Raw genomic sequence first — 72089 nt, 5'->3', positions numbered from 1 at the left:
GGCTCCTGTATCTTTAACAGTTGTATTGAAAAGGGAATTTCAGCAGGTGTCTGGTCACTCTAGTATAGCTCCTTCACCTTTAACTGTGGTGATGAAGAGGGAATTTCACCAGGTTCTCCATATATACAAATGACACCAGCTGAAATTCCCTTTTCTATGCAGCTGTTAAAGATACAGGAGCCCTGTCCTCCTTTTCATATGGTCACCCTATCCTTTAGCATTCTGAGAAGTTCTGACAGGTACTAGGTTTATGGAGCTCAAGTTAGTGGGATGGGATGGGATGGGATGGGATAGTTGGCAATCATGTGCTAATGCCTATCTATCAGTGTTGATTATCAATTGATTTATGGCCTCCTCCAAGTGTGATGCCCCTCTGTGTATGAGGCCTGGGGCAGTTACCCCCATTGCCACCCCTAAAAATGGGATTGGCTGTTCCCAAAGTCCTTACTCTGGAATCTCCTGCCCCTTTTATCTCTGTGGGAGAGATTGAATACCTGTCTGTTGAAGAGAAAGGAGGAAGCGAGGAATACTTGATCCAAGGTCACTGGATTAGCACAACAGCATATGTAATGTTGTTCCCCGCCTTGATCCATAAGGAGAGGAGGCTAAGAAATGTTGTTGTTGTTGTTGTTGTTGTTGTGATACAATTGTGCCTTGCTGTAGTGAGGAAAGCAAAGGAATGTTGAAGCAAGCTGCTAAGCTTGGGCCACCCTCAAATCCCCACAGTGTAGGAGCTCATCCCCAGATCCCCACCCTCAAATGCCTCAGTGTAGGAGCTCAAAGGTTCAGGAAGAGAAATAATTTTTAACTAACAATTAAAAAAAAAACCTTTATCAGACCAAATTGCAAGCATTACAGCTTTGCAAAGCTGCCTCAGAAACAACTTCTGGCGTTTGATCTTAAAGTCATAATTGGAAAGGAGGGTGGGGGGAAGTGAACGAGTTACTGGATTATTTATCAGTTTCTTTGGCAAAGGAAGAACGTCAATACAGGGGAAGATAAATAGCTTTCAGGAATAGAAAGAAGAGGGAAAATCCCCTCTGGATATAGCCTCAATTTATTATCAGTTAAGTGTTATGATTGTGGTTTAGTGTTCACTGGCTAAGGCTGGAACAATAGCAGTTCAGCAGAGCTTTGCAGACCCTTTCTGATAATCCCACCATCATGAAAAGTGTATCTGCTAGAGGAAAGCAACAAGTGAGCACAGATAACTTCAACCTATTTATAGCAATCACTTGGGCATTTTCATTGTCGGGGATCCAGATTGCACATAAAGCACATTTTAAGACATGAAAAGGGGCTGTACAGAGAGAGATTGATTTTACAGAGTTGAAAAAAGAATGTTTAAAGAACCTCACAGCTCATTCAGACTCTGCAAATTGTCCAGAAGGCATAATTTCTGCTGCAATGGTGTCCATCACTACTGATAGAGCAGTAGGTAGCTTGGACCTGGCATTCCAAAGGTTATCCCTCCACTTGCATCATACCTTGTGGAAGACTCCAATGCATGGGCTAGAACTGGTAACGTGGTAAAACTCTAACTATAATGTGATCATGTGGATTGTTTCCACATTGGTGCTGCATTTTCATGGCACACACACATTTGTGTACCAGCTTTATATTAATTTTATCTCATTGGAGTAAACTTCCGGGCACCGCCTATGTTCGTATTTTTAAAATGTTTTATTAGTTTGTTGTTGTTTATTCGTTCAGTTGTTTCCGACTCTTCGTGACTTCATGGACCAGCCCACGCCAGAGCTTTCTGTCGGCCGTTGCCACCCCTAGCTCCCCCAAGGTCAAGTCTGTCACCTCCAGAATAGCATCCATCCATCTTGCCCTTGGTCGGCCCCTCTTCCTTTTGCCTTCCACTTTCCCTAGCATCAGCCTCTTCTCCAGGGTATCCTCCTTCTCACTATCTCATTATAAGGAGGTTCGCTTGGCACCTACATTATATGCTTTTAGATGCCAGGTGAAGACCTTTTTATTCTCCCAACATTTTAACAATCTATAAATTTTAAATAACATGGTTTTAAATTTGTAATTTTGCATTGCTGCTGTTTTTATCTGGTTGAGCTTTTATATTGTATTTTATATTATGGTTTTATATTGTTGTTTTATACTTTGAATGGTTTTAATTTTTGTGAACCACCCAGAGAGCTCCGGCTATTGGGCGGTATAGAAATGTAATAAATAAATAAATAAATAATAAAAAAAAATATGTGGCCAAAGTACTTTAGTTTTGCCTTTAATAACATTCCCTCAAGTGAGCAGTCTGACTTTATTTCCTGGAGTATGGACTGGTTTACTCTTCTTGCAGTCCAAGGCACTCTCAGAATTTTCCTCCAACACCACAGTTCAAAAGCTTCTATCTTCCTTCGCTCAGCTTTCCTTATGGTCTGGCTCTCGCAGCCATAGGTTACTATGGGGAATACCATTGCTTTAACTATGCGGACCTATGCTGTCAGTGTGGTGTCTCTGCTCTTAACTGTTTTATCAAGATTTGTCATTGCTCTCCTCCCAAGAAGTAAATGTCTTCTGATTTCCTGGCTGCAGTCAGCATCTGCAGTAATCTTTGCGCCCAGAAATACAAAGTCTGTCACTGCCTCCACGTTTTCTCCCTCTATTTGCCAGTTATCAATCAAGCTGGTTGCCATAATCTTGATTTTTTTGAGGTTTAACTGCAACCCAGCTTTTGCACTTTCTTCTTTCACCTTTGTCATAAGGCTCCTCAGCTCCTCCTCGCTTTCAGCCATCAAAGTGGTGTCATCTGCATATCTGAGATTGTTAATGTTTCTTCCTGCGATTTTAACTCCAGCCTTGGATTCGTCAAGCCCAGCACGTCACATGATGTGTTCTGCATACAAGTTGAATATGTAAGGTGAGAGTATACAACCCTGCCATACTCCTTTCCCAATCTTAAACCAGTCCGTTGTTCCGTGGTCTGTTCTTACCGTTGCTACTTGTTTGTTATACAGATTCCTCAGGAGGCAGACAAGATGACTTGGTATCCCCATACCACCAAGAACTTGCCACAGTTTGTTATGATCCACACAGTCAAAGGCTTTAGAATAGTCAATAAAACAGAAATAGATGTTTTTCTGGAACTCCCTGGCTTTCTCCATTATCCAGCGGATATTCTTGTGTTTTCCAAATTTGCTGGCATATGGCATGCATCACCTTGACAGCATCATCTTGCAATATTTTGAGTGACAAATATTTTTAGACTCTGAAATTTAGGGTGATGGCAATACAATGCAAGAAGCATCTTCACTTTAATTGGCTTCATTTGCCCTTAGTGATGTAGCACATAATAACATTGGATTGGCTACATAGCACCACTATTCAAGGGAGGATGTGGACGAGATTTAACCTCAGTTGAAAGTAGCTGGTGCAGGAAGAGTGATCCTGACCAGGAGCATGGCAGGGGCCATGGGCTAAAGCCTTCCCCATGATATTATTGCCCTCTGGCTCCCTTCCCCATTTCACACCAGCTATTTGCTCTTTAAAAATCAACCACACAAGTTCTAAGGACGTGAGTAGTGCCACATCTAGTCCACCAATAAGGCTGGAGAGAGATGCTGTGGTAGAACAGATACAGGGATTGGTGACATCTTGCTCACACTTACAATTCTCCCCCTTGTAAGTTTATGACTGCAAAGATGAGTGCCAAGTTCCATAGTTGCTCTTCCAGCTTAGGCAGATGTAAAAGTCACAAATCACAATACTATGGCAGTTACCATCCATGCAGTGAGGCCTGTGGATTGAAATCATTACCTTGCTGAAGCTAAGCTTTTCTGGATCTGGTCCATGACTGTATGGGAGATTGCCCAGGAACTTTATCAATGCTACTTTGAGCTCTGTTTTAAAATAGCAGAATGTATCTGTAACACAATTTTACTGAACCTTGTCACAGATTCTGTGCTGCTGATGTTAATTACACATGATGATGATCAAAGACCACAAAGGGAAGGTGACAGAGAAAGAACATAGGAATGGGGAAGATAAGAAAGACCGTTGACATTTCTGAGTGTCCAAACAGCCCGTGCATACATATCCCAATATCCTTTACAACAAAGATGTCAGGTAGATCAGTATTGCTATTCCCATATTGCTGTTAGAGAGTGCTGAAGCGGAGAGAAAATAGCTTGTCTGGGTCACCTACTGAGATTGTGATAGAAGTGGGATTTGGAAATAAGGATCTTATAAGAATGTAAGAAGAACCCTGCTGCATCAGACCGAAGGCCTATCTAGTCCAATGTTTTGTTCCCACAGTGGCTAGCCAGGTGCCTATGGAAAGTCCACAGCAGGACATAAGCACAATAGCACCCTCCAAGTTGTATTCCTCAGCAACTGGTGCACACAGGCTTACTGCCTCATACTGGAGGTAGCATATAACCACCAGGACTAGTAGCCATTGATAGCCTTTTCCTCCAAGAATTTGTCTAATCCCCTTTTAAAGCCATCCAAATTGGTGGCCATCACTACATCTTGTGGAAGCAAATCTCACAGATGTGCTGTGTGACGAAGTACTTCTTTTCATCTATTCTGAATCTCCAACCCTTTAGCTGGTTTGGATGATCCTAGGTTCTATATTATGAGAGAGGGAGGTGGGGGAAAGCATCTCCAGGTTCACAGCTCAACATCTTAACCAGTATACTACACTTGATTGCTTTTGGCTAATAAAACACTGGGCATCACCTAGCTTGCATCAGTACAAGTGCATTAGAACCCTTTTGCAGGAATCCCGAGAGTTATTTTTGGTCTTTCCGTTAGAAACAGATATCCTATTAATGTCTGTCTGGCATTTTCACAGGCAGCAACTCTCAGTAAGGGAAGTGTGTGTGTGTGTGTGGGGGGGGAATCTTCAATTATCCAAGAAGGAATAATATACCTTTTAATTATGATCCATAATAGAAATACTAACCTAAATAACTCCCTTGTGATTAAAAAGCACTTGCTATATCATATTTATTGTGTTAATTACTTCCTTGTTTACTTGTTCCAGGCCAGATCTTGTTTAGGTATTATTGGGATTTCTTTTAGTTTGATTTGGTTGATGCTATAGCAATAAGAAGCAATAGTCCCTTTTCTGGTTCCCTTTATGTCTTTGGGATTTTTTAAAAAAACATGGAAAAATTGAAGAGAGGTTTATCTAGAAGTATGACTACAACATTGGACAGGTAATTGAGGGTGAAATTAAAGGGAAAAATTCTTTATCTAGCCCTTCATCAAATATTGCTCTTGTCTCATTAGCTGCTGGTTTCTTCTTTTACTTCTCTTACATTTCAGCCCTATCATTTTAGGACATGATACATAAGCACAGTGAGTGTGATGGCTGAGACCAAAAAAGAAATTACCCACACACACCCTTATAATTTATATTCCTCAGCCTTGGATTGGAATATCCTTCTCCCGCCCCTCCGGTAGTAACCCCCACAGCTCAGGTATGTTCAGAGTACTAGTACTGAAGGTGGAGGTTTTTCTCCAGGTGCAATTGTTTCCAACTGTACATCCAAATCAAACTAAATCAGTTCAGAATCACTTGATCCAAAGATATTCTTAATCCTGATTCTATCGTGGCCTTTTTGCTTATCAATAACACATCCAAAATGGCATCCCATCTTGTTGACATAGGATAAAGATAAATCGATCAGGAATGGCTGTTCTATTGGCAATGGCATTTCTGTCCTAATAAGTACAATGGACATTTAAATTACCTTCCCATGATGACACCATGCTCTTTCTCTTGTGACGTCCTTACATCCATGTCAAAATCTGTCTCAGGAGTTCAAGGCAAGCTACTAATGCTAAATTAACAGGACTTCTTAGATAGATATTAAGCCTATTTTTGGGGGGGGGGCATTTTTTCTTTTGCCTTCCGTAGAACACTATTGCTTAATGTCGATTTAGCACTAAGACATGATGCCACATGAAAATGCCCATCATCATACTCATTTTTTTGGCTTAGGTGATTCTCCTTCAACATCATTTGAGCCTCTTACATTCTCACTCTCAGAGTAATAGGCTATCTGTTCATTATAGCTAATATTGGCTGCACATTAACTGCTGCTATGCCTTCCCCTTAGAAGGTTTTCAAGTCGCCATCTCCTTTCTTTCAGTTGAGTCAGGCATTATTTCTAGCCAGTTTTGAAATAGGCTTCATCCGATGCAACTGTTTCAAGCTAGTTTGCTAAGTTCCTGTAAAGGCTTAGTAGAACAATATTTTGAGACCAATATTATGCAAACTTAAGGGTTGATTGCAGCACGTGCATGAGCTATAACTCAGATTAGGGATGGGAGAGAAATGCATTCAGTTCACATTTTTATGTGAACTTACCAAATTTGCAATACCTGAACCTGTATGTGAACTGGAGCACAGTTAAACATTGACATCTGCACTTCTTCTTCTTCTTCTTCTTCTTCTTCTTCTTCTTCTTCTTCTTCTTCTTCTTCTTCTTCTTTTTTAAGTTTGTGATCAAAGTTCACGCCTAGGGTGGTATCCTGCACCAGAGGGCCCTATCTCTAACACAATGGGGAGTTAGTGCTTCTTAAAACAAAGTACAAAGGAACTCCGCTTACCTGTCCCAATCTGAAAATGAGTGTTTCCACTCATTTGTGGGGTTATTTTAGGTAGTGCTAATTCCCCATTGTGCTAGTTGTTGATCCCACTGGTGCAATGAAATGAGTGTGAGTACAGTGGCAGTATTAAATAACAACCATAGAAAAGAAGCATGCAAAAAAAGTTTATAGTACAGAAAGGTCTGCACAAAACTCCATATATTACAGAGAAGCTGGCACAAGAAAGCTCTGCTAGAGCAGAATGCAGCAGCTGGGCTGTTTTTGAGAGCAGCTTCTTTTCAACATGCAACTCCTTTGCTGAGGAAACTGCCCTGGCAGGTTTAAAGTTTTTGTACTGGTGTTTAAAGTCCTAAACAATATGGTACCTGGATACCTGAGAGAGCGCCTTCTCCGATCCCAACCTGCTCAGCCATGTGGTCATCAGAGGGCATGATCCTGGTGAGTCCACATGGATCTATGGCCCAACTGGAGAAGAGGCTTCAGTGCGGTGCCCCCCTTCCTATTGAACACCCTGCTTCTGGGGGTCAGACAGGCACCAACACTGTGTTATTTTCAGAACTGCCAAAAAACAGTCCTTTTGCAGGAAGTATTCCTTGGCACCACCCATAACCCTAATTCACACCCCTTTCGATAGCTCCATCAATTTGCACGTTAGAAACCTCAAACTCGGCACCATGATAGCTTATCCATGTGTCCACATAGACGCCAAGTTTCAAGGCAATCCCATCATTCCCTGATTTTTGAACTTGATAAAGTCTAAGTGAGCGCAGGAAGGACTTCTCCCCTGAGTCAAAGCAAGACACATACACCATCCCTGCGAGGCGGGAAAGGGAGAAGGGAGGGGAGAAGGGAGGGAAGGCAGGCAGGCAGGCAGGCAGGCAGGCAGCATGCATTGTAGTGCCGCAAGGATGGCTTGAGCACTAACGCATAGCAAACCAACCCGTAAGCGGGCACAAGGAGGAAGTGAGGCAAAGATGGCTGGTTGTTTCTTTCTAAGCTAGCAGTTACGCATTGAGGGGCACAGAGGAGGACGACTGGGAGCAAGCGTGCCAGAGGGTGCTGGGCACGAACCGCAAAGCCCATCTCCCAGGTGGGCAGAGAGGCAGGCAGAGCAGGCGAGGAGTCAGTCCTGGCAGATGCCCCACCACAGCAGCACCCCGGGGGAGGCGGGCAGACAGGCAGGCAGGCAGGCAGGCTGCGGGCATTTCTGGGGGCACAAGGAAGTGAGGCAAGGATGGCTGGTTTCTAAGCCAGCACTGCAGTTAGTCACGCATTGCAAACGCAAACCATCCCAGCAAGTCGGTCACCGAGGAGGAGGACAGGCTAGCAGAGGGGCAGGCAGAGAGACATGTCATAGATCTAGTATTGGGGAGGAGTCAGTCCCGGCAGATGCCCCACCACAGTAGCACCCTGGGTGGGCGTTGGAAAATGCCATCTTGTGGGTCCATACTTACCCTACCCCATGTCCTGCAGGGTTGCCTGCCTAACCCTCGTGGGGATGGGAGATGGAGAGCTTAGAGTGGCAGTGCCAGCAGCAGCAGCAGCAGCAGCAGCCTTCGGCTTTCCCCTGGAACCAGTTGCCTTGCCCGCCTCTTTCCCCAGCAAGATCGACTGGTGCTGCCTCTGAAGATGCATCTTCATGCTGCTGGTTCCATAATGCCCTGTAGATGAACCCCTGCTTAGAGTGAGTTTGCAGTGGCAACAGACAGCAAAGCGGGGATCCGCTCCCAACTCAAAATGGTCCCACACTATACTTGTCTTTCGCTTCTGTGGTGACACCACCAATTGCCCGCCTGAGCTCTCTGGTGTTGCCACAGAAACAGGGGTTGCAGCGGAAGAGGTGTGGGATGAGACTGGGGAGAGAGCCTCGGCCTGCTGCTGCTCCTCCTCAGCACCCACCGCCTCCTCCACCTCCTCCTGCCCCTCTACTGTGCTGAGAAGAACCTCGTCTAGGAGGTCTGGAGACAGGTCCATCAGCGGGCTCGTGGGCTCAAACGATAATGAAGGAGTTGGGGATACTCCTCCTCCTCCTCCTCCTCTAATGGCACTGCTGCCACGTGCCTCTTGCAAAGGGGCACTTTTCCCATTCCCACCCTCAAAAAGAGAACGCCGGGCACAAGTTGCAGAAGAGAGTGGCTCTGCCTGCTGCTTGTCCTGCTTCTGTTGCCGAGCAGCCAGCCAAGGAGTTGCCCATTTGATTTTCACAGCAGGAGAGGCAGCCTGCTTACTGGTGCCAGCCTGAGCCTTGCCTTGACCACTGCTTTCAGCATGCCCCGCCACAGACATGCGCCTGCTCCCTCTTCTCATGATGATATTATACTAATACTACTAATGATATCTATAAGAATATACTAATACTACTAATAATATGTATAAGAATAAAATATTAATACTACTAATAATATGTATAAGAATAATATGTATAAGAATATAATAATATGTATAAGAAATATTACTATATGTAGGGAAATGGGACAAGAAGTGTGTGTGCTTTGCCCAAACAGGATTTGAAATGCTCAATCTGTGGCTGTTGCACTTCACAAATATTTTTTTGTGTATTTTTTGGTATTTTTTGGTATTTTTTTGTATATAGAAGGAAGATGAAACACAGTCAGGCTTTAAGAGAGGGGAGGAGGGGACAACCAAACAAACAAACAAACACACACTCCAAAATTTAAAAATAAAGTTTATATTAAATCAAAGTAATGGAAAAACACAGAGCAAACTAAGCTAAAAGTCAGAAAGAAGCAAACAAACACACACACGCGCGCCAAGCTAAATCCTAATCTATTTCCAAACACAGCAGCAGCAACTAAAGGAGCTCCTCTCTCCACGAACGCCAAAACCCACAAGACGCTACGAGCTCAAAGCTCTGAGGGTGCCTCTGCCTTAGTCCCCCCCTTGAATGCTGGGATTGGAGGATGCTTCATGAGGTGATCAATTCTCATCAGGATTGGGAGTTGAATGTGCCTGTCATCGCTTCAAACAAAAAACAAAAAACAAAAAAAACCCGCCGGTTTACCCGCGCTGTCCCTGTTTGTTTACCCAATTTTTAAAAAAATATAGCACGCGAACCACAGCACGCAGAGAGCTGAGAGTAGGCTCAAAATGACCCCCATCCATGACTCTCCAAGCACAAGAATTTTCAGAAAGATAGCTTCAAAAACAACACAATGCAATGCAATCCTATGGGCGAAATGTTTCAAGATGGCGATTGGATCGGACCACGGAAACCGGAGCGCTCCGAAAATGGGCACTTCTCTTCGCCTTGCTTCTAGGGGTCCGCGGTTTGCTTCTACTCCGCCTCTGGACAAGGCGGAGCAGGCCAATTCGCTCCTGCTTCTGCGCTTCTAATCGAAGCGGAGCACATGCCTATTAATTGGCACTCTATTTTTTTAAAAAAGAATAATTACAATGCCTTATTTTATTCTTTTTATCTTTGTATCATTTTATTTCTCACTCTTCACTGCTCTGGAATCTGTTTAGAAGGGAAGCGATATACAAATGCTGTAAATAAATAAATAATGCATATAAAGTTCTTATTTTGAGAAATGCACACAAAAACGTGAACAGATTTTCATGCCGAGGTTTGAAGAATTCCACAAACCAATGTGGAAACAGGACAAAACAAACTTAACTTTGGGGGAAATGAGCAAAAAAGAAACTTGACAGATTAACATTTTGTCTGATACCCACAAATACACAATGCAAATACACAACAGCTGAGGCCAGAACATGAGAGCAATCATGGGATGCCATGATTTAATATGCTGTTCAGAAAACACATCAGCCATCTTCCCCCGCCAACCTGCCACCCACTGAGAAGCAACGGCAGGATGACATCATGACACAGAGTCCCTACTACACATTACAGACGGAGAAGAAGGACCTCAAGATGGGATAGCCACTTTCAACAGGTGCCCATGTTCACCATGTGATGAGAGAGATGCAGTTCAATGAGACTAGACATCTTGCTGCCCCAATGGTACATACACTCCCTGTTATAACCTACAATTTAAAGACAGGGAGGCAACATGCAGCCCTTGAGCCAAATATGCCCTCCCCATTGGCTCCAGATTGCTGTACCACCAAAATTTCCTGGCATGTGTTGGTAGAAAAAGGGGGTGGATGGATTTTAAATAAGGCATGTAAGGAATACATGTCTTGGTTTGAAAAAAAAGCACAGGGTTTAGGGTGACCATATGAAAAGGAGGACAGGGCTCCTGTGTCTTTAACAGTTGTATTGAAAAGGGAATTTCAGCAGGTGTCATTTGTATATATGGAGAACCTGGTGAAATTTCCTATTTATCACATCAGTTAAAGCTGCAGGTGCCCTGCCCTCTTTTAAATCTGGTCACTCTAGTATAGCTCCTGCAGCTTTAACTGTTGTGATGAAGATGGAATTTCACCAGGTTCTCCATATATACAAATGACACCTGCTGAAATTCCCTTTTCTATGCAGCTGTTAAAGATATGCCACCTAAAACACATCCTATTCATTTTTACTTAGGTGCCAGTCCCACTCAGTTGAGCAGGATTGCAGCCTACATGTTGTATGCTGATGTGTGAAGTGGCCTGAATGGTGGAGACATTTCTCTGCTATCTTTCCATTCTGAACCTGCCTCGAGTGGGTCTGGTGATATTGCAGTTGTGACCCACTACCAGCCATTGGTATCCAGGACAAATTACAGGTGCAAGACGACATGACCTCTCTCCAAACCTTTCATATGTAATCCAAATAAACATTACAGCTTCCAAGGATTTGCGCGTGCGGGGTGAGGGTGGTAGGGGAACCAAACCTGTTTTGTTTGGGGTATTTTGCCATTGCGATTAATATTTTGTGAAAGCCACAGCCACAGACAGCAGAGAAAAACAGCTGACCGAGGGTAAAGGGACAGACGAGATTTGTCTATTCACTTTTACGTTTCGCATCCGTTCCTTTTCATAGATCAGTGGCAGCCAAATATTTGTTGGCATTTAGGTCCACACAGTCTTTACAAGTCAAAGCTCTGAGGCACAGCTGTCCCAGGACTCTGGCTTCCTAATCCTGACACCGGCTGCCTCTGGCCAGCCGCTCTTTGCCCAAACCCATTGCGGTTTGCAGTCCTCTGAGTCCCTTGTGGCACAAAACAATCTGTCATTTCAGCTTTGTTCCCTGCCTGTCTCCTGACTCTGACTGTAATAGTCTTTGGCAATGGCGACAGTGAGATAGATCCGGACACACAGCATTCAGAAAGGGCTTGGGGAGGGAGGCGATTGATTAGGGCAGTGTTTTCCTCTCTTCAGTGAGCCTTCCGCTGCTGTCACTTGAGTTACTCTGATGGGGCAGGCTTGTATTCATGCTGCTCAGCTGAGTTCTAGAGCCAAGGGCCAGGGCAGGGAGGGAGTAAGTACTTCTAGACACAGCATAGATAAACTATGGAATTCGCTACCACATGATGTAGCGATGACTACCAATCATGTGTGGAGGGAATGAATCATAATCATGCCCATGCACTTTTTTAAACACTGGTATCTGGAAAAGCGTAGAGCCAAAGACGACAACCTTAATTAAACGGCAAGCTTTCTCCAACCCCATATTTGACTTTTTTATAAGCTCTTACACTTTATGGGATGCTGGCCCTATGCAACTAAGTTCTATATTCTATAACTGAAAGCAGCTTATCTGGAACCCAAATCCATATTTTTTTCTATTTTGCTCACAGCTGATAAAATCTGATTCTTTGCTTCTGTTTGAATTATTTTACCTTCTTCTTAATTACCAAGAGATTCACCCACAGATTTTCTGTTTTGGAAGGCTCTAGTGCTATAGGACAACTGGTGAAATTTAGCAATCTTCTGCCTCAACAATTTTGTCTTTTGGACTTCAAAATTCATTTCCCGTATCTCAGCAGAGTAGAATGAATTCATTCTATCCTCCAACAAAACTCCGTGGAGCAGAACTGGGCATTTCCATCCATCCCTAATCTTGATCTCACATGCACTCAGTCTACCTGAGTCAATTGCAACCACAGTCTTTATACTAAAGCACTCAATGGTTCAAAGATAGCATTGTTTTAATGAGTTCTGACTGGGGTCTTGAGCCTCTACCGCACTGTCTAAGTGTGTGTGTGTGTGTGTGTGTGTGTGTGTGTGTGTGTGTGTGTGTGTGTTAATTGGTACATCATATTGAAGACCATCACCTGCATAATCAAATCTTTGGAGCTGGTTAAGCATTAAGGTGGCATATATAACCTCAGAACCTTTTCATTGATTCACATGCCTACCTCCACGCAGAGGACTTACCTATCCAGTAGCGATGTCTTGCCTCCCTCTAACATGGGTTCTTCTGATGGCCATTGGGAACTCTGGAAGTCCAGTCCTATACTCAAGCAAGCCCTCACCGTTCTCCATTGTCATACCCCATTTGTCCTTTAAATAGGCTTAAATATATAAGTAAATAGTACCAAGGGATTTTATTGGTTTGCTGGAGATATGATATAGTTTTTGCTATAATTGTTTATGGGGTTTTAGTGTTTTTGTTGGATTAGATATTTTATGTTAGTGTTATTGTTGGGTTTTATTATCAATTTTAAATAATAATTTTAAAATCCCTCCACTGGCTTCCTATCTCTTATAGAATCCCATACAAGCTGCTGCTGCTTCTTACTTTTAAAGCCTGTCATAAGCTGGGTCCTCCCTACTTTTTGTCCCTTATTTCACTTCATCACCCTGCTCGTGCCCTCCGCTCCAATAACACCACGTCTCTTACCTGCCCAAGAGTTTCCACATCTCTCGCTCGTCTTCACCCATTCTCGCTCACTGCCCCCTATGCCTGGAATTCTCTTCCAGTGCATTTGCGGACCACAACATCAATTTCTGTTTTTAAATCTTACTTGAAAACATTTCTTTTCTCGAAACCTTTTTAACCATAGCGTGGTCATACTAGTCTATATTTAGTTTTAATGCCCCTACCTCTATTGGTTTTTCCCCTGTCTGTTACGGTGATTTTTGATTGTAAGCCATATGGCAGATTGTCTTGTTTTGTTTTATTCTGTACAGCGCCATGAAAATGGCACTTTATAAATAAATATTAATAATAAATAATTGAAATCTAGGGGGATTTTACATTAAAAGGCAGTCTCCAAATATAGAGAAAGAGAGAGAGAGAGAGAGAGAGAGAGAGAGAGAGAGAGAGAGAGAGAGAGAGAGAGAGAGAGATCTGGCTGGCTTTGCATTCACTACTTGATGTCAGTGCTCTAAAAAATTACTTTAAAGCTCATTTCCTTTGTTACTGTATGTAGGGTGAGGAATGGAAATTTAGTTAAACTCTAACTATGACAATTAGAGGTCTGATTTTCCTTTCCACATTTGCCTATTGGTACTCATTGGTACTTTATGAGACATTTGCCTTTCTCTGGGGGTGTGGGGGTGAGTGAGGTGGAGAACTAATGACCCCACACTGTGTGCTGTCAAGCAAGCCACTTAAAGTGTTTTTGCTGCTCTTTTTCACAAAAGAACATTTTTATATTAATTAATACATGATTTTTATTTATTAAAATATTTAAACCTTGCTTTTCCATCTATGCATACTCAAAGTATTCGGCTAACAAAATATTTAAATTGCCACGCATACAAAATCAGTTAAAAATGGTAAGCACAACAACATAAAACCAATAAACAAAAGAAATGTAAATAGCAAGTTGATGGCCAAGTATTAGAAGAAGTGCAGTCATTAGGATACCTCAGTCTTCTATTTGATAAAAGTTAGACATTATCATTTCATCTAGCCACTACTAAATCTTCAGCTGCTTGGACTATATGCCAGCTTCAAAAATTATTCTACATTAGAGGAGGACAATTGGTGGTCCCTGCCTTGAAGATGTTATCCGCTAGGGGCTTTAACCCAAGTATTATTTGTGGCTGAACTTTGGGGGTGGGTGGGGAGTAAAATCAAAATTGGAAATATTGTGTAATAATTTTTAAAGAAAAAAAATCATAGGACTCCCTCAAGAACAGCACTACCTTTTCATGGAGTCAGTTTGAGCTTATGTGCTATATGTGACATGCTATATCTGAAATATTGGTGCAGAATAAAGACATGGATGATACTGGTCTTATTAAACTATCTTTTCTAGAACAACCAAATATTAGGATTTGGGTGCAAGGATATCACAATAAACTGGTAGCTATAATTTCCCTATTGAAAGGATTTCTGGCCTTAGGGCAATATGGTATCCAAAGGGACCTGATGTTTTGTTATTATGTCCATGAAGATATGGACATAAAGATATGTTCATTAATCATATATGCTTCTCCTGATGGTATGCTAAGACCAGGAAAGTTTATACCAGGGTGACTGACCTTTAAATGTTGACTTTCCCTCAGTCACATGGGGCCTTCACTGAACTTAGGTTTTGGATGGCTGCTTCAAGCAGTTGGTTTGGGGTGTTATGGAAGGCAGTAAATCATTTGCTATTTAATTTATTTTCCACTGCCAGGGAGAGGGAGATGTGTTTGTGAGATTTGCTGCTTCAGGTACCAAAGTAATGTAACCAGCCTTGGACACGATCCACCTTGCCTTTGTGGGGAGAAGGGCGGAGATGCCATTTGCTGCTCTGCCTCAGGCAGCAAAGTATCTTGAGCCCTGCCCTGCTCTTAACAGAGGAGTTACATTTCTGTTGGTTTCTCAGGAATTCAATCCACATCGGATGTTGGCAGAGATCATAGTATGTATAATGAGCTCCCAGCCTAATATTTGAATTTCCTGATTGACAATAGAAAAAGACTTATAGTAAATATTAATTGTATCATGAATTCTGACAGAAGTTCTATTATTTTCAAGAGGAGCAGCATTGCAGGAGTAGTTGTTTTGTTTTGTTTGCTTTGTCTTGCATAGATTTGTTTATGTTCAGCGTACTCTCTTGCTTTGACCGAGAAGTCCTTTCCATTGAATAATATTCACTGTCCAGCTCTAATTATGTTCTGAAACCAAATGAATTATCATTTCCTATTTGTGTTGAGCCTGCATTTCAGAGATCATAAATTCGCCTTATCTATCAAGCAAACTTTCTTGGCTAATAGAACAGCGACAATAATAAAACAAAGTAATAGTTGATAATGCCCTTTGCGAGTTTGGGATACACTGGGATAATAGCTTGTCTGACATTCTTTAGAGCCAATATTTACCTTTATCGCTGCTTACGGCCTCCTGAGACCCATCCGTTGTGTAATTCCCATTAAGAGCTGGTAGTAAAACAGCCTGTTGTCTTACTATTTTTGCCATTAGGAACACTGCAGTTATAAATAGGCTGTCCTATGTGATTCAGAAGGATTACAAGAATCTCTTTTTTCTAGAGGTTTCTCAACTCTTGACTTACAGACAGCATTTTTAAAAATTCTCTATTATTATTTTTAATACTGCCCATTTCTAGTTGGCATTTTTTCACTTTTTTTCACCACTTAGTTGCTATTTTACTTCTATATATAGTAGCCTTCCCCAGCCTGGATCATCCCTAACCATTGCCCATATGAGAGTTGTAATGCAAAGTATCTGGAGGGCCCCAAGTTGGGGGAGGTTGATATAAAGTATTCTCATGATCATTCCTGATTTAGTGGGGCTTTAAAAAAACAAATTAAAAACCTTTAAAAGAAGGGAAAGCTTATTATTGGAAATATACCTTCGTTTATACCTAAACGTTCCAGTTGAGAGATATGTATGCACAAGAATGGACTGTACATACACACACACACGTTGTCCCCCAAATGGGGAGGAGGGCTCGTTACCTCTGCACATAACTTTCCAATTGAACACACGAGGCTGGAGGATTTAACTTAATCTTTTACTTCCAATACTGCAGTATGGGGTACTCTGGCAAAATGCAAATCAGAGCACCCAGAACAAAGGAATCTCACATGTATATATAGGCTCTGATTACAAGAGGGTGTTAGTCTTTTCATTGGTCGGTGTCATTACATTCTATCCCTTTTATTGGTCAGTGCTGGCTTAGCAAGCTAGGTTACATTCAATAGAAAGTTAAGGTGCATAATTTCAATGAGTCATAGCTTACAGTCAAAGCCTCATTGGTTGCCGTCCAACACTGAGGAATGCACATTCGGCATGTAGCCACCCGAAGCCACCCCTAGCAGAGAGGTGGTCCTTAACCCTTTACCTGGCACATTACATTCTTTCACAAGATGAAATTCCCTCTGCAGACATCACAAGCACACACACACGCACACACACACGCACACGCACGCACACACACACACACACCCCATCTGCACATAAATTGCAACAAATCAGTCATCACCATCATATATCTGAGTGGGAAGAGGGAAAGGCAGCTTGGGTTCAGTTCTCCAACTCTGCAACATGTAATTGGTGCTGCCTTCTTTGGTCAGGACAGAACAAATATTCGTAACAATATTTATACGATCTGTTTCATGAGACTCAAATATTGCACACTTACAATCACAGTCTCCTAAGCATTTTGCCCCCAGCAGCTTTTTGATTGACAGCTCTCTCCCTCCAGTCATTCTCTGCTCTTGGAATTTTCTCTCTTAATGCATCCACTCTTTCCTCAGACCTGTATTACATGACTACAGTTTTGATTAATCAAAGATTGGATTGATTCTCAATGTAACACAGGCTCAAGGTACTCATTACAAAAAGTTCTGTAATGAGTACCTCATTACATTAAAAAAAAGTATACAAAATCATTACATTAAAAAAAAAAGGATGCAAAATCAGCCTGGATAAGCTTTGAGTTGGGATCGCAGAAGACTGATGAAAAGAGGCTGTTTAACCCTGTCTCTAATATTTATTCAGCTTAAAATCATCCTTCCCAAACTAATTTGTTGTGTGTACATTTCCCCCTGCAGATAATTTTTTTTAAAAAAATTCCTGGGTAAGTAATTTTGAACTGAAAAACTATCAAAGTAAGTTTTAAGCCGACTGCTCATTCTGCATCAACTTGCAGCCTGCCCAAACTGATTTCGGCTTCTAAACAAAGAGGTAGGAGATGGAATTCCATGGAACATGCAGTTTGAGCCACAGATATAGTGGTCTCCCATGTATACAGAGTTATTTCAGGAGCGAGCCATTGTCCACAAGGAGGTTGAAATACTCCTATACAGCAGAGACTACATCTAAAGTGTAAAGATTCAGACCTGCTTCTATAATACAATAGCTTATGCCAAACAAACAATCGAGGAGACTCATACTACATCTCCGTGAGCATCAGGGCTGTGTTGGAATTGGAACTCAGGTCTCCCTGGCTCTTCCAACAAGAGGCCTGATGTTGCCAATGTGGTGCCCATGGCCATCTTCTCTGCTTTCTGTCAGACTCCATGCCTCTTGTTATTTTCACTTGTTAAGATGCTTTTAATTATTTAAACACAAACAAAAACACCAAGAGACTAGCATGTTGCAAAGTGTAATAATAATAATAATAATAATAATAATAATAATAATAATAATAATAATTTAAAAATATTTCTTACCCACCTCTCCCTCTGGATCAAGGCAGGGAACAACATTAAATACAATACATAAAAATAGTTAAAAGAGCATATAAAACCAATACAATATTAAAATAACAATAATAACATCTTAAAATTCTTAGGTTTAAAATTCATCTGGGTGCCTTCTGCTATCATCTTTATCTGGGTTCAAAAGAGTGGCTTTCTGTTTTGGAGCTCAGTCCCCATGTCTTGGAGAAGTTACTTTTTAGTCTAACCAGCTTGCCTTCTGGAAAATATGTGTTTGGTGACTAGCCATGCCTTCCATGGCAGCCATTTTGTGAGAGCACCTGCAACACTCTCTCAAAATTCCAGATGTGCCCACTGACCCAAAAAGGTTTCGGACGCCTGCTCTAGCCAATTACACCATATTTCTACTTGCTTCACTATTTGTGCTTTCTTGGGTGCATAATTGTAGTTTGGAAATGTGAAATGTTTTGTTTTCCTTGTGACAATTTCAAATTTATTTGGTCAAAGCCAGACAGAGTATGGCCCCAATCCACAGATCCTCCCATGCAGCAGTGGCTTGTGAGGGTAGTCTTACTGAACAAAGACCTGATGCCAGCTGTGAGTAAAACACAGGGCATGAAGAGTTGATGCGACTCACACAACACTGTGACAATATGATCTGTGTCAAGTCATAGGAGAGCGATTGAATCACCACCATATGTTTTTTTCTTGTTCTTCTTCAAACCAAGAGGCTGTCTTGATGGCGCCGCATTGGCTCCACGACCCCCCCCCCCAAAAAAAAAACCTAAGTTTTTGCCCCTGCAAGGTTGCACTGGGTAATCCCCACACCAAAGAGTGAGTGTGGGGTTTACAGTGGTCATTAGTACTGAAGCCCCCCATCCCTCCCTGGTCCCCCCCCTTTGTCTCTTCACACACAATCTTACCTTATAACATCTATAGAAAGGGCACTGTGGAAAGGGAAACTTCCCAGCAAGATTCTTCTCCCCACGCTGAAGACAGCATGGGGGTGTTCTGGCAGTCATTTGGCTCACCAGCCTGCCCTCTGCCCAGGCAGACAGCAACCAATCAGGGGTCACCATCCACCCAGCCATGCCTCCGCATCGAGGATGGAGCGAGGTTAGATGGCCGAAGGGCTGTGTTTGTCTCGCTCCATCCTGAAAAGTTGGGATAAGCGAGTCCCCAACTTTTAAAATGTGGGGCTTCCCTAGAAAGCCCTGCAATCGCTTTGAGGTGGCTGCTGCATCATATAATCAATGCAGCAGCACCGCGGAGCTACCTCGGGGCTTCCAGAGGATAGACAGCCCCAAAGATATTTCAAAGTGCTGTCCATTTGTTGTTGTTAAACTAAATAGGTCTTTCTTTTTTCTGTCTTCCTTGGATTAATCCTTCTCTGTCCCTCTGACTCATAGTGACCAGATATATTTAAAATGTTGCATCTCTTGTAAATAAAGGGGGAATCTTGGAAGAAGAAGAAGAAAAAAACTGACTTCTTTATTATTCCATCATGATGACCAAAATAGCTGCTGCCCTATGGCGCTGATTCAGAGAGCAGTCAGCAATTGTACCGAAGACTGGAGATCATCAGCTTGTCAAGCTGTCACTAACTATGGAACAGAACTTTGCAACCGCTGTCCCCACCCACATCCCATTGTCTTTCTTCTCTTATAGTCACAGTAAAACAAAGTAAGTGCTCTTTCTGAAGATCAAATGCTGATGCATTGGACAGGTGCATTGAAAGGGAAGCATTCAAATTGAACCCGTGGGGGTAGGGATGTTAAATGCAGTTGTTCATCATTTCTGTTTCAAGTATGCCTTCAAACAGATTTCTTTTTGGAACATGCCACATACCAGTCAAGTGAAGGAAACATCCAAATAACTTCAGTGAACTCAGTGCGATGCAATGCTTAGAATGCTGGGCTAGGATGTGAGAGGTCCAAATTCAAATCCTCACGCAGTCATGAAGCTTACTGGTGCCTTCCAGCACAGATCCCTCCTCACAGTGTTGTCCCTAAGTTGTCAGCTCAATGTGCAAGCTTTGAAAGTGTTCTTGCTTTATGTGTTCCTTATGTTTTCTCCCTTCTTATCAACATATTGTTGGTTTTCAAGTGTGCTTTCTTCTCAGATATTTCTGAGCACAAGTAAATCAGATCAAGAGGGCATGCACATAAAGCAGGTGTAGGAAACCAGTGACCCTCCCCATATATTGTTGGACTCCAAATCCATCATCCCTGGCCATTGGTCATGCTTACTGGGGTAGTTCACAAAAAAAGCTTATAAAAATGAGTACTTTTTAAAAATTGCACGTGCCAAATGTATGCAAAATTGCAAATTTTTACACAATTTTTCACAAAAATGATTTATTAAATGGGGAAACTATGTACATTTGGAAAAATGTGTACAAAAATGCAGACCTTAAAAGCCCCTTTACTCCCCCCCAGATCGGGCCCATAAACCTATTCTATGGTAAAAAATGGAGGAGTTGGAAGAAAAGACTTAGCTGCTAGATATGTATTTAAAGTAATGGCTCTGAGTCTCAGGGCCTTGCTAGACCTACCTGAAGGGGCCAGCCCGTGCTACAAGCAGCACAGGCTGTCGCTCCTATCCACATGTCAGACACGATGGGCTACAGGAAAGCCCCATCGCGTCCGCCATTTTGTTTTAGACTTAAAGGGTCGGGTGTGCAGGAGCACACCGCCGGCAATGGTAAGTTTTTTTGTTTTTTGTTTTAAAGGGTTCCCCGCTACCCCCGCCCCCGATTTCCCCACCCCAGCCGCGATTCCCCCCACAATCCCCGCTTTACCCCCGTGATCTCCGGTTCCCCCCGATCTCCGCTTCCCCCCCCCTCGTGATCTCCCCACCCTTGATCTCTCCCCCTGTCCCAATGAGCCCAGCGGTCCTGCAGAGTGCTGCGCTCCATCTGCTGCTTTTCCTGGCTACTCGTGAGTAATTGCAGTAGCTGGGGAAAGCGGCAGACCAGTCTACACGCCCGCGGTCTCGGGCTCAGCCCAAGACTGTGGGAAATACCGGGCCACAAGTAGAGGCTGGGATCCCCTGTGCATCATCTGGACTCACAGGGGTGGGCCCAGGGCTCGCATTGGGCTAACCCATCATCCAGCAAGGCCCTGAGTCTAACCTTCCTCATGGAGTTGTTGTGGGGATCAAAGTGGTGGGGAGCCATGCACTATGTCCCAAGCTCCATGGAGGAAAATAATGATGAAAATGTAATAAATAACGTTGAAATGTAGCCCTGTTCATACGTCATAGGGACTCTTCACACCCCATGATGATTCTCTGGAGGTTACAGGTGAGGCCAACGGGTCCAATTTCACTCAACACAGTTATATCAATAGATATGTTATCTGATCAGGGCTATCATAGGTGTGGGAGGGGTTGTTGTTGAAGCTTTAGCTATGTAGTGCTTTTTCTGTAGAGTGCAATTGACAAAAATAATGCAGGCAAGATTCCTAAATGCCCTAAATTCTATTGTAATCCACAAGACTTGCTGTAAGTGCAATTAATTCCTGCTCCACTGCTTTCAGAGGGAGGGAGTAAAAATCAAAGGTTACTGGACTGACTGTGTAACTAATATTCCTTTTTTCTTTCTTTCTAGTCACCTGGCTATTCCAGTAAGTGCTGCCAGGAAATGTTGTCTTCAGAGATAGTGAAATGCCTTCTTTGAAGACAGCGGCACTTGCTTGGAGTGTGCGCACATAGTACTGTATTTCTTCAATTCTAAGACACCATCGATTGTAAGACGCACACTAATTTCAGTACCACCAACAGAAAAAAAGCTTTGATTCTAAGAAATAATAAACGCACCCGCGATTCTAAGACTCACCCCATTTTTAGAGATGTTTATATGGGGGGGGGAGTGCGTCTTAGAATTGAAGAAATACGGTATTTCAAGGAAGAAGAGGGCAAAAGGAAGCAATGCAGCCGGAGGTGGCTAGTTGGTGGGCAAGGAAGAGATCTGTGCTGCTGTAGCAGTTCATATATATAAACTTGGAATAATGGAGAACTTTCATCCAAGACTGGACACAGGAATTTGGAACCTGGCAAGCAAATTATAATTTCTGTTGGGATGCGTTTGCCTATCACTTCTTATCAGATACAGTGACCTCTGTTGTATTCTTCCTAGTTTTGACCTAAAGAAAGCAACAAACCACATATTTTCTGCTGTTTGTACAGTGTAGGCTCTAAATCCCATTGAGCTCAGAAAGGCAGTACCCACTGCTCATCTTTGGTTTTATAGCACTTTCAATAAGTCGTGTTCTTTTCCTGTCTTGCTGAAGACTGGGTATAGCTGTTTGTTGTAATGTGTGCAACAGACAGCTATGCTGTAAGTGCAAAAAGTTTCAAAAGCCCTACAGCAGTTCAATCAAATGAGTTTATCAGCATCAATGAAGTCTCTGTGTTCTTAGATGGGCCTGGAGCAAGACAGAAAGAAAGAAAAATCCAAGGTTCTGGGTTCTTGTCATTTAGAAGCTTTTACTTCTCCATTTCTGTCTGACATCATTTGTAATCAGATGTAACGTGACAGCAACAGCTTGACAGGATGATAATACACTTCACTTGCACAACCTCAGTGCTACAGCTCGGTCAAGACATGTTTCTATTTAAGCCATGTCATGTTTATGTACAACAGGGGATGTGTCTTTTCCCAGCAGATCTGCCACAAAATCTGAGGAAATCTTAAACTGTTCACTGTTATTGCACTGGCTTGATGTTTTCCAATGAGAAAAGTGTAACTCTCCCCAATCACAGTCATATAGTCGCTGCTAAGGCCATCAGAGGGAAAGGAAGCAGCAGCCAGGCACCTCTCTCCATTGTGCCTGGGTCTAGCTCTAGCTGAGAGCCCCTCCCTCCTGCTATCAACTGCCCCTGCTGAGGCCATCAGAGGGAAAGGAATTGGCAGTCAGGCATCCCTCCATTGTGCCTTGATCTGTATGAGGCTATTAGAGGGAGAGGGAAAGGAAGCAGTTGCTGAACTTGCAACTAAGAATCTAGTGCTTAAATTTCCTGCTGCTGCTTTTTCCTCCTCCCTCCCAATCCCCTTTCCTTTTGTGTCATTTTTTTTAGTTTGTAAGCCTGTGGGCAGGGACTGTCTTAAGAAATATTTTTGTAAGCCACCTTGAGAATAAATAAAAATATAGTCAAACAGTTATTCTTGTGCATCTGACGACTTGGTGTAATGTCTACTTTGTTAAAACTTCAGGCTCCTAAAGCAAATGAAACCCATTCTATAGTTACAATGTTATGATTTAACTCAGCCATCTCCAACCTGGTGCCCTCCAGATGTTTTGGACTTCAACTCCCATGCTCCCCCAGCAAGCTTGGGCAATGGTCAGGAATGCTGGGAGTTGTAATCCAAAAACCGGGGGAGGAGTTACAAGTTGAGGAAAGTTGCTTTATTCCAACTGTTTGGGTTGTTACATCAGTGGGAGCTGGTGGGAAGGACAGAGAGTGACTTTAAGGGTACAGCCCTGGAAGAAGAAGAAAAGAAGGTCCCTTGAAGAAGTACTTGTTGTCATAAGTGTTTGCAACGGTTGATGCGTTTGCGCAAATGTCTCAGTAGCTTCTTTCAAAACCAAAATTCAGGTGCTCAGTAGGTGACACTCTATCATGGACTTAGGAAGTCCAATTCTTTCATCCTCTTGACTGAACAAGGACACATACAGCCACATCCCCAGTGACTGGGTGCTCCACAAACACGAACTCCCTGATTGGTGGCATCAACCAATTATAGGCCTAATGCATTCCCAGAATCACCATAACCCCTCCTCATTTGGTTTGAGTTTTACTTAGATTTATCTTTTATTAGACCTTATGAGAAATTGCATCTAACAACCAATATAATATACATTGTCTTCTACAATATATTGTCTTTATCAGTATATTGATATTACACTTTGTTATTGGGTTGGCTTTTAGTCGCTGGGATTAAATCTTATGGAGGAACATTAAGCAGTTTGGATGAGCTGGTAGTTACCGATCAAGAAAATGTCAACACAGTGTGCAGCTGCTGTAAAGAAGACAAACTCCATGTTAGGCATCATTAGAAAAGGAATTGAGAATAAAACAGCCAGTATCATACTGCTTTTATACAAATATATGGTGCAACCACACTTAAAATACTATGTACAGGTCTGGTCACCACACCTAAAAAAAGATATTTTATTGCTGGAAAAACTGCAGAAAAGGGCAACTCAAATGATCAAGGGACTGGAGCAGCTTTCCTATGAGGGAAGGTTACAACAGCTGGTATTGTTTAGCTTGGAAAAAAGGATGCCAGGGGGAGACATGATAGACGTTTACAAAATTACAAATGGTGTGGAGAATGTGGATAGGGAGACATTGTTCTCCCTCTCCCATAATACTAGAACCCAGGGTAATCCCATGAAACTGTTTGATAGGAAACTCAGGACAGATAAAAGGAAGTACTTCTTTATACAGTGGATTGTTAAACTATGGAATTCACTACCACAAGATGCTGTGTTGGCCACCCAGCATCTTGCCGGCTTCAAAAGGGGGGTTGGTAAGCCCATATACACCAGTTGCTGGGGAATATGGGCGGGAGGGTGCTGTTGCACCATGTCCTGCTTGTTCATCCCTGGCCGACGGCTGGTTGGCCACTGTGTGAACAGAGTGCTGGACTAGATGGACCCTTGGTCTGATCCAGCACAGCTCTTCTTGTGCTCTTCTGCCATGCATTGTATTCTCACTGGAGGTTGTATCTTATTGATTTCACTACGTATTTGGTGGACCATCTGAATAAGATATTGTGGGTTAGAAATCAAAGGGAATACATAACATAAGGACCACGCTTTTCAACATTAATTAAAATTGTACAGCAAGAACTGCTTTTCACATTCCTTTCCAAATATTCTGCCTTCCAAATCACTCATTTCCTATAAATAGCAAAAGGGTCTGCCTTGTCATTTATCAGATAGGTCTTACAATGAAGCCATGTTTAAAAATAAAATAAACCAAGTAAAACATTCACTTGTGTTATTCATAGTTTTTTTTTAACTTTATTAGTATAATAGAATTACAATTTGACATAAAATAACGAGCTTTTGCTAAACTCTGTAAAGCATTACATGCGTCTGCCATAAACAACCTCTATTATAGATTTAGGTCTTATTGCCACATCACTGCACTGAGGTGCAATAAACATTCAATGTCATTTTTTTTTAATTATCTCAGGAGTAAACAGAAACTGTCCTCTATAAGAGTGTATCATTATTTTCAAGGAAGACTTACTATTATTACATGGTTTAGCAAAGCACTGTAAAAAAGCTACATAGAGAACACCTTGTCCTTGATAAACTGTGCAATCAGATTTATACAGTATACTATTCACATAGACTAACAAACTAAGAGATGATATAATGCAGTCATTGCATAGCAAAAAAAAAAGCAGACTAGTTAAGTAATATTCACATCTAATGTGCAAAATGCAGACCAAAAGGTAGCAAAATGGATAATTAGGAAGGTAAAATGCCCTTAATGAACACACTAGATTAAACGCCAAAAATAACAAGATAAACAAATACCGAAGTTAAAGAGTCGTATTTTATTTTATTTTTTTCTATACATATATCTACACATAATACCAGAAGATAACACATCCTCTTTAGTAAGCTCCAGTCAGATTAGCTCATCAAGTTTAAACAGGACTAAATGGTAGACAATGAAGCATTAGTTTAAAAAAAAAAATCTTTTCTAAAGAAAAAGTTAACTATTTCATTTTGTAGATTCTAAGTGAGCAGCAATCTTTTGATTTATTGAGAAAGAGTATATAAAACATTGCCTGTAACATGTATAGATATCAAACTGACTATTTTATTAGCTATTTCAATTGAAGGTCCATGTAGCATTGTTTTTAAAATGCATTCACTACCATGTGTTATGGATTCTGAACCACTGTATTAATGCTTCCAAAAATCCATTAATGTCTCAAACCTTTTTGAAAATATCCACCTCTGAAATTTGATTTTATTTTCCTTAAAATAAGTTCTCAGCAGAAATGAAACTGGCTAGAATTATTTTGAAGGGAATACTAATAACTTGCAAAATGGACATCTTGTATTTAAAGCCCTTACATATTGTTCCTACAAATATATTGCTACAGTAAAAATGAAATGTAATAAGTTTACTCAATAAAATGTATTTTCCTGTACATTCTTTTGTGTATGGTTTTTTTTCTGTATTTAATGCTACATATATTACATCACTTATCGTTAACAGTTATGTATCAGCAAATATAGCAATAATATACAGATGACTTTTGTCTTAAATATTTTACCATTTTCCTACCAAATATAATTCCATATTTTAGTATTCACGCATTACCTGAGCATACCAGTCATTAGCCTAATAGTATACACTGGATGACAGTATCAAACTGCAAGCTACTGTACAGATAGCCACTCTACAAATGGAATAAATTCCAAGCTCTCCTCCTTATCTTCTTTTTCCTTTCAAATGCCACTGACTTTTTTTTAAACTGCAGGCTCTAAATATGTTTCTTTTTAAAATATAACATATTAAGAGCTCAGAGAGGTGAACCCTACACAATGTATTAAGAACATAAAAAAGTAAAAAAAATGTACAATCTCATGCTGTATATTTACATATATTATCGAATTAATAGATTTTGTCTTTCTCTTTGCCATATGTTTCAATCTAAAGCTTTTAATGTACCATATTATAAAATAATACATTCAATGTATCTAGAGCTTGCAAAACGGTGTTTTTTTCTTCCTATAAGAAACGAACGAACAAACAAAAAACCTTAATAAAAATAACCCCTGTAATTATCCAAGTGTGGTTTTACCTTACAGGTTAAAAGGAATTAGAGCTCTGCACTTAATGTGCAATAGGTTTGATATTATCAAGTCAAGTGACAATCTGAGGCTTAAAATAAGACTGCAGTGAGAGAGCATATTAAAGCATTCATTATCATTAATCAAATGTGCTATTCTGTGATAACTTGTACCATTAGTAAGTAGGCTTTCTTTTATGTAAATAACATTATATACTTTAAAACTGGTGGTTGGGAGTTTAGGCAAAAAAAGAAATCTAGGAAAAATATTGTATTTTCTGGAATCCACCACTTTGGAAAGATGTATATTCTACAAAAGAATTCAAAATAAGCAGCACTCCAAAAATGGAAAATACAATACTGTATGTGCAACGTGAACATATATAAAGACTGTTTTACCTTCTATCATTTTGCATAAAAATATTTCTGTTCTGACATGTACAGCATCTCTTAAGGGGACGTTCAGCAATAGGCTATCTACAAGTGGTCTGGATTTCTTACATTTCCCTCTCTCGTTCAGAGTCACGGTTCAGAATCGGGCGTCTACATCACATTGTTACAGCCCTAGAGTACAGAGTTAATATCTTTTCTATTATATATATGTATATATATATAATATACTTTTTACTTTATAAAATAAGGAAATCTCAATTTCTTTAAGACAGAGGCAATGAAGCAAATGGGAATTACTATGTGTTTAGAACCAAAAAGCAATTCCCAGTGCAAAAGAGACTGAATAAACTATGTGGTTAATGGGGTTAGTGGGGTGGGTTTTGGTCTTTAAGCTTGGGCTCTCTATTTAAATAGGTAGCCCAGTACACTAAATTAAAAATCCCAAAAAGCAATGGAAATGCTATTCTTGATAGTCGATCAATTTTGCTGACACTATTAAAAGTTTTCTTGGGTTCTGGAGGTTTTGTTTCTGCTTTACCTTCTTTTGGTTCTATCGTTGCACTTTTAGCAATAGTAGCTAGTCCAGGGTCCCTTGCGATATTAGGGGTAAAGCTGGTTGCTGTCGCTGGTGCTGTAAATGAATTGTTTTTCATAATGAGAGGGTCCTTTACTTTCTTTGGCTAGGAATAATAATAATAAAAAAACAGAGAGAGAGAGAGAGAGAGAGAGAGAGAGATTGAGATTTTAGTCCAAGAAATCTTTTCGGTGAATCATCCATTAAAAAATACTATTCTGCTGGAATGTTGGTAAGCGATGAAGCAATGTCAAATTTTGAATTTAATTTAGATAATATTAAATTATATAATATTTTCTTTTATTGTCCTTTAAAACTGCCTAATAACTAATGTTAAATAATTTGTACTGTATATAGTGTTAGATTGGGTAGCATTTTCTTTTTAAAAAAGCATATGTAATTTATTATTCCTCGCATGTATGGTTTCTGTATTATGTTAATATTTAAGTTTTTCTATTTGCAACTAAAAAAATATTTTTAAAAATATGGTTTTTCCCCAGTAACGAATTGTTCAGAATGTTTGGAAAGGGTTAGGTGAAAAGCCAAATAAGAGCTTCTTCAGAGGCTTTAGTGAGGGCATGAGGCCCAGTAGAGTGGCACCACAGCTGCTTTTCATTCAGGGACGGGCAGTACACAGCCCATGTCCACCTGGACTGTGGCCCCTGCCACCCTCAAATTTGTCATTGCAGTGGTTGTGGCAGCAAAACAATTGGTGGGTTGTAAACAGTAGGGGTGGCCTAAAAACACAAAATCTAGCTTCAAAACAAGGTAAATTTGTCTTTTTGGTCACCGTTATCATTTCCTGCTACTCGGTGGCAAAAACCTGGCTGTTCTCCTGCTATCACCACTGAAATTCAACAGCATGTGGTAGCCATGTATTCTCTGGAGAAATCTGGCATATTGAAATCGGCCCCTGGAGCTCCCAGAGTTGCGACAACATGGCTCTGCCTCTCTGCCTGTTTACTTTAGCACAGTATAGTACATTCAGCAACTGGACACTGTTGGAGGAAGAGATCTGCAATGTGGAAGTACCTCACAGATTTTTGTATAACAGCTCCTGAGCAGGAGAAACAGCCCTACAGTACATTAAATCTGAGTACTGAGAATTTTTAATTTCACAATCAATGTGTTGCAAAAATTGCTCGTTCCCTGGTATACCAAGTCCAATTCAGCACACAAGGAGGAGAGGAGATGACGTATGGGTCAAACAACGTTTATTCTGCTGAATAAAGAGACACAAGAACTAATTGCTCCCAAAGCATGTGCCTACCTCGCAAGGGAGGGAGGTAGGTTTTATACACTATCTTCTCTGGTGTCACATACGTAGACACCAAACAGGAAATTTCTAGCTGAAAAAGAAGACGTGACATGTTCTTTTGGCAAACATTAATACAAAGAGATAGGTACTGAATGTTCTTCAAGAAAACATTCACTTGATTTTGCTTTTCCTTGGAATGGCTTCTCATAGACATTGTGCAACATTTCGTTACCAACTACCGTAGCAACTCTGCCTCAGAGAGGGCACTTTTCCAACAAATGCTCCAGAAGGTCCATAACCATCCTTAACTAGCCCAGTGCCATGTTACATATGTTCACCAAGCCTGCCTTAGTGTAGAAAGAGATACAGAGGGGAGTGTCTTAATTTTAGAAACAAATTGAGAGCTACACAAGAAAGCTCCAATAGTTTCTTCCATTTTAGTTCTAAAAATGAATGAGAATCCAAAGAAATGAGTTCCATTTCCCCAGTTTTATATGATTTATTCCTCATTAGTTTCATTCTTGTCTCATTTGTTTAAATTGGAGCCACAGAAAAGTTATAGAGGGGGTAAGAGAGAATGCAGTCAAATCGACAGATGCCCAATTACATCAGCAGCAACAATTTTTCATTGTATCCAAGGTAGTCTTCAACAATTCAAAAGAGCATCCCCTCAGGGGACAATTGGGTGGAGCTATAGATCAGGACTAAGGACCCCACCCACCACTTGGCTTGTATTGCCACTGGGCTCTCTGCTGCTCTTTCACCCACCTCACATCCTGCCCACTGATGCCACATCCACATCTCTCCAGCCAGCTGCTGCTACCTGCCCGCACACCATCCATGGAGCTCCACCACCACCGCTTTTGCTATTGCAACATTTGACATTGGAAGTAAAGGACCATCAGTGGCAGCAGGTTCTACCAAGCACCCGCCCTATGCCTCACAGCTCAGTCTGAGGAAGCGGTCTTTCCCCAGAGCAAGGCATTGTGGGTAAGGTGGCCACAGAGGGTACCTGTGCTGGTTCTACTTCACTGCAACAGCATCAAAGGTAACTTAAAGTTCCTTTAAATGGTATTTACTGCCTTTGAGGCAAGGCCCCAACAGAGCAGATACTGCCTAGGGTTGTGCAAGATTCGGATTTGGAATTCTGAAGCATGGCAGCCATTTTCTGTGCCATCTGCCATTTTCTGCACAGCCCTACTGTGAAGAGGGAAAAGGGTCCTACAGCTCCCAGCATGTATTGCAGCCAATCAGAGGGCAGCATTGTCTTCTCCATGGCAAGGAGGGGCTAAGCCTGTGAGAATGTCATGTCATTTAGAGAATTATGGACTAAGCTTTTTGTTCTTGTTTAAGAATACTTTGTTGTCGTTATTTAAGAATAAAAATGGAAAGTTAAGCCAGCTCACCATTACTCTTTAGATTGAGCTACACTTAAACACCTCCCACTTTATGAAAATAAGCCATGAACACAACCCACTTTTCATGGAATGTATGGAATTCTGAAGAAAGGAAGTAGCTATGGGAGGGAAGGAGGTGCCTCCTCTCCCCTCTTTCTCTCAAGTCATTTTCATCAGGAATTCATAAATGTATGACATTCCACATCTTTCTCTGGGTCAAGCTACTAGTAAGCACAAGGAACCCAATCCAGATAAAGTCTGTACTGCAATTTATGTTGACAAAATGTGATCCATTTGTTTTAATTCTTTACTTTTTGGCAATATAAATGGGGTGGGGGGGCAATCTGAAGGTTCCTTTTGTTGTTGCTTGTGTTCAAACCAGTTTCCCTGCTGCTCTTTTTCTTACACATCCAGAGAGACATATATTTAATGTCTACTTTGCAGTTATTGAAGCATTCACTGCAGAATTGCCATTCCGTGAAACTAAACATCTTTCTGAAGTTGTTAATGATATATTTATTTCAGGTTCGTAGTTTCTGATCTCTCACATATTTTCATATACAATTTTCATGTTTGTTCGTCTCCCCAAACATTAGAACCCACATAAATAATAATCACATTGATATTTTTAAGAGGCATGAAAAATACGTGGAGAAAATAAATCCTTTATAAGCCTTTTTGCATAAAAGCTGCAGACTATTTCCATCTAATAGAGAGAATAAGCAGTTAATCCATCTGCAGAGTGTGATCCAAAAAATCATTGAAGATCAAGAATGCTTTGGTTAGCTGCTCGTGATCTGCATTACTTCCATTTTATTCTAACCTTTTTTTAAAAAAAAAAAACAAAAACCCTAACATTTCCCTTATAATGCTATGGAGGTCAGAGACAACCTAAAGAACTTGTTAGCCCAGCATTCTGGTAATCCAGTAAGCCATTCATTGAAATTCATGGGGCATCATGGTAATGATGTCACTGAATTCTGTTGCAATGTGATTTGGAGCTGGACCCAGACTGATTTATGGGCCAAATTCTTGAGTGGTTGATTACAATGAGAGGCAAGGTTGTGCTCGGCCCTGCTTGGCATAGTTTGAGATATCAGGTGCGGTGCAGAGTCAGTGATGCCAGATGCCTTCAAACTTCTGAAGAGGCCATTCCAGAGCCTGAAGGCCATTCTGGGTGGTGGAGGTGGTGGTGGTGGTGATTATGATGACATGACAATGATGATGGTAATGATGATGATTTTGAAAACCAGAACATGTGTTCTGGCGTCTACCAAACATTTCAGAGCAAAGCCAGCAATTCTGCTCATGAAAATGCTTAACGTTAGCTGGACAATGCCCTGTCTCTTTGGGTTACACACACACACACACACACTCACACTTCTCCCCCTCCCCCATTCCCAGACACTCTTATTTTCAGACTCAGGGATCCAAATCACACATGCATATACGTCACTTATGATTGGATGATTGCTGGATTGGATTGGATTGGTTTGCTTGATAACTCGCTGCTGAATGTCTAATCTTTCCATTTCAAAGTCTTATTTTGAGGTGGTAGTAATATACAATATGAAAGCTCTTTCTGACTGATGATTAGGGAAATTGGAGAAATCCACAACAGATTTCTATGAATTCATATTTCTATAAATTCAACCTCTGGATTCTGCAGTGGACCAGCTTTTTCCAAGTCACGCAGATTCCATGGACTTGCGGACAGTTTTCCCCTTTTTGGGAGGGGGCATTAGTGCTAATCCACAGTAATTAATGTGGATTAGTGTGCAGGTGTGTATTGACTATAACGTGAATTGGTGCTTATGAGAATTAGCACAAGAAGAATGCAATTCTATTGAGAAAAAAATCCAATTCTGTGTGGCAGGGTCTTGCTATTTACTGCTTTACTCTGTACAGCACCATGTACTTTGATGGTGCTATATAAATAAATAATAATAATAATAATAACAAAACACGGGCATCCTTCCTGGTGGTAGCTGTTTCACACATACAAGCAATGTCTTAGTGCTCACCAAGTGATTAATATGCCTGTATGGATTTTCCCTTAGCTGCTGAATGTAAAATAGCTGAAACAAATTCCAAATTCCAATGCAGATTTAAATATTTTAGAGAGTTAATCCTCTGGCCCCTAGACAGGGTCTGGGGTTGGGGTGGAGCATAGGATTGTTCAGCTTCCTGGCTCTGAGATCGGAGATAGGGCTTTGACCTCAAAGCCAAGAAAACACACTCCCCATGCCCCCCCCCAAGGGCGGGGAGGTGAGGTAACCAGGGGGCTGCCTATACAGCAGCAGGTTGCCGCCATGATAAGCAAAACCCCACTCTTTTGCTGCATCGAGGTGGCGACAGTTAATCGCGATGCGCAGCGAAAGCATGAGGTTTCTGGCCTCCGGGCCCACACCCTGTCCAGATGGATACCGACCAAACAGGGATCACCATCCGCCTGGCAATGCCTCTGCATCTAGGATGGAGCAAGGTTAGATGGCCGAAAAACCACTCTCAACTTGCTGCTTCCTGAAAAGTGAGGGTAAGTCCCTGACTTTTAAAATACAGAGCTTCTCTAGAAAGCCCTGTGATTGCTTCGAGGTGGCTGCTGCATCGTATAATCGATGCAACGCCACCATGGAGCCACCTTGGGGCTTCCAGAATGTATAGGCAACCCCCAGGGCAGCTGTGGTATGCCATTTCCTATGGCTGCCCCAGTCTCCTTCCCTTCCCCTCCAACATGCTATTGCTAGACAGGCAAACTTGCCCATCTATCAGAAATGCAGGGCAGCTGGAGCATGGAGGCAAAGATCACCTCTGCTGTCCTCCCACCCTGGCTGCCGACTATCCACAAAGGATTGCACCCTTAATAAACTCATTAATTCATTAATAACTTACTTGTTAATGTCTAACATGAATTGCTAATGTCTGGACTCTAGCATAGCCACTTTTGGAAGTTAATAAAACATATGTGTTTGAGATTATCAACCCAAAGTATTCCATTAGAAACAAATACAAATATGGAAGCAAGCAACCTGAACTTGCAGAGAATTACTTTTGAATAAAAATGTTTAGGATCAGATTGCAAGTCCAAGTACTTTTGCTTAGTAAGTTCATGTTGCCCATGCCATGTATAAAGTTTCATGTGTATATTTATGATTACCTTTTCAGGAACAACGCTCTTGCCATCCCATGCATAACCTCTCTTTGTAAAGTAGTTCACTGTTGCAAATTCAATCAGTGCTGAGAAAACAAATGCATAGCACACCGCTATGAACCAATCCATAGCAGTAGCATAGGCCACCTTTGGAAGAGAATTCCGTGCACTGATGCTCAAGGTGGTCATTGTTAGCACAGTTGTCACCCCTGTAAAGCAAAGCAAGAACATCTCAAAATCCACCAGATCACCTTCTTATTGCTACTTCCATTTCACTACACAAAAGCAATTTTGTTTTTTCTGTAGGTTCTCGTATGTACATATCAAAGCATTCAGGATTAAGAGCCATTGTTGTATGAGAAACATAAATCCCAATCCCAAGTATTGATTTTAAAAATTTCTGTAACAGGCATTTAAGAATTTTTATTTTATTTAGTGAACAAGTATTGAAGGCCACTCTTACACTACTTTACATTCACAGCATAATCCTATGTATGTTTACTCAAAATTAAATTCCACTGTGTTCAATGGTGTTTACTTCCAGGTGAGTGTGGATAGGACTGAAGTAACATCCTATGATGCATGATGGCCCTCCTATCCCATATTTCTCATCCTCAGTAAATACTGATAATTGGAGAGGAAATTAAAATTGCATCTGGAGGAAATTGGAAGTGAGAAACAGGGCTGACCTACATGTTGTACCATAAATTGGAAAATTGTCAATTCGTTTATTATAACTTCTTTCTTTTCCATTTTTTACAACTTGGGGGGGGGGCATTCTGGTTTTCTGCCTCAGGCACCAAAACGCCTTGGGTAGGTCAACTCTGACTGTCACCCAACTTGTCATTAGAGGTGAATGAGAGATACAGTGATGTCTCCACCGGATGAGCTCGCTTAAGCGTTGTAAAATGAAACGGAGGGATGTTTCTGAATCCCATCTCACATTCTGCAGCAACATTTTCAAGCTGTTTTCCATTGATTAAATAAGCTGGGGTAGGTGTGGGGAGAAATGCCACTGTAGTAATATACTTTGCATGTTGAGTAGCCAGGTTCCTCACCTGCCGCTGAACAATTTACTTATAACTGGCCACCAAGCTTTTAGTGAGAGTAAGAGGTCTGCCTCTCTGTTACATTGCTTACCATTGCGTTAAATCACATACTCACCAGTTACCTTGACAACTGCAGACATTGCATGTATTAAATCTCTGCTACAGTATATTTCCACTGTGCCAAGTGTTCGCCAAAACACACAGCAATCAGAAATACCTTGCACTTTCCATATTCCGATGCATTATTTATTCTTGGGGAGAGGAAATAATCCGACCTTTCAATTATCAGTCATCCTTATTCTGAAATGGCTCTGACTGCATAACGATTTGTGTAAGGCTGCAGTCTGCCCCTATAGTTAGGCGGTTGAGTTAATTACACTGAAGTTAATGGAATTTTAGCATCCTAACAATCCGCAGGATTGCATCATAATTGATCCAGTTAAGCTTTCTATTTCTCTATTTCTGCATATTTATGGAATTTTGAGGTTTTTCTTTCTCAGGTTATCTAAAGCTAAAGATTTTTTTAAAAAAAACCACACAGAGAGTGAAGGAGAATGAAAGACGTGATGAAACAAGTACCATGAATTTGGGTAAAACAAAAAACAAAAACATGATCTTTTAAGAGACCAGTCTAGAAATGGGTTGAATTTGTTTGTTTTTTAAAAACTATGGAGAAGCTCTACTGAAATTGAAGCTCATAGAATCCTGTGTATGGGTCCAAGTACAAGTAATGGACCCAATCATAAGCCTCAGGCATTTTTTAAATCTATTTATTTATTTGTAACATTTATATCTTGCCTTTTCCTCCAAGGAGCTTAAGGTGTCATGCATGATTCTCCTGTTCTCCATTTTATCCTCACAGAAACCCTGTGTGGTAAGTTAAGCTGAGAGTCAGTGACTTGCCCAAAGTCACAGAGTCAGCATCATGGCCAAGTGGGGACTAGACCCCAAATCTCCTGAATCACAGTTCAGCTTTCTAACCACTACATCACACTAGCTTGGTGCAGCAGGGCTGTGCTCTGCAGGGGTACCTCCACACCTTGGTCAAAAGCAGATTAAGTATAGGAATCAGGAACAGGATCCGTTCATGTCTCATGGACCCATTAAAAGTTGCTTAACCCAAATAAAGGAGAAGAACAGGATTTCCAGATTCACAACCATCGTATTGTGCTTTAGCTGCAACCCTGAAAGTCAATACTTGTAGTGCTGTGGCTTAAGTCAATCCATGGGAACTGAGTGACAATTCTCTGAAGTTAACAAATGCCCAATCAACCATTGAAACCAATTGGATTTATGTCCCAAGAAACATTCAGTGCAGCCATAATGGTTAGTGCTTCTGACAGTCACCCAGATGGACAGTGCAACAAAGAAGAACAAGCTCCAAGGCCAAGCAAACTTCAACTAAGACGTTGCCAACTGTTGACCAGCCAACCCCAAACTGCTCTGCAGCATTTTTGTAGAACCAGGGTTAGCCAGCTTCCAAATAGTAATGGCTCCCTCATGGCGGTCTGGTTCCTATGCAGTGCTGGTGTAAGCTCAGCAATGATTTCTAACAGTGTTCCTCTACTCATACTAAAGCTCTCTATCCACGTTTCATCATTCCATCCTTTCAAATTCTCCCACCAGTCCTTGCTACTGGGACGGACCCAGTAGTGTCTGAAGACGGCAGGGAGATGAATGAACTCTGTACCTAACACCAAAAAGTTGGTCTCCTCCTCAAGCTGCTGCCAGAAGAACATCCTCCGTCTGCGATTTATTTTCATTATTTGGATGAGTTCTGCCGGGCACTGCATGTGCTCATCCTTGAGCACAGGGAGTGCTCGAAGAGCACATAGGAGTACATTAACCGAAATATCAATGGTGCTGGCTACTTAAGTTAGGTTATCCATCGAACTTTTCCACACTGACAGAAATCGCAGTAAACTATGTTACCGCTAGAGGCACACGAATGCACATGCGCATAAGCAATTAAAGATAAAAAAGGGCAATGGAGAACGTCATAAGCGTGGACCAAAGCCCACCCATAACCAACGCCCACTTGCAATGGAAGGGACAGGGTTTGAGGACTGTTTGAACCATTCCAACAAAACCAAATGCAGTATATATACATATAAATCACCAGTGACAGAAAAGTGATGTACGCTTTGTTTAGGTGTGTATTAAAAAAACATGCAAGGAAGCGCCTCCACAACGATGTGTAGAATCCCCCTCCCCCTGGCCAGGAGCCTAGCTGTTGTTTAAAAAGAAATAGGAAAAACAGAGTGGGGAAAACAGATATGAGATACAGAATGTATGTAAAAATACTGAATGATATTCACAGTAACATCACTCGAAATCTTATTCATTTCAGTGGGAGTGTTGGCCATCATGGGACTGCAATTTATCTGACATCGCTGCCATTATCAAAGCTATAGCAGCCATTCGGCTATAAAGCAAAGGTTGTCTGTCTTTACTGTAACTTTTTGTCTGCCATTATGATCTTATTCTCTTGATGTGATTTAAATTTATTGAGGGGATGAGTTTGTGCACCCTGGTCCTGCCTCCACTGTCATGCCCTTTGCTGCCCCTCCCCCTGCCCCCATGCTCACTAGCCCTCTCTCTATAGAGGGGAAGCCTGCCAAACATGCATAGGCTCCCACCAAATGACACATTAAACCACTATGGGTTAATTAAGCCAACGTAACTTAATTAACCCATTGTGGGTTATCATGACATCTGAACCAAGTCTCTGTCTGTCTGTCTGTCTGTTTGTCTGTCTCTCTCTCTCCAGGCAATCTCATGTGGATAGAATCATGCCAATATCGGGCCAGAGGCTGTTAACTGTTTTTTGTGAATCCTGCCTTAATACTAGGTTATCTAAGATAGGGGAAGTGATACCAAAGCCCCGGTTTATTGAAATAGGCTCCTCACCTACAGTCACCATATCATGTAACTGAACGCTTACAGTAATTTTAAATGAGTCTACTAATTTAAGACACTTACCAAACACAGTTCTTGCTGGGACAGATTCTCTGTTGAGCCAAAAAGAGACCTGGGACAGAATCACTGTCATAATGCATGGCAGGTATGTTTGGATGACAAAGTAACCAATCTTCCTCTTCAAATGGAACTGTGTAGTCATCACAACATATTCTCCTGAGTACAAAGGATGGGGGGAAACCCAAAATGAAATGTCAGTGAAACACTTTTGCAAATAAATGCATCCGATAAAATACTTAAAATTCTTCCATCAGAAATCATTCAGAAAGTATTATACTTTTTTCTGTAAAATATTATTTATGTTTTTGCAAGAACTTGCCAAGGAAATCAAGGGGGGGGGGAATAAGGGTTCCACTCATAGAATTTTTAAAGCAGGCAACCTAGTATTTAGGGAAGATGGATAATTTGGGACTTCATTGGATCTGTAAGGATTTGTTCCCCACCATCTTATTTATATATTAAATTTATATACCGCCCCATAGCCGAAGCTCTCTGAGCAGTTTACAAAAGTTAGAAACAGTGAACACTAAAAAGAAATATACAAAATTTTAAACCATAAAAACATAAAATACATACAAAAACAGCCTTATTGTCTACAGTTTTATCAGCTTCTAGATACATCACACCAAGTAGTTTACACCCACAAATTCCTTTTGGATGGATTTTTCCAATAACCCAGAATCTCCTCTTCTTCTTTAATCTGTGATTTGTTTGAATCAACTAGAGCCACTTGCTACTCCAGCATCCTATCATAGAATCATTGAATTTTAGAGTTGGAAGGGACCTTGAAGCTAACATCTGCATAGCATCTGGTGTCTGCTCATGGAATACAATGCCTTGGTTTGCATATATCAGGCCACTAGTACTTGTTAATCACCAAGATGAATGCAGCACATCTGCCCTGTATGGCGACTCATGAGAGGCACAATAAGCCTACTGATTTGCCATCTGCCCAGGACTCCAAAAATAAGGAAGATCATCATGATGTATGTGGCCGTATATACACACAGTGGTAGACTGTACTCAGCTTGGTAGTCACAACCTTGGAAGGGCTTAGCATAGATGGACTGGCTTTGTTTAAGAAGAGCTGATTTGCCCAAATGTCCTTTTGGTCTCTTCCTGCTCTATGAGTTATAAATTCCTTGTGCAGCTTTTATCTAAAAAAGAAAATGCAAGTGTTCCTTTAAAATCATCAGTAGGGTCTGATCACTATTTAATGGTTTGTGTGAAATGGCATTTTCCAGAAATTAAACAAGCATCTCGTTTTTAGACTCATCATTTGTGACTATTAGCTGAAAAATTAACATCTTGAAAAGATCAAATTCCTTTGGGGTCTAATAATGCAGCACTGCATTCAGTACTGACCAGACTGGAACAAAATAAATGCCAGCAGAGAAAATAAATGCGGGGCAAAAAAGAGGTGTCCCTGGGCTTAGATGGTTATTTCTAAGAGTATTAAAAAACATGATTCAACCTATAGGCTCACAACACTCACCATAGCAAGTGTATACTCCCCTATGGCAAGTGGAATGAGCAGATTCCACTAGCCACTTTCCCCCCTAAGAACCTATTCTGCTTTAGAGCAGGAAAGGTGGATAGGTGGGAATTATTGGGTACCACTTCCTGAAGGCACTCTGTCCCCACAGTACATCCTCCCACCCCAACACACAGTCCTCCCCTGGGGCGGGACTGGGTGAGAGTTGAGCATTGGGTGCCACTGTCAGAAGGTGTTCCATGTGCCTTGGGAAGCGGTGCCCAACAGTGTGGGCTTCACTCCATCTATCCTTTCCATTTTGAAAGCCCAGATGGAGGGCAGTGTTGGATGCTCCTTCCTGTAGAGGCATGGAGCACCTTTCCCTCAGAAAAGGCAGAGTGAGGTGAAGCATCTCCTGAAGGTGTTTTCTCTTCTGCCACTGCATTTGCCAGGCAGGTGGAATCCCAATCATCCAACAGACAGAGACAGCATATGGATATGTTGGCCCCAATGAACTAAGAATTATTTATATGGGCGTTCCCTAGGTGGAAAATTTACCATCTTATACAGCCTCGTGTGGTACAGAGCGGTAAAGCAGCAGTTTCTGCAGCCGAAACTCTCTCCACGGCCTGAGTTCGATCCCAGCGGAAGCTGGTTTCAGGCAGCCGGCTTGGGTCGATTCAGCCTTTCATCCTCTCGAGGTCGGTAAAATGAGTACCCAGCTAGCTGGCGGAAAGTTAATAATGGCCGGGGAAGGCAACGACAAACCACCCTGCTATAAGGCCTGCCAAGAAAACGTCAACGAAAGCTGGCGTCCCTCCAAGAGTCAGTAATGACTCAGTGCTTGTACGAGAGGTTCCTTTCCTTTCCTTATACAGCTACACTATGAACACAAGTTACAAGGTCAAAAGTACTGTGAAGATGTTCTTATGTACACCAGAATACACTGTGAATGTACTGGTTAGCCAAGGTGCAATACTCCTAAAGTTTCTCTAAGCAAGCTCTACACCCAGCCGCCGCCACCACCAAAAAATGTTAGTTGCACAAGAATATTTCTTAAAATTGGGGCCTTGGGTCTTAAGCACAGCTCTGCTTCTTCATATCTGCAATTTAAAAGATGGAGTCTTAAATGTGCAAGCAACATGATCATTTGCTGCATCCTTCCTCCTAAGGTTGTTCTGCAGGTTTTACCATCAGGATTATGTATATGTGCAGACACACATGCATGCTTGCATGCATATATATACACACACACACACACACACACTTTTCAATTTGTATTATAGTTCACTTTCTACAAGCTTAGTTTTCTCTTATTCTTTCATTTTCTATATCTTCTCTGCAGTACTTTAGATATGCTTGAGATAGAACCTCCCAAGCCCTTCAAAAGGATTTAAACTCCATTGTGAATGGTTGGTAGATTGTTGTTGTTGTTAGGGATTTGATCTTTGTTTTTCAACCTTCCTTAATAAAAGTACTGCCAGAGTTTTGTTTTGTTTTTGTTTTACTAGTCTGTGCAAACATCTTATGTAGAACTTGGCACTAATCATAAATAACAGTGATTAATGTCTTTTAAACCATTATGTTAATTTTGTTTTGATATCTTTGCAAATTGGAATTCCTTATTTTTTCTGCCTGAGCTGCCTCATTTTTGATAGCATTGACAAAATGCTGTGAATAGTGACTTGAATGTTAAATATGTTCTTTCCATTAAGACAACCGTTTCTGTTTGGAAAGCAAATAGGAGGACCTGTAAATGATCCCTCAAATCATGCTTCTTTGGATAGAAATAACGGCTTGTTTGCAAATTTCTGAAGATGCAGCCAGCCGGGTAGGCTATATCCAGCTAGCACTCTCTTAGCTGCTTATTTAGTTCATGATTGACATAGAAAAGTGTGAATCAGGAGGGGAGTGAAATATATTACCATGCCTGGAGCCACAGGCCACGGCTAGACCAGGCCTATATCCCGGGATCATCCCAGGATCATCTCTGTGCATCCAAATGACACACAGAGGATCCCAGGAGCAGGCAGGGACGAACCCTCCATTTGTCTGGGAAAATCCTTAGGTCTAGCTAAGGCTACAGACTCAACTCTGTAATACAATAGCTGCTTCCCATATGGGAGTAATTTGGTTTAGTTTATTGACCATTCAATCCAAGCTGTGGATTGAGCTCTCCTTGATGCCCCTCTCCCATTTTGTTTTGCTTTTAAGGTTTGCCCCCTTTTGTCCCAGATACAGGCAAAATCAACTAATTTGTTTGCTTTGATAACCTAGGGTTTGAACAATTGTAAACATAGCAGGCAGGTCACAGAATGCCACATAAGAGATCACCTGACTTCCCTTTCTGCCTGTTCAGTTGCTGTGATCATCAGGAGAAATGCCCAAGATTTCAAAAGTCTAGTTCATCATGGGTTGGAATAGGGCTTTCAATTATCATTGGAACTCCCTTCCAATACAAATTAGGCAGGAACAAACCCTTCTGGGTTTTCAGCACCTACTCAAAGCTTACCTTTCCCAGCAAGCATTCTGAGGTAGGAAATCATGTCTTCTGTATACAGTAACAATATACAGTATTTAATCAAGATCTTATACTCTGTTGTATTTACATAGAAATTTATTTTAATGTAGATGACTCATAAAAACCATCAAATAAATAAATAAGCCCAATAAGTCCAGTGACTCACAGAAGCCGTTGGTAGAAGCACAACATAAATAAAATTTATACATTTGTATTCCTTCCACCCACCCATTGGCACCTGAATGAACTATGTTTGATGTTGACGTAGAGAAACTATTGTGAGCTTGGTCTGACGGTGCATCTAGATCAGAAGTGCCATCTAGATGTACAGCTGACTAGTTCAAGGAACGCTTGCATAAAGGAGGAAGTTGGTGGAGAACACCATTGTTCAGCAGTAGGAGAAGCTGTCCTGTCAAGTACCATCTGTACGCCAAGTTCTGGGTATCTGAGGAGGTATTCTCAAGGGCAGCTTTCAGGCTATGAAATTTTCTCCCATTCCAAGTCCAATTGAGGGCAGTTATATCTCATAACAATTTATTACTGATTTTATTTTGAACAACTATAGCCTGCCCTTTTCTAGAAGTGAAACTCAAGGCACTTTTAAAGTGCCCCCCTCTATGAGCAATTTTGAGGAGACCAAGAACGGAAAGTATTTAGCGCGAAAGTAAGTTGATGCATGGAGTTTCATTTGCCCTGATGCCATTGCATAGCCAAATTAATTTTTGTGAACCGCCCAGAGAGCTCCGGCTATTGGGCAGTATAGAGATGTAATAAATAAATAAATAAATAAATAAATAAATAAATTGATTCAAGAAGAAAATGGAAGGCCAAACTAGATGTGACTGAAAATGAAAGCTCCATGTGCTTAAACATAGAACCACCTTAATCATATATAGAGGCTGAGAGGAGTGTATGGGTAAGGGATTGTGTGGGTAAGGGGAACCGGACCCTCCCTCACCTGCAGTTCACTTCCCCACAACCCATCCCCCAAGTACTTTTGCCTAGTAGAAGCATGCAAAATAAATTTGGGTAATTTTTGGATAAGTCTGTTTGGGGTAATGCCTCCAAGAACAAGCAAACAAAAAGGCTTTCAGCAGACATTGGTAGCGGGAGGAGATGCATCTCCCAGATGCATCTCACAGCATGGATGCGACAACAGACATCACATGTTCCCACAAATAACACCACAGATGGAGGTAAGACCTCCAAAGGAGTCTCAGAGAATAAGTCACAGGGAACTTTATACACCAGCACTGAAAGAACTGATCTCATTGCAAATTAGTTTCCAGGAACAATTGGAAGTGCGGCTTGGGCCTTAAAAACTAAATCTGGAGGGGGGATGTTCCAGAGTATCTCCGGAAACACCTTTTTCTGTATGAGACTCCCCATATGCCACAATCATAAGGTGGGGTAGTGCTTAGAGTGAAGTTGTCTGAACCTAGGTTGTTTGGCACAAGAGGCAGGGCCTTTTCAGTAATGGTGCCTACACTGTGGAACTTCCTTCCTGATAGGCTAACCAACCCTTTAGCAAATGTGTGAAGATTAACTGCAGCCCAGATTTCAGTAGAGGTTTGATGGCTATATCAGGGAAAGGTGAATTGCTATGCACAAGATGCTAAACTCTGGCCTTAGCTAGACCTAAGGTTTATCCCGGGATCGTTCTGGGGTCGTCCCTGCCTGCTCCCAGGATATCCTGTGTGTCATTTATATGAACAGGGATGACCCCGGGACGATCCCGGGATAAACCTTAGGTCTAGCTAAGGCCTCTAACTCCAGTAATCACTGTTGACCATGATGGCTGGGGCTTATGGGAGTTGTAGTGTAAAACACCTGGATGGCACCAGGGTGCCTATCCCTGCTCCAGACATTTCATATAATGCTGTTCCCTGGTTTTGTGGGTGTTGTTTTATGGATTTAGCATGCTGACTTTTAAAGTAACAAACATCCCATTTCTACTGGGAAAAGTAGTTGCCGTTGACAGTTTTATAGAATTTCAGTTTTGTTGTTTTGTGATCTGATCCTACTTCTTAAGGACACAGTGTACATGTTTTAAACCTAAAATGCATACATCCCATTGAAGAGTTATATTTTTGACTCTGAAACTATGTTAGTTTTATAGAGAAAGACCATGCTCATCACCCACCTGTACTGGACTGCACAATTCCAGAATCCACAGTTTGTCCCATGAGATCATATTGGTTCAGTCGAGAACCATCATCGGCTACTACAACAGACTGCGCAGGTTCCCGTGTCCATTCATACATTACCTCCGATTTTGTATAAGCATCTAAATGGGGGGAAAAGATGTCATTTCCAAAAAGTAGTTAAAAATAATAATTGGCCATTTCATTTGCTTGTCTGTCCCACTTTCCAATAAGATGATCATTTTCTTTGGTACTTTCAGCAACAACAATGCAATGAACACAGTGTAAGAACTGTATATACCAATATTAATACGTGTGGTTTTTTACAGTGATCTAACTGTACCCCACGGAATGGCAGAAACACTGATAGGCATTAGATATTCAAATATTTTAAGAACCTTCTGAATTCACTGAAATTTGTGAAGACCAGCATTGGTATCAACCCAAATTGCAGAAATGAGGATTTCTGCCCCCCCCTTTTTTTTTGTCTGATCGGTGGCTTGAAAGCACTGGCCACAATGATTCGGTTTGCATGTTGTCAAGCATGGGTTCAAACCAAGTTGTTCATGCCTCCACAACCCAGAGTTCCAGGTTCATAACTCACAGTAAACATCCCAGGGTTGGAGTGTCCCTGGATTGTTTATCACAGTGGGAGCAGGCAGGTGGAACCAGCATGGTCACTCATTCCTAGTTGTTCATAATTATCCATGGCTTAAACAACCTATGGGGTTGTCCCAAGTTATGCCACTGGTGATTATTGCTTGAATGTCCATAAACCTTGAACCTATAAACCTTCCCCAACCTGGTGTCCTCCAAGTGTTTTGAAGTACAACCCCCAGCATTCCTGACCACTGGCCATGCTAGCTGGGGTTGATGGGAGTTGATGTCCAAAACCTCTGGGGTGCACCAGGTTATGGAAGTCTACCATAGGTACTTTGCCTCCTGTCTACCATCTCTGACCCTCTAGGATGGTTCATGCCACTTCAAAGAAGAGCCAGATCAGCCTGTTTCGAGCAGCTGCAGCTTTTAGATTCCGAGCCCTGAAACTGCTCGGATGGTAGGCCCATTGATGGTGCTATGTAAATAATAATAATAATAATAATAATAATAATAATAATAATAATAATAGAAGAGCTGTTTGGCATGCATCCAAGAGCTGTTGTTTTCTTTCGTTCATAGCAAGTCATTCTACTTTAATATCCTATAAGGGGACACTATGGATTTAGCATGCTGACTTTTAAACTAACAAATATCCCATTTCTATTGGGAAAAGTAGTTGCCATTGACAGGATAACTTGCATTCTCTTCCATGATCATCCTGGCATCCCAATATAGAAAAGCTGTTGGCATAAAGAGAGAGAGTGCACCAGCACTGAAGGAGGTCAGCTTTGAAGCCAGAACCCTTTCCTAGATGCCAACATCTTCTAATGGCAGGAGATTGTTGGTGTTGTAATCACTCACAAACACCTTTCAGATGAGAAATTATTGATATGTAGGTGCAGCATCTGGTACAAATTATGACTTTTCTCCCAAGTGAGCGGCTGCAGCTCAGAACTCGAGTAATCCCCCAGCATCCCCCAAGATGAGAAGCCAGTATCTGGAGAAGGAATGTGAGCCAAAGGCATATCTCCTGATGGTCTCCCTCAGTCCACACGCTCCATCCACTTGAAGCCCTGCACACATATTTTCAGACTAGCCTGTGTAGAAGCATGAAAGAATAAACACTAAGGATGATCCTTTGGCAAGCTTTGGGAAGAACCCTGCATCGCTCAATAGATCTTTCGACAATGTCAGCATGGGAACCTCAACTGGAACAAATGCTGATGCTTGGTCATCATTACATTGGTGTCCTGGATTAAGCAGACTCTTTCCTGTTTACGTTTAACCAGCCCCTTTTGGTATTTTGGGGATCCAAGCATTCATTTATAATTCCAGTTTTCATTTTAGGGAGTCAGCTCAGAAGTCTTCCAGTGAAAGTCCAACCAAAATACACAGGTGTTGTGTACAAACACCCTTCTGTTCCATGGGAATATAGAAAGACTCACAGTGGACTGATTGCCTACTTTCATTCCCCCACCCCGCAAAAACACAAAATGACCCAAAGAGTGCATTCATTTTGACCTTTTAAGAAATCCTGTTCATCACTGAATATTTCTAAATGCAGCTATAAACCGCCCAGAGAGCTCTGGCTATGGGGGCGGTATATAAGTGTAATAAATAAATAAATAAATAAACACCAAGAAATAATGGGTGTTTCATCAAAAATGCTTGAAGTAATATATCGTCACCAGAGTCAATCTATACATTCTTTGTTTGTACGACTGAGGTTGCTCTTTCCCTGATAAAATATAGCTGCAGTCAAGCAGAAACGGGAAGCCTCTATATGCTGTGATATCACAGCATTCTCCACATGTCTGGAGTGGAGCCATTTCCCTCTTTGGCTAATGCCTGTGCCAGATATTGGATTACATTTATTCATGTAGAAAATCTTCATTTAAAAAATAAAACTGCAGAGATTGGAAAATAGTGTGCATACATATACAATCCCAGGCTCTTAGTTATCCTGTTCTGACTGTTAAGTGGGCTGTGGAAAGGAGAGGGCGGGATTGGGGGAGAAATGATTGTTAAAGTCAACTTACAGCTTCCAAATTTCAATGGGCAGGCATGTGCATCCATGGGGAAGTCTTCTAAATGCATTGGACATTCTGCTCTCACTGTGAGTCTACAAGGGAGTCATAAGCAATAGAACAATTTTAGGAGCAAAAAGTGGCTTTAACTCAAAGTATTACAAAAGGCATGCGTTCCATTGCAGTTTGGTTAATGTACTATATCAAATGATCATTTGCACAAGCTTACTCAGAAATATTTTTGCTCACTTGTCTTAAAAGCCCTTTTTCTTCTCTCTCTCTCTGTCTTTGCTCACCCTTCCAGTATCACCTTGCAAGTGCCTTTATCCGTACCAATAATATTCCCTGTTTACCTGTTAGTATGCCTTGTAGTTTTACATTTCTCTGTAACATGCATTAATTAAAGGGTTAAATTTTGGAACTAGAATGGCAGGATAGAAATTCAGAATAATAAACCAATAAAACTCAAAACCCAGCAATTCTTTTTCATAAAAGGCATGTATGTAACACACTTACTCCAATGTTCACTTCAATAGGACTACTCTGGAACAAAGGCATGCCAAGGTGTAATTCTAGAATATATTAGAGGAACTAGATTTCTGCTAGAGCTCTTACATGTTTTTCCCATTTATTCAACAGTCATTACTTTCAGTTTTTGCCAGTAACAAATTACTCAGTGCTGCTTCTGACTGCTATATTCAGAGCACAAAAATGGAAGAATGCACACATCTTTGTAGAGTCAGAAATATGTTGTTTACATTTATATTCCCATCCTTTCTCTAAGATGATTAGGATGATACCCCACCCATCTCCCATTTTATTTTCATAACAAGGATCAGGTCCATCATTTAGGAGTGCTCCTTGACCTTACACTGATCCTGGACCTTCAGGTAATGGTGGTGGCAAGGAGATTATGCACAATTATGCTTGGTGCGCCAGTTGCGATCCTTATTGAGGCATCTGGCAACAGTTATCCATGCCTTGGTTACATCACATTTAGACTATTGCAATGCACTCTACCAGGGGCTACCCTGAAGAGTGTCTGGAAGCATCAAATGGTGCAAAATGTGGCAGCGATAGGTTGCTAACTGGTTCATGCTATTGAGACCATATTACACCTGTCCTGAAAGACCTGCACTGATTGCCAGTTGCTTTCCCTGCATAATTCAAAGTGTTGTCTTAACCATGAAGGCTCTAAATGTCCTAGGACCTGTCTATCTAAAGACCCACCTGCCTCACTATGAATCTCCATGAGTATTAAGATCTGCCGGAGCTGCCTTCTGAAGGATGTCATTACACTCAGAAGTCCATTTGTCATGGACACGTGAAAGGGCTTTCTCTTGTGTTGCCCCCAAACTATGGAATGCACTCCCTCAAGAAGGACAACTGCCCCTACTCTCTCGGCCTTTAGAAAGGGTGCAAAGATGCATCTTTTCCATTTAGGTATGTAGATTATTTTTTATATATATATTAATGTTTTTATTTTTGCAGTGTGTTATTGTTTGTGCACTGCCTGGATGGCGTTTTAGCAGATAAGGCAGTATATGTTAATAAATAAATACATAATAAAAATTAAACAACCCTGTGAGGTAGCTTAGTTGGGAGTTAGTGAGTTAGTAACTGGTCACACTTGTCTGTATGGAGATTGGAACCTGGGTCTCCCCTATGCTAGTCCAATACAGTGACTGCCCCATCATGCTGTTCTGCAGGAAAGATCCCAACCATTTTGTAAAAAGCTATCCTCATACTTGGATCCGAGCCTTGCAGAGATGTAGACAATTGCTCTTCCTTTTTTCCTGCTCCAGAACAAGGGCTTTTATTGGGGGTCTGCCAAGCACGCCAGGAATGCTCACCCACCCAAATATGCTCCATCCAATGAGTCATTTATTTGCACTGGATCTTGTAAAAGGAGCACCAGAGAATCCCATTCTGTCCCTCTAAATAGCAATCTGTGTATGCCTAATGAGACAAAGCATACTTGTCATGCATGGGATGCTACTGTAGATGCTGTGGCATGACTGCTCATGCCACAGCATCTACAGTTCATCTCTAACACTGGCTTGTGAAAGCCTAATCCCCCCAAGCCTGCTAAAAGTGAAATATGAAGGCTTTCGTGTATTCTCAAAAATTCAGTGGAACTAAGTAAGCTTAGAGGTCAGAAAGTGAAAAGATAAGCCAAAAAAAAAAAAAAAGAGCGAAGAAAAATTGACACTGAAAACAGCTACTTTCAATTTATCTTTTTTACGATGTACACATCATTGCAGTACCTAAATTCAAATATAAATCTTTAAAAGACAAAAAAAAAAAGAATGGAAATAGTTCATAAACATTATAATTTATGCAGTATTTTTTCATAAATGAGAGGGTGCCGTGCTGCGATGCTCACCTCATTGTATAGAGCAGTGTCCCATCTTCTGTAATCCGCAAGAGTTTGTTAGGCATAGTCATGTTGTGAGCTACTGATTTCTTTCCATTGTGGAAAAAGGTATCAGGGGTCCATATTTTGCTGGCCATTAAATTATTAAGTCGGAGGACTTGCATGGGTCCTTTGAACTTCAGTCTTTCATCCCTCCAGCTTTGCCGGAAAAATACGTCTATTGTGTATTCCTAAAATTAGACAATGGGGAGGTTTGAATGTAGTTCATTTGGCAATTGGAACATTGGCGGTGAACAGGATTCAAGAGCAACGCTGAGCTTAAAATTCTTTTTTTAGTGATGCATTTCGTTCACAATGTCTAAGGGGCCAGCCTAGTGGTGGTGGTGAGCAACTGTACATGTCAAGAAATGAATTGTGGAACGAAGACAACACCTCTATCGGAAATTGTGGGAAAGACACAGAACTCTTTTTTAATATCCTGCTCTCTTCCAAAAATGCTTTTAAAGTCTGAAACCCAAAATTGACTCTGGAAGGATATTACACATCCAGTAATCTCTCACTCTCAGCCCATACAGACTATCAAACAACAGCAAGCTTTTTTCCTTGCAAAAGTCCAGTATCAAACCCCCAATATCCAACTGTAACCACAGCAGTGGTTTGTTCTGTCTTCACAGGATGTGTTCTCCCTATCACAATGAGATGCCAAAAGAGTTAATCAAAGATATTAGATGTATTTTATTAATACATTAGATATTAGATGTATTTTATTAATTTATATTAGATATTAGATGTATTTTATTAATTTAAATTTTATAACCCTCACTATTTCTCCAAGTTGGTCAGAGCAACTTGCACTCCCATCCAGGTGATTTAAAGCGTCAAGCCTGCTTTGTTTCAATTGTAGAACTGGTGCCACATGCTTGTACACAATAATTTAAGTGAATTTCCTCGATTCAAAAGGCCTCAAACAAACAGGTGCATGGGGTAAATAAAACTAGTAGTTTAGACAGAGAGACTAATTTTCTTCTTCATTCAACTGGCCCCCAAGCTGGGGGCAAAACAAATAATATATTATCTCCAGTGTTAGTCTAACTTAAGATCTATTCATTTAAATGGGTCATCTTTAAATAGCACTAACATTGGACACTGGCCATTCCTTAAAATCCGTATCTAGCTGCTATGTCTTTTTTATTTATACTCTAGAGTAGGTGTAGGGGGCTGATCCAGATCTTAAATAACCCCTTTCTCTGTGCTAGAGTCATGATCAGGTCCTCTGTGCCTACTCTAAAGTAAAAATGAAAAATGTTTTGGCTGTAAGGTATGGATTTTTGGCCCTAAGTAGACCAAAAGGTTCTTATCACCTGTATACCAACAATTCAAATGTGCCAGTGATTTCAAGTACTTCAAGGCACTTTCAGGTTTCAGATCTGTTCATGGAAATTCAACTGTTTTCCTAACTAGTTTTAAAGAATGAGATACTAGGCAGAAATGCTATAATAAGAAGACCTTTTTATTCTCCCAGCATTTTAACAGTCTAGAAATAAATGTTAACTTGGTGTTTTAAATTTGTAATTTTGCATTGCTGCTGTTTTTATCTGGTTGAGCTTTTCTATTGTATTTTATATTATGGTTTTATACTGTTGTTTTATACTTTGAATGGTTTTAATTTTTATGAACTGCCCAGAGAGCTCCGGCTATTGGGGGGTATAGAAATGTAATAAATAAATAAATAAATAATGCTGGGCTATAATAATGACTTGATTCTAAAGAGGGGGAGCCATAGAATCAACATCAGCTGCAATGTATCCATTGCATTATATGAGACAACTTTTCTGAATTGAGACAATCTTGACTACTACAGAACACCATTAAAGAGAGCAAGAAGCCCTGTGCACAAGAAATTATCGTCAACACATGTTCCGACCTACCCTCTCAGAGGATGACAAACTGGGCATCACATTGCATAGGCCTAGACCCTGACATGCAATGGATAGAATTGAATGACTTATACACCGCAAAAGTGTATAGATCACACAAATCTACCCTACATGAATTACGGTCTATGCAGATTGGTTTTGGCATGATGTTGAAAATTGTAAATTGGGTGTGCCAAGGGGAGAGAGCCATGGATACAATTACGATCTCCTACACACATTGATAATAACAATATCAGCATATGGAAAGGTGGGCAGGGAGGGAGAGGAGTGATTTTTTTTTGATAAAGTGATGCTTTGGAGAAAAGCAATAGAGAATTCTTCAAACAGTTTTGCAACACGCACGCACAAATCATAAACAGAACAGAGCTTGAGCCCCCAAAGTCCTCTAACTGTATAGATGCTCCATATATTTCAAGGTTCTTGAAGGGAGTATTCAAGAAATAGTTCTGTAATGGTATTTGCAGCTCCCAAAAGAAAATGGCTTTGCAACTGGTACATCTTATTCAGGACATATATGCATTACATATACATCATTATTAACTATATATAGCAAACACACACACACCTACATCAAGTTCACACATACCCCTACATCTACTTAGAAAATGTACACTCATGGAACAAAAGGTATGAAGAAACAATCTTACAAACTTTATCAGGTCCTTTTAAATCCTTTTTAAATTATTATTACTAATAATGTCAAATAATGGTATGTTTACTCATCAATACTCAGCATTTAGGAAAGTTTGTTTGGGAGATATACATATATATATCATACTTTGTGGCTTAATACAAGTTGCTGCAGTCCAAAATGTAAATAGAATCTTTTTCAGATGCATTGCAGGGTTTTAGATTTACTTTGAGTCTTCATGTAACAATCTGGATGACCAAACATGTAAAGACCTGAACTTAAGCTCAGCCTTACAAAACACTTGCTAGAAATACAGATACAAATCGAATAAGTGGAAGAACAATCCTTGAAATGAGGTATGGGTGCGTAGTCAGATGATCAATTCTGTATGTCAGAAAAACTGGTACTAAGCAAGCCAAATATTCAAAACGTTTCAAATGAATTGAATTGTCTAATTGGGGTGGGTGGGATATTCAAGGTGTCCACTTAAAGACACAATCCTACATGTTTAGACAGAAAAAAAGCCCTACAACTCCCAGTATGCCCTAGCCAGCATGGCTGACTGGGACATGCTGGGAGGTGTAGGCCTCCCCACCATCCCCATCTACACATGCATCTTATTGCACCCTAAGTGCCCTTAAATAAGTCTCCTCAGATAAGTGTCCTTAAATACAGTCAATGTAAAAGTATGCTATAGATGTAGAAAGGAGGTTGGGCAGAAGTCTAAGTGGTGATAAGTTAGTGCAAATATCCAGACTACACCCTTCCTGAAGGCTAAGAAATTTTAAGAAAATGAAAGAAGATAGGGTGGCACTTACCATATCATGGTCTGAAACTGGCCCGAAACTGGTAACGAAGATGTCAGTCTTCACTTCAGTTACACGTTCTAATGAAGCAGGAAATTAGAAGAATGAGTGCATATCAATAACTTTCATTAGAACCAACCACCAAAATAGAGAATGCATTGACTTTAATTAGATGCTCTAAAATTAGAGGAGGGGCTATAGCTCCCATGCAGAAAATCTCAGGTTCAACCTCCAGTATCTCCAAAGTGGGCTGAGCAAGACCTCTGTCAGATACAAAACAGGGCAGGGCTCCTGCAGCTTTAACTGTTGTAATGAAGAGGGAATTTCACCAGGTGCTGCATGCATTCAAAGGACACCTGCTAAAATTCCCTTTTCTATACAACTGTTAAAGATACAAGAGCCCCATCCTCCTTTTCATATGGTCACCCGAGAAGGCAATTTCCTATGTTCAAAACTGGTCCACAACATGGTCTTGCTAATTCAGGCCCAGACCTGAAAACCTTCTGTGTGGATGTACCTACATTTTTTCTTCTCAGCCTTCTTTCTCAGAAGGAGCCCACAATGCCCTCAAACTGCTCTTTAAAATCCCCCAAGTTCAAAGCTCAGTTTGGTGATTTAGCATGAAGTCTCCTAAAAGGGCAAATGCTGCTGGTGTTCCTACACTATTTGCCCCACATCTCTCTTTTAAAAGCCGTGGGTACCTACATATGCAATGGTACCACCTTGAGTCAGTCAGTGCATCATTGGGGACACTAGCAACCAATCTGTCGGATCCAAACTTAGTCATAATTAGAGTAATTCCATTGGAACCTATAGGACTTTGGATGGTCATGACTAACACCCCTCTTATTGATCTACTCTATAACTAGGTCTGAACTCAACCCAATGATTCAACATGCTATGTGGTAAACTGAACAATGATGAGAGCAAAAACTGCAATATTCATTGTGTGTTTTTTTAAGAAGTAAAGATTGATATCATAGTATTCCAGCTGTAGTTGTATTGTCATGAAATAACTGCTGCGTGCTATTTTTCGTTGCTCATAGGACTGACAATCATACAAATTATATTGAAAAAGCATTTGGCTAGTGGAATTTCCTAATTAGCCATCCAGCAAAATGGATGTGGCCTAATCAAATCTATTTATGAAAATATTAATTGCCATAAAGAAAGGTAAGGATTGTCCTGACATCTAATTAGGTTGGAGTTTAATCCTAAAGAGGGTCAAAATGAGAATTAACCTCAAAGCACTGTGACTGTAAGGTTACTCCCGGAAGAAATGTTCATCCTGAAAAATGAGTCCTCATTTCATGGCTGAGCAAAACGCTTTGGAATTGAAGGCTGTGATCTCACAGTAATTAGATTTACATTTTGCCAGGTGAACTGAGGGCCTACCTATACACTCGTGGCTACATCCAAACCCTGACGGCCACTCTTTAAATAAAAACTGGTTTGGGATGGGATGGATTGAAATGGACAAATGGGAAGGAGGGGAGAGAGTTTTAGTGCTTTCCTTGAGCACCACTTCTCTGCTCCAAATCCCCCCACAAACACACACACATTCAGACTTAGTAGTAGTAGTAGTAGTAGTAGTAGTAGTAGTATCCTGCCTTTTGCCCAATACTGGGCCTCAAGGTGGCCTTACAAAATTTAAAACATATACATTTTAAAACCTAGAAGAAACATACAAAAAATTTTTTTTAAAAAATTACAATATTAAAACATTAAACATTTAAAATACATGACAATTTTACAAATCCTTTTACAAGACATATGAAGTGGCTTTTCCTGGACTTAGATCCAGCATCTTTGTTCTGCTGCTAGAAGAATACCACTGCAGTTGTCCCCCTCCAAATCTGCTCCAGAGGGCTGTGAGACCTGCTGGGGGAGTTTTGTAGAAGCACAACAACAGAGAGGAGCCCGCACAATTAACAAGCACAAAACAGGAGACCATTAATGATAGAGCATGCAGTGAGGGATGGGCTGTAAGGGAATGAAAAGGGAATGAAGTCCTATCCTGCAAGTGGCACCATCCCACTGGCAGAACATTGATGCTGGATCCAGTCTCTGGAAAAACAGGTTCTTTGGATTTAGTTACAGAAACATGGGTATAACCATACACTTGGGCCTCAAACCAGCCCTGACAATGTTTCTTGTTATTACTACTTATTTGCCGTTGCTTTTTTAAGATGTGGTAACAACACCGTGTTTCCTTACGTCTAGTGAAAACAATATGAACATGGCACATATTTTGTTCTGAACACTGAAACTAAGAAAAATGGATCCATAATCTGCTCAGGCTTGGTCATTTTGAAGGCTTTGGAAAGCTGCCCATTGTTTGAAAATAGAGCTGGATTTGATCCCAGAGAGGATAGGAATTTAATAGGGAATCAATATGCTAGAACCTTTGAGTATGAAAACTAAGGTGTGTAAGTTTACAGTGATATAGTTAGCACGGCAAGGGCTGAAAAGCAAACCACATGGGTCAGTTGTTCTCCTCACCCGCTCTCTTATTTGTTGTTGAAGTTGTGAATCAGTATTTTGGCTATGCCCCTTTCAGATTGCTATACAAAAGCAACATCCCTCTGAAGAAAAAGTAGATATGGGGAGAATGTAGTCGGGTCTAGACTGGCCGTGTTTTCTGTGCCCAGGGTGCTTTCATATTAGAGCCCTTCGTGCATTTGAAGCATAGGTCTTGAACAATGTGTTGGAAGTAGAACTGAAATTGTGCTTCCACTCTGCTCCTCAAATAGTGCTTTATCTCAATTGCAATCATAGAATCATAGAATAGTAGAGTTGGAAGAGGCATATAAGGCCATCGAGTCCAACCCCCTGCTAAGTGCAGGAATCCACCCTAAAGCATCCCTGACAGATGGTTGTCCAGCTGCCTTTTGAAGGCCTCTAGTGTGGGAGAGCCCACAACTCCCTAGGTAACTGGTTCCATTGTCATACTGCTCTAACAGTGAGGAAGTTTTTCCTGATGTCCAGCCGGAATCTGGCTTCCTGTAACTTGAGCCCAATCTCCCAATACTCCATCTCCATGGCAAAGGCAAAAATGATCGGGCATTAGCGACCACCTTACAGCTATGTCTTTGGTATATTTACTCAAAAATAAGTCCAATTTCCTTGGAAATCATGCTTAGAATTGCAGACTTCAGTCAGCCAAGGCCTCCCGCTAGATGTGGTTTAAAGAAGCTCCTGCAACATCATAGAAACTTCTGTTTATCGTTTCCTGAAACAGTTTTCTCCACCTGACCCACTTCCTTTAATGACTTTATTCCTTGTATTCGACCATTTCCTCATTATTATTATTTTTAAAAAATGAAATTGCACTCTTATGCTTAATCAAACAATGGAAATAGATTATGTAAAGTCATTTAAAGAAACAAAGAAAAGGCCACAGTTGCTAAGCGGTAGGAAAACACAGGAGGGTTATGAGTGGAAGATGACGACTTCTGTACACACATACAGCCCTAACAAGTTTCCGTCAATAAGGTAGAGGAATTGCACAATAAAAGTCTTATCTGAAAAGCATCCTTAGTTCCAAACCAAGTTGTGGTTCTGTTTGGCCCAGCCATGATTTATAATCTCAACTGATTTTTTGAAAACCAATTTCTTAAATTGCACTATACCGCTTGGTGTTTAAGAGGAATTAAGCATTTTTGATGGCACTATACCAGAACTTTATACGGACATCCCCCTGGTCACAAATTGCATCATTTGACTATCATTACTTGGGTTACATGGCGTTCTTTTTTTCCCCTCCTACTGCATGAATAACCAAATTTATCTGTTGATTTTTTTAAAAAAAAAATGTTCCTGCGCACTAATAAAGGAGGTGCCCTTTGATGAATCTGGGATTCTCAAAAAGACAAAAACAAAAAAAACTTGCTTGTTTACCACTTTTGCAATTAGATGATTCAGCTGTGCTTTGTTAGATGCTCCAAAAATAATGAGCCATTTTTACACAGGACAGAGCTTTACAGCAACTGACTCACAGAGTTTGGGCATCAATTCACAATGAAAGGCAACTATCTTTTATTTTACTTTTGCTTATCATATTGTAGATTTACATTTAAGATCTAGAGGGAACTGTGTTCTTTTGGACTACAAAATGTGATGACAATGGGTTAGATCAAAACATAGATTAATTCCATTGAAATCAATGAGCCTTTAACTGATTTCATTGTGTCTACTCTAAGTATGACTGTATCTGGATCCAACCCAATATTTCCATAAAAATTATTTATATGGTGCAACTTAGGATCCTGCATAGTTCAGAAATGAGTCTACCTTTGACAGGTCCTCCCCCCCCCCCCCATCGCACATGTACCCTACCTTTCCAATGTGCGGTTCAGAGAATTTTGGAAGATTTGTCTCATACATTCGACAACTGGCGAGTTATTGAAAGATTTATCTTAGTAATGTAGACTACCCATAAATGCCAAAAAAAGTATGCCTGATTTCATTTGCATTATTATTATTATTATTATTATTATTATTATTATTTTCACAACTAGGATATATCTATGGTCTTTCAAAACAGAAGGTCCTACTGGGTAAATATGATTTCTGTTAAAACACATCTCACCTCACAGATACTTCTGGTGAAGGGATCTTATTGTTGCAAACTTTGGGTTTACTTTCTGGACTCCAGAGCTAGTTTTCCCTGAAGCCACATTCCCACTTGCTTGCTTGATAGGCAGAGAACCAGTGAGCAATTAGGCAGTGGCATCTCCTGCTCCTCCTTCTCACCGCCACCGTTGTCTGGGTCAGAGCAAGAGGCAGGTGAACAAACAGGTTGCAACAGTGAAGAGGAGGAGCAGGTCCAGGAGGCTCTTGTCAGTTGTCCGCTGCTGGGGTGTGGGCCCTCAGGAGCTGCCCAACCATGCCTATCCTTGACACCAGTCTTTCCTTCATGTAAAGGTACTGGAAAACAGCACTTTCAAAAGACACACCTAAAGTTCTGCAATGCTGCAGTGAGTTACAATGTACCTACTTATCCCTATGGTACACAGCAAGCAACTGGAACATAGTCTTTTAAAATAATTAGCAACTACATTTTCCCCAGTCCTCCCTGCATCCCATCACCCCACCCCATGAATCAAGAAAATGTAATTTATTATTTTTACAAAAGAGATTTCCATATAATGCCACTTAGGTAGTAGAATAGTGCTGCTGCAGTTGAATGTAGGGGTATATGAGATGATGTCCAACATGAGCCATTAAAAAGAAACAAACAAGCTAAGGTGTAAATATGTATGCTACTATCCTTGGGTAAAATGGAGCATTCTTAATTTTTGTCTGAATAAACACGAAGAGGGAGACAGTGAAATATATGGGCTTAAGAATGCAATCTCCTACAGGTTCAGATAGAAAAAAAGTCCCAACATGCTGTCTGGGCCATTGTGGGAGTAGTAGGGTGTTCCCCGTACCCCTCCCCGTTTGAACATGCATAAGATTGTGCCCTAAGAGTGCTTAAGGTCTGTGCTGGATTGTGAGCCAAATGTTTTCTTGGTGATGAAAACTGCAGCCTGATATGAAGATTCACGGCATTAGCTTACTTAGATGTAGGTGTCCTTAGTATTGCTGGTACTGTGACATAAAACAATGATTTACATATTGCAAGCATGGCTGAAAGATATTACAAAATATGAAGTTTCTGGATAGTCTGACTGCATCTATGAATATTTCTCTGATGGTTTTAATGTACCCATGCTGGAAGGAGAAATCACAACCATGAAAGGTTGTCACACATGGGAGGGCCAGAGTGCAGGACACAGAATAATGGGCTCAAGATTCCGGCTGGACATCAGGAAAAATGTCCTGACTGTTAGAGCAGTACAACAATGGAACCAATGACCTAGAGAGGTTGTGGGCTCTCCCACACTAGAGGCCTTCAAGATGTAGCTGGACAGCCATCTGTCAGGGATGCTTTAAGATAGATTCCTGCATTGAGCAGGGGTTTGGACTCGATGGCCTTATAGGCCCCTTCCAACTCTACTCTTCTATGCTTCTATGATAATGACATCACTTGTACTAACACTGATTGACATCGCACTTGATATAGATCCTAGCTCTACTCTAGGAAAATGCCCTCACCATCTCTACTTGATGTACAATTAATTACTCGAAATGAAATAATTCTTGTTATGCTACTAATCTGAATTTCACTAAGCATCACTATCCTTTGTTTAGTCATGAAACAGATGTATAACAGTTAGTTGGTCTTACCAACAAATCTTATATTTATTTTCTCTCCTCAATGTTTACGTGAGCTTGCTCAGGTTTTCTATTGGGAGGGAGGGTGTTTAAGGAGATATAATACCATAGAGATGGATAGAGTTCATTTTAATTTTCAAATACATTCTTTAATTAAAGTGAACCGCCTAGGGAGCTTTGGCTATTAGGCGGTATAAAAATGCAGTAAATAAATAAATAAGACAAAATACCCCCTACAATAATTACAAAACAGTTGTTTCCCTAATATCATTCTTGGATCTAGCTGCTGTATTCTTCTTGAACAAGAATGTATAGCTTACAGCCACTTCAATGTGAAAATTGGATGCAGAATTTGAATTTGATCAAGGGTCAGAACTTCTTCACTGTGTAGATTTCCCCACAGCTGATAGGAATGCCTCCTCCAAAACTTATACATTTACAGATCTATGCATTGATCTGATTTACACAACATGGAACCCCATCATAGGTTAATGAACCCTCAAGGAACTGCCATTATGAATATGCAACCCATTACCAGGGCTTGTCAGGGCTTGTCGCATCATGTGAACCTGGCTGGCAGGGCTTTGATGGCTAAACAACCCTTGTTGTTTATCCCCCAAATAACCCCTGCCAGTTGGGGGTTTCATATTCATAATGGTGGCTGTCATGTGCCACAGCTCCTCCACGGTTTATTAACCCATGATAGGCTGTCGTGTAGTGCAAATTGGCCCATTGAGAACTCTACAAAGCCTTGCACACACATCAGCAGTCAAACTAATAATCTCCTTCTCATGCTAGTCAGAGAGAGAGAGAGAGAGAGAGAGAGAGAGAGAGAGAGAGAGAGAGAGAGAGAGAGAGAATGGACAGTATCCAATGCTGCTGCATTACTAGTGGAAATGAACGGCCATTCAATGGGGAGCTAGTGCCTATGGGCACAACTGGAAGCTAGCCCAAATTAGCACTTTGGTAATGGGACAAGTCTGTGGAGCTGCAGAAGTTTCCAGGCCCTGTGCATACGATAATGATGTCATAACTTCTCTTCAAGGCCTAATCTGTACCCAATCCAATGCAGGGGAAAGGTCTATGTATTCTTACAGTTTGAAGCAACTATAATTGATTGATGAATCCCTGCTATGTAGATAGCTTATAGCATGGTGAAATAAATCCTCAGCATTCCACTGAATCTATTGACAAGCCATTTTAGAAGGAAACATTTATTGTTGTGTTTTCTCTATTATTAAAGAAGGGTCATTTAAGTGCCATGTTAGCACACTGTTATGAACTGCCATTGTGCTTGGCTATGTCAGTGCAAATGTTGAAAATGGGAGTTCCGATTGGATTATTACTTGGCATGATTAGACTGATTTTGAATGAAACCAAATGCTTTTCTTTCTAATTAGCCACTATTTTGATCTCTTGGCAAGGTGCAGGATATAAACCTTATGCATGCGGACCAGATTGGGGGGGGCAATTCAAGGAGTGTCTCAGCACTAACAGGAGGGACTTTGGCTTACTAAACTGCATACTACCTGGGACCATCTGTTCCCTTGCAATTCAGTGGGTGTGGGTGGTACGTCCAATCCCTACTACCACCACCATCTTCGATGTCCCTGAATCATTCTAAATAACGCAGATTTAAAATTGCACCAAATACCCTTCCCCAATTGAGACAAGGCATTAGCACCAATTTATATATTCTTCTTAACTGAAATGCATCTAGATGTTTTTGTGTAATATGTTCAAGTTACCATTAAGGTTGACTAAAATCTACCATTGTATTAATCAAGGATCGAGTAAATATTTATTTGGGGGCTAATCCCAAAGTTAACATGAAAGTGGAGAGAATATTATCACAGGAAGTGAACAAAATGATTACTTGTTTTGTTATGTATTACTTTCAAAATTACATTCAAAATCCTCAGTGCAGAACAATCCATTATTTTCTTGAATTCCTATCATCAGAATAATCTATGAACAATACTTATCAAAGCAAAAGTTTAAAGATAATCATCACCAAATTCAATACCATTAAACCAAAGACTTCATTCTAAATCTATTGCAGAGATTGAAAGAATTAACAGATAGAAGTTAACAGGACAAAAGCGGGGCGGCGGGGATGGGGGGCAGGGACTGAATGGTTGGTTAGATTAGAGATGGGCCTTTTCTGTGTTTTAGGCTAAATGGAGGCTTCTTTGAAGATTGCTAAAATTAAACATGACAATTGGCCAACTCTTCCATTTTCTATTAAGCATACATACCTGATAGTTGAGCCTTCTTTTGTGTTTTTATGCTGAGCAGATGGTTTGGGATCCAAAAAAAAAAAAAGGATATGTACACAAAAGAGTACCCACAAAGCTGGAGTTTTACTTCGTGTTTTTGCTGCAGCAATTGCAGGTGTGGAAGAGACAGGGCACTGCTTGGTTAAAAATACTATACTGAGGCCATAGCTAGATCTAAGGTTTATCCCTGGATCATCCAGGGGTCAAACCTGTTCATCTAGGTGACACACAGGGGATCCACTGCTCAAGCAGGGGCGAACCCTGGATGATCCCAGGATAAACCTTAGGTCTAGCTGTGGCCCCAGTTGGATGAGTGTCCCTTCCATAACAGAACAGATCTTTCTGGACATGGAAAAGATGGAGATCCAGTGAAGGCTACCACTGGAGGAAGGGCAGAGATGATTTCACCAATTCCCCTTTCTCCTTATCCCCCCTTTTCCTAGCAGTCCCCAGTGTCATCTGTCACACTATTCCACAGCATCCCCAACCCTCTAGAGCAGCTTTTCGGTGGTGATGGTAGGGACAGAGGGCTTCAGGTGGAAGGAGGAATTTGAAGCAATAGCCTCTTTCCAGCAGGAATGTCCCATGAGCTCAAGTCCACTCACAGGGACTCTGAATCTAAGCAATTGTCTCTCCAAAGCAGTGGGAACTGCTGAAGGAGAAATGGGAATCACAGTTCTGACTGCATGCTTAGTTCTCTCTCACATCCACACATATGCCTTCTTTGCAACCCAGTAATAGTCTTATGCCTTTGGAAGTTCATAAGATCTTGAAACTTGATTGACAACTGTTAGATGCAGTTGATGTTCACAGTCATGGAGTTTGCACAAAGTAACATGTCAAAAACTGCGAAGAGCATCAGGTCAAAACTATTTGCAACACCATTTAGGCAACAATCCTATATGCACTTACCTGGGAATAAGACACACTGACCTCAATGTGGCTTACTTCTGAATAGACATTATAGGATTGTGCTGTTAGGGCAATATATCTAGTGTGTGCATCACACATGCCCACCAGAACATCTCATTGTCCACCTGCAAAAACCAAAAATGCTGCTCCTGAAAGTCAGGTGATCCTCCCGAGCAACCTCTCTACAATGTGAAAAGCTGCAGACAGAAGTAGAAATCAGGACATTTCTCAACATAAAGTGTGGCGGATTTAGTTCTCTGCAGTGGTTATATGTGAACAAGCTCCTTCTGGATACCTCGGTAAAATTTAACAACATGTTTTTAAAACAAAGGATGCCTTTTCTGTCCTATAAATGTCAACATCTAAAGCACTTTATAATGAACACTGTAGAACTCCAAGGAGAAAATATTTTGGCTCAAATGCTAATAACTCCTCTAGTAGCTTTGGTGTTAATGATACGCCTGGATGCACGAAGTGCAATTTAATCACACACCCTCTATTGACACACTTCAAAAAGCTTGAGGCTGCTTTTATTTTGCCAATATTTTATCAATGGTAATGTGATTCCATTATTATCTTTCACACACACACACACACACACACACACACACACACACACTTACTTTAAGGACTGTGTAACCTAAAAAAGGCAGTTTTGGCCCTCAAGCAGGCCAGAATTCAATTAATCTGAACTGGTGGTCTTTAAAACAATTAGTCCCACTTCTGTCGATGGGATTATCATCCCAACTGCAAACACATTTATGTGAAAATATGTTCCATTCTTCTCAGTGGGAGTTACTCCCACATAAACTGATCATTGCTGCCATCTTCAACCTAAATGAGTTCATTCTGGGATGAAGGTGGCAATCTGGGTTTGGAAATGATTTGGTTTTTAATGTTGGATGAAAATCTGTGATGAAAGAACAGAATTTCACTGACTTTGGTTTTGATTCAGATACTTATGCCTAACCCAACGTATATGTAAGTAAGTAAGTCCCATTGCATTCAATTATGTTCCAAATTATAAGGGAAACCAGGAAACACATTTGTTCAGCTTTGGATCATAGATTTCCCCTCCCCCCTGTATAATAAGAAGTATTTAAATGGCAGCAAGAGCGAATTCAATAGAGGTTGGATCAGTTATTCAACACCTCTTTGTTGTCTATTCATTTCTTTTTTATATAATCCTATAAGGGAACAAGAAGATATTTGCAAATAATAATAATAATCATTTTAATCAATTTTGTTCTTGCTTCTCAATTCAGAAATTACAATAACACATACCTCCTAATCCTGGTCTTAAGCGGTTATCGTAACCATCAAGTAAACGGTCCAGGATTCGGGTGAATATCGTTGTGTTGTCCTTAATTTCATCTTGTAAGGAAGTTTGTCCATAGCTGGGGGGGGGGAGGGGAAACCCAGTGCTGTTAACATTATGAACCATTAATCCACCAACAAACCTACAGAATCATAATTCTGAAATCTGCTTAATCTTTCTTATGCTGATTTATAGATGCAAAATCTCTTCCATCAAGCGAGATTACGGCAGCATTATAGGATCCTTTCTCCTACATATCTCCTTTTTAGGTATGCACATTCATTGAAAAGTTCAGAAATAAGTTTGAATTGGGGCCTTTATTGTTTACCCCGTCAATCAGATTTTCAATATTTTTGCTTTCCGAACTGGGGACTGCTGATTATAAGAAAGTATGTTTCTCTTCCATACCCATTCCCCAAACAATTTGTTTTAGAATGAAATGCAACATAAAAGAGATCTGTAGGGCATTAAAATATAGTAAAAGAAATAGTAATTGAACCATAGTCCTAAATATATCAGTTGGAAATACATATCACTGATTTCAAAAAAGTACATTTAGAACTGCAACCAGTGATATCATCTCCTCACCAGCTAGCCTTCTCCACATCCCTGTAAGCATGTTGGCACCATAGTAAAATATATTCTCCTTTTTATTTTTTACTAAAATCCAAAGCCATTTAAACCTGATAAATAGTATTGACTCTTTTGTTGCTAGTATACTTTAGGAAAGCCAAACCAGTGGCACTCCTAAATTATTTTGTGGTGAACAGGAAATTACTTTTGGAGATAACATGGACATTTTCCATCTTTGTCCCGGATTCCATGCCTAGCAGACAAATGATAAATAAACCTCTGCACCCTTATTACCGTAGCATACCTGACTGCAGGTGCTATGGTAACACCCTGGCAATTCCAGTGTTGTAATATGTTTTGGGGGCTCAGGCAAAAAAAATATTAGGACCAGGCTGTTAAAATTAGTTTTGAATATTAAAATAGCCAACATGTCAACTGGAAATCAACACGTTAGAATGGTCATACAGACCACTTTCTAGCAGAATACAGATTTGGAATATAAATCCTCATAGCAAATGGATTCCATAGAGCTAAGTTCCAGCCTCTTCTTCAAACTCTTAAAGTTCTTGTCATTAAGAAAGTGGTTCCCTTTCTGCACTTTCAAGTACAAGTCATTCTCTTTTCTTCTAATCATCTATCATGGTTGTTTTAGAGCCAAATCTTGGAGTCCTTTTTCTGCCCTTTAACAGGGAAAGATCCTATTTGCAAAGTGGGCCATTTGCCAGTGTAAACTCAGCAGGACCTAGCCCTTGAACCCCAAGTTACTTTCCTCTTGATCACTTTGTCACATGCATTGTTACTGAATCAGCCTTTCTTGGGTATTTGATGTGATGTGATTAACAAAAACATTTCTCCTAAAATACCTACAAACCGTATTTCTTCACAAATATTAGCAACAGGAATAAATGTTTTGAAAGCTACACTTATTCTGACCAATAACTATCACCTTTAAGGAATGAATTATGCAATATTATCATTTAGTCTTCCAAAATGTATAAATCAGATGTCTGTATGGCTAATAAACATAAAATACGGGGAAGGGGCAGTTTATATAACCTGTTTTATGGGTGAAAAAAATTGGCTGTAGCATTTTCAAACATGGTTTTTTTTCATTAAAGGAAAGCCCAAATTAAAACAGCAACATTTATTTCATAATTTTGAGCATCATTTACATCCCTCCTTTAAAAAGTATAGAATTACTTATAGAGTGTGTTTATACATATATTTCTGTGTATAATGTGTAATAGTTAAAACTAAGTTATTCTCTCTAAGACATATTCAGCTCATTTCTAGAAGTGTAACATAATTCATATCATAAGCACACCTTTGCAAACTGATAGATATTTATTAATTCACTGCAATATTTTTTAAAACATCAAAGAAGACTTCATATTTCTTGCAAAATCTACTTATGAACGAACAAGAGTGCCCTTCTATATAATTTGTTAATTAACATATAAGGAGTTCTTCCCATATTCAAGAAAATGTGGGACCCTGCCTTGCCACCATATGTCATCTGCATCTTTTCCTGTAGCAACTGAAAGTCATCTGCATTTCAGAAAACACCCTATAAGCATGCCCTCAAGAGCCATGACTGACAGGGGTTACTAGACATGGTTTTTTCATGTGATTTCAGACACATAAAAGCCTTTCAAATGTTTCAGACATGGTGCAGTCAAACTCCTGTAGTAACGCGGAAAAGACCCAACTTTTCTAGAATATGTGAAGTAGAACCACAAAAAGTACCAATTTCCAGCTCTCCTGGAAATCTTGTACCAAAGCATATAGCTTTGGTACAAGACTACATTATCCACAAGCAGGATGATCTTCAAAGTGCTTCTTCTATGCACATGCTATTAACTTAAATGCCAACAGTATGCTTTGAAGACCAGACTCATTGTTCTTAACCAAGTTGTGGTGGAATACATACCGCAGTGTTAAGATGGGTTATAACAAGGGTACAGTCCAGAAAGGTACACCCTTCACTACATCACACTGAAACCAATGGGGATTTAACAGTCAAGGCCCTAAGTAATATTGATTCCAATGGGGAATCCAGTTAGTCTGCTTTTGTATGCTTCACTGTGTCTAGATTTGTGCCCAGGACCTCTCTAAATGCACTGATAAATGCACATATACACTTGAGGAGAGAAAAAGGTCAACAGTGATATTCCAATGACAACACAAAGAAGATGTAATTAATTGTACTTATTTCTGAGTGTGATGTTTTTAAATACATCCATTTATATGCCTAGCTATTTTTCCAGATCAATATTCAGCTGAGTAGCTACCCCTTTATCCGTGAAAATGTTTAATACTAACATAAGCACTTTGCCACAGTAACAGAACATTAGAAATGCAAAACTATCAAGGTTTCCTCATTGTAATTTATCTTTGGGAGATGCAACCAGCCTCCAAAAAACAAAAACCTCTGAGTAACACAAGGAACAATATTGTAAACTGGTGTACACCTCCCCCACTCATTCCATGTAGTTCTCCCCCACTCTGTGTTTTAGATCTCTTAACCATAAGAGGAACTTGAACAAGAGTGGGTAAACATTTTATCTGTAAAATGATGGTTTTTCAATGTATAGTTTGAACATCTTAAAGGAAAACATCAGTTACTGTGTTTGTGGTTTTGCACTAAACAACTGTATAATAAAACACTGTGCACTAACTCCATCTACAGGTCATTATAATAGTGACACCTAATATAATTTTTCAAAAGCAAGCAAATGCATCTTGATTCTCACTTCCAAGTCCACAAGTCCAGCGAAACATACATGCCAGCACATGGCATCATGAAAATGATAGAACCCAGGATGATATCCATGGATCACTTCTCTCTTCTTTACATTTATTTCCTTTTCTTTTCTTTAGGCATTCAGTTTTGTGTTCCTTCATCACCCATCAGCTGTACAAGCTGCAGTTTTACACATCTTTTGCTTATATGTTTGGGTTTTCTTATCCTGTCCTTTCAGAAGAAATGCTGCAGCTAAATTTGGTGATCCTTTGCCACCCCAATCCTTCATGCAAACACACATTTCTATTTATGCACAAGGTTGGTTTAAACATCATTGCTGAATAAAGGAAAGGGAATCAGAGAGTTATAGGGACAAAAATCATTTGCAGAAAAATGTTCATCATAATTTGTATTTCAGAATGGAAATATATTTTCAATGATACATTTATTCATTAGGTACATTATTGTTAGAAATGTAATATCTATAGATTCATTTCACAATTTAAGATGTCTCCCTATACCCCCATTTAATGCATTTGAAGTGTATTTTCCATCCCATCCCGTTAATATCAGTAGGGAAATTGCCATTGACATCACTGGAAGATTCATGGATCTGGTCTGTATCCTAGTCATATGTGCTGTCACCTGATCCAAAATGTTCTATTAACAGATACAGTATCTAGGCACTGCTGTTCACATTTTCAAATCCAATGTGTTTCAGCAGAGTAAGCTCTGCTTTAATGAGCAAGTACTTAACATGTAAGGTCCAGTCCTACAGTTTGGATGCCAGCCTCACTCATTTGAGTGAACACAGAAGATAAGATGAAAAATCTCTCCACAAATTGCTAAAATTCCTATGAAGAATAAATTCTTAGCTGCATTTACATCATTAATCTAACATTAGTGTGATAGAGTAGCCTTTGCCAAACCCTTTCGGAACAGAAATTGCACTAAAGATGTTATGCAAACAAACTGTAGTTTTCTTTCAATCTTCTCGTATTTTGATTTAGCTGGGATTTGAGCGGGATTAACTTCTCCCAAATACAATTAGTAGTAGCCCAGCCCATGTGCCACTTGTTTCTTATTCTCTTGTTATAAGCAAGAACAAAAGAGTGTCAAACATATATGAGTGTATAAACGTATGTTGTTGTTGTTTTAAAATAAATAAAAGCTCTTTTCCCACCTTCTTCCCGTTAGGGTGCTCATAAGTAGAACCCAGGCCCAAAGGCGGTCATAGAGTAGATGAGTCATCTTCATGGTAGATTATGGAAGCTGAAAACAAAATAAAAACAGATATAAGCATTCCTTACTTAGAAAGGCTGCTTGAAAACACAACAGGTCTAAAAGAACTTCCGAGGGTTTTCCTTGAAGTGTAACCAATCATCTTACAATGGTGAACCATTCAAAGGAAAAGAAAATGGCCCCATCCATTTCACACTTTGTAACTTCCATTTCTAGACACCGGAGCTCCATGGAGCAATTTTAATGTTGTCGAATTCATGATTAAAGTGCCCTGGCACCCAAATTCTTATATTCACGAAGTTCTGTCCTCCCTTCCAGGAAACTGTCACTTCGAGTGTAGGATTTATAAACGTTTTTCTTAATAATAGAAAAGAACCTGGGAAAATTTAAATCTTATTTTAGCATTAATGAATGAGACATTGCCCTTTGACAGTCTCAGTCAGTGCTGAGGGAAAGGGTGGTCCCTTAAGGTCCTGGAAAGCCATAGGAGGTCCTAATATGGAGAGAACTTTCTTCTTGAGTGATCTCCATGCCTCTCCTCTTGGTTGCCAAGTTATTTTGGCAGCAGGATAACATTTAGGAGTATAACATTTAACAGGATTTAAACATTCCACATTTCATTGCTGTCCATGTACACTGATGCTTCCATCAGTTTAAAGGGTGCACATTATAATCAAATCATGTGCTGATGACTGCATGCACATTGTCCTCTGCTAAGTCTTGAAGCAATCTCCCATTTTTTGCTGTTAGGAGAACAGCCCTGTCACAGAAGACTCCATTTCCCCCCTCCCCACATTATATGACTGAGTCCAGTCCAATTTCAGTTAAGGTGCAAAGCAAAGCCCTGCCCCACTTCTTCTCGCCCCCCTCCCTACTTAATATTTCTGGAAGCAAGCATTACCACTGAGTTTGTCTATTTGGGCAATGCTGTTGCTGCCTGACCCTTCTTCTATGCCTAGTGCTGGAATCCACTTCAGTTGCATTGTTCTACCCAAGACCTGGCACTGAGACTGACTAGACTATCTGAAAGCGACTGAACAGAGAAGCAGGATTTCAGACAACACCACTGCAAGAACAGCATGGACTGGCTGTGTTTGGAGTGCAGGGAGCTTAAAGCTCAACACTCAGTAACGAGGAGCAAAATTTAGAAGGGTGTCCATGTAGAAGAGTAATGGGAAGACAGGGAGCGAGATCCTCATCACAGCAGGATGGTCTGAGAGTTTCACTGCTTCCCCTGTAATGTTGCATTTCAAGTCTCCAAAAGAGAGAGAGAGAGAGAGACGGAGAGAGAGGGAGAGAGAGAAGGAAAGGCACAGTCTCCTTTTAGTATTAACTTTTGTGCTGTTCTTCAACCAACCTCTCCTAAAATGCTAGTCGATGGCAATTAGCTTCCTTTACCCTACAATTCTTCCACCCAACACTTAATTCAAACAAACAAACAAATAAATAAATAAATCCAAGTCACCAAATCATTATAATTGCCTGTGGATGCAGCCTGTGGAGGGAATTAAAACAAACACAAAAACAAAACAAAAAACCCACCAAGTGCAAAAATTATCCTCTTCCTATCCATTCCTCATCCCTTCCTCCCCTATACCACCATTATTGTCGAATAGTTCAAAATGAAAGAGCAAAACACAGAAGAGATACCCACACACGTCTTCCATGTTAGGCACATCCGCATTTCTAGAGGACCAATTTCGCCTGGTTCTAAGCCTGAAATGGAGACTTGGGGGGTTTGGGGATGGGGGGGCGTTGTTTTTCCCCCCAGCTACTATAGCAACTTTGTATTCTTCCCTTTGCCTGAGAAAGTCATCCTCGGCAACACCAACACCCACCGCCTCCCTCTTCCCCTGGTCCAAAACGTAGGCATGTATTATTGCCGTTTTGCTAGCGGATCCTGTGCCCCCCTCTCTCCACACACACACACACACACACACACACACACACACACCTCCCCCTTTCCTTATCAATTGCCCATCGATCGCTGCGGATTTTCGACCTGGGTAGGGGGGTGGGGTGGGGTGGGGTGGGGTGGGGTGGGTGGGTAAGGGGGGGAGGGGGGAGGATAAAGATGGGCAAATCATTCTGAGGATGTGTACCTGCTATGGAAGAAGGCAGCGAAATGAGTCCCCTCCATCCAGAAATGCTCTTCCCGTGAAAAGGAGGAGAGAGAGAGAGAGAGAGAGAGAGAGAGAGAGAGAGAGAGAGAGAGAGAGAGAGAGAGAGAGAGAGAGAGAGAGAGCGCAAAGCTACCGGGCAGATGGTCCAGCAGGAAAGAAAGCCGCTGTTACCTAGAGACCCTCTGGGCACAGCGTCGCCGATGCACGGGGAAAGTCTGCCCGGGAGAATCGCCCAAGAAGCCGGGGCTGCTAGGAGGGAAAGGGCGCCTTAGAGCGGCTGCTCGCCTCACTCATTCAGTCGCTCTCAGCCATCATGGACACTGCCGCCGCCGCCGCCGCCGCCGTTGCTGCCGCCGCTGCTGTTGCTGCTGCCGCCGCCGCTGCTGCTGCCGCTGCCGCCCGCCGCTGCCGCCGCTTCTCTCGTCGATTTTTAACACCCCAAATTTCTTTCCCCGGGATTCAGATCGCGGCTCTACAATAACAACAACAACAACAAAAAGCTTTGCTCTTTACCAAGACAGTAGTAGTACGTCCCGGGGTAAACCGGATGTGAAATAGGCTGTGACTTCATGCCAGAGAGATTTTATTTTAGAAAGGAAGGTGGTACCAAGCTCTCATCTACAGACCAATCCGCCCATTTTTTTTTTTTTAATATGCAGCACAATTTAACTTCCAGCGCTCTCGCCCTAATCCCTTTCTCTCTGGCTGCACACTCAAATCCTTTCTACAATCTGCAGCATGATTATGATTGTTATTATTATTGTTATTATTATTATTATTGATAGTCGAGGAAAAAGGGAGGGGAATTATTCTTAGGACCGGAGAGGGGTGGGAAAAAGCTACACTTACAATCTTTGGACAGATGCTATTGAAAAGCTGGTGCGGTAAAACAAAAACCAAACCAAAATATCACCTACCCTCCCCAATCTGCCTTCCTTGTTATTCAATCTTTTGATTAAATATTCAGCCGGTTCATAAATATGAATGAGGGGTGGGGGGGACGAGGAAATATTTAAGATGCTCCTTGTGCTTTCTCCGGTTTGTACATACACATTTTCTGTAGATTGGGAGGTTTGGACAGAGAGATCCTGTGTAGCCAGAGATGGGCTGCGTTGCTAACTGAAGCTTAAAGCTGGATCCCCATATAACAGAAGCCATCCAGCCTGTTTTCTCTATACACCTTGAGACGCTGAAGATGGGGAGGCGACATTTGTCTAAAGTGATCTTTACAGAACTGATGACAAGGAGAAGCTCTATGCCGTCTTTGGCCAGTTCAGTGTGTGTGTGTGTGTGTGTGTCAGTTAGTTCTGTTTCTGAATGAACAATTTATTTACCTTTGCCAAATGGTGCAGGAAAGTGATTCTTTAATATCACTTTGAATAAAAGTCCCTTTCCTGCCAAGCACCCTTTCAATGTCATTGCCTGTTCAAGGATGCATCCGTCACTGCCCAACAGAATAATAACATCAGGTGGCCAATAAGACACAGTAATACCTTATTAAATGCAGGGCTTCCTCTTGCTGCACGTGCACATTCCCATAGTCATATCGCCCCTGCCCTCCCCCACCCCACCCCCGCCGCTTTCCCCCACTACTCAGCTAAGGGATTCAGCTTCAGTTTTTATGAATGGATGTGTTTCTAGAAACAAGGTACGTACAGCTGATGGGCAATGCAAGCAAAAGGTATGTTGCTCAATAAGCATCGCTTTAGACGGATGCGAACTCTCCATGGTGCTGGAAAACCTAAATGTAAAGGAGTGCCGTCTTTCAGCAAAGCTAATAGTAGTAAACGAATGAAGAAGTTCTAACGTTAGAGAGCATTGCTCACAGAGTAGCGTTTTTGCATACTATTCAGATCTACTGCAAAAGTGGTAAACGGGAATTCCTGAAGAAAAACCTGGCTGGCTGGGCTTTCCTTTCCTGGTGGTGGCCTATCAAAAAAGGTATGGCACCCTTAATAGTTTATATGGGGGAAGTGGAAGTGTACTGATGTATAGCAAAGCTGAAATCCATATGGGTAAGAAAATAAGATAGATTGCCCTTAGAAAACTGGTGCCTGTTTTAAGGCTCTGTAAAGCCCACAGGCTGAATGTTCATTTGAGGTCCTTCTTCCTTCTCCTGTACTGTGTGTCAATACCTTTGTGCACCTCCACTGGGGAAAAAATAAAACAAAATCCTGAATGTGCAACTAATCCTTTCAAAAGCCATTTACAGTCTGAAAATATAGAAACCTTCTACTGATTTTGTATTTCTTCAGTAATTTCTGAAGGCCATTTAGCAGGATATCTGCCTACATGCAGATGGAATGACAGAGATTACATGTTCTACTGGTGCATTAGAGTCATGGATGGTTCTTCATTGGTTGACTGATATTGAGAAGTCAATTACTCCTAAGGAGATACAGAGTCTTGTGTGAAGATTGTTGGCATGCTTTCTGTGTAGGTTTGAGGTGTTTCTTCATTGCTTCTTCTTGAAGCCCCATT

The 72089-nt window shown here is 40.9% G+C and overlaps 1 protein-coding gene across 2 annotated transcripts; it reads right to left on the bottom strand.

Annotated features, from left to right (window-relative positions):
* Positions 1 to 25013: 25013 nt before the first annotated feature.
* On the bottom strand, positions 25014 to 69943 carry GABRA1 (gamma-aminobutyric acid type A receptor subunit alpha1). 2 transcript variants are annotated; one of them, XM_063120551.1, is made up of 10 exons: positions 69780 to 69943; positions 67427 to 67515; positions 62894 to 63006; positions 52209 to 52276; positions 48832 to 49052; positions 46458 to 46540; positions 43818 to 43961; positions 37683 to 37835; positions 33658 to 33860; positions 25014 to 27951 (listed from the first exon to the last, which is right to left on the bottom strand). In XM_063120551.1, exons 2-10 carry the CDS (start codon positions 67498 to 67500, stop codon positions 27637 to 27639), a joined length of 1374 nt encoding a protein of 457 aa, XP_062976621.1. In that variant the 5' UTR covers positions 67501 to 67515; positions 69780 to 69943; the 3' UTR covers positions 25014 to 27636. The 2 variants fall into 2 exon arrangements, with proteins under 2 accessions (XP_062976621.1, XP_062976622.1); XM_063120552.1 differs by lacking the exon at positions 69780 to 69943 and adding an exon at positions 69588 to 69653.
* Between the last annotated feature and the right edge of the window lie 2146 nt (positions 69944 to 72089).

The sequence above is a fragment of the Elgaria multicarinata genome, chromosome 3, assembly GCF_023053635.1.
Source record: "Elgaria multicarinata webbii isolate HBS135686 ecotype San Diego chromosome 3, rElgMul1.1.pri, whole genome shotgun sequence".
Taxonomy (NCBI): Eukaryota; Metazoa; Chordata; class Lepidosauria; order Squamata; family Anguidae; genus Elgaria; species Elgaria multicarinata.
This window is presented reverse-complemented; position numbering and strand designations above follow the sequence as displayed.

Excerpts from the sequence above, each read along its gene's own strand:
- GABRA1 (XM_063120551.1), bottom strand. The coding sequence starts at position 67,500 with ATGAAGATGACTCATCTACTCTATGACCGCCTTTGGGCCTGGGTTCTA. Across the intron at positions 52,277-62,893 it reads CTTAAGACCAGGATTAGGAG|AACGTGTAACTGAAGTGAAG; the intron begins GTATGTGTTATT and ends CTGCTTCATTAG. Across the intron at positions 49,053-52,208 it reads CAGTTTCAGACCATGATATG|GAATACACAATAGACGTATT; the intron begins GTAAGTGCCACC and ends GTCTAATTTTAG.